At 36.6% G+C, this 72,089-nt stretch overlaps 1 pseudogene; it reads left to right on the plus strand.

Annotated features, from left to right (window-relative positions):
• Positions 1 to 40,096: 40,096 nt before the first annotated feature.
• Positions 40,097 to 40,619, plus strand: LOC123808520 (annotated as a pseudogene).
• Positions 40,620 to 72,089: the final 31,470 nt, after the last annotated feature.

Raw genomic sequence — 72,089 nt, forward strand, 5'->3', positions numbered from 1 at the left:
CAAGTTCTGCATAAGAAGTAACCTGAAAGGACTTAGTTATATCACAAAAGGCACAGGGCTGCTATTTAGTGGAGCTTGTGACTGCATCCACCTCATAGTTCTTGGGAGTAGCCAATGGAGATGCTTATTATATGTTGTGGAAGGTGACATTGCAAATATGATGTTTGCAGGTCAAAGTTTGAAATAGTGTACAAAATAAGCCATCACCCTATAGTGCATAGAAATAGAAGAGCTATGGTAGCAGGAAGGGGAAAAGAAAGTGTGGTCAGATTGAGTATTAAATCAGCTTGACTGGCTTTTATTGGCTTTATAGGAAGACCTAACAAAAATGTGGTAAAGATATGTAAGATATGGCCACAGATCAATTGTTAATCTTCAGGAAAGCAGGGATTAAATTTTAGTTAATTTTGGTTCTGAACTAGCTGGAGTTTGTGCTTTCAATTAATTAATATTTATTTGGTACGGTGCCAGTTAGAATCCATTCTGATTGGTTGGTCAGTGTCTGTTCAATAATGACTGCTAAATATTTTGAATATTATTCCTTGTTGGGATCCAATGCATAAAGATGGCAGACCAGGCAACATACTCCCATTATAATTTTATTTAACAGTATCATATACACATAATTTAACAATCAAAAACATACTATTTCATGAACCAATAATCCTTGATAATTGATCTCCATTGTCCTTTCTAGCTCTGTGTTTCTACAGTGTAATAGGTACTATATTAGGAGCTTTGCTTAAAAGAAAAAAAAAGACAGTTTATGCACTCAAAGAGTTTACTGAGATACATAAAACAATTAGAATGCAGTTAAATGTCAAAGTTGGTAGAAATAATTATAAAAATTATGGCAGTTCAGAGGAATTCATAAGCAATAGTTCATTGTAATGAAGAGGCCAATCACAAACTGGTCTTGAAAGAATGTAAAGATTCGGACAAAGGAAACATGAGGTGAAGGAAATGCTACAGTCCAGGAACTGTGCATGGGGAGTGTGCAGAGCAATGAAGAATGAAAGACTGAGAGCAGCAACAAATAGGGCTGCCAGGATTTTTCCTTCCAGCGAGCCTTGTAAACTGTAGTGAATGGGCAGGGAGGGGCTGCTAATCCAGTTGGGAGAGATGCCTTGACCTGGGCCAGGCAGCTTTTAGTTATGCATGCCAAAAGGTCACTCACAGGGAGAGATGCTCTTTCCTACTCGTCTACCCTGGAAACTAGACCGGTGTAAGATTGAGGTCTTCTTGGGTAAACTGGCTCTCTCTCCTCTGCTGCTTTCTCACCTATCAGACTGAGGGATAAGCCCTTCCAAAAACAGGTACTTATTCTCACCTGTTTACTGCCTGACTTTCTGTCTGTCTGTCTCTATCCATCTTGCTCAATCCAAAGAGCAGTTAGCTTCCCAGGAGTTCTTATTATCTCAGGCTTGGTGATTTGTTTATGGTGATATCTGGCCTTTGCAGGATAGAGAAGCTGAGTTTAGGCCCAAATCTCCAAATGCTCATCAGTTTTCTAGAATAATCTGCAGGTTTCAGACACCTTGCTAATATTACACATAACTCATATTTTCATTTGCCATCGCTCTTTGTGTATATCTATTTCCCTTGAGAACCTCACGTGTAGGGGGTGCATGGCAGGACAGGATATAGGAACTCCTGGGTCTCTTAGCTCAATGTCATAACAGAGTATGAATGCTACCAGTACAGTCTAATGGAAGGCAGACAAAATAATTTGAACTTGATGTAATATATTAAAGGAAACGGAAGGATTTTGAACAGTAGAATAACAATAACAGTGTTGTAGCCATAGTTGCAGGAAGAATTAGGAAGGAGGGAGATGGAAATAAGTAGGCCAGATAGAAGGCAATTGCATTTAGTCTGGATAAAAGGCATTAAAAATGGCAATGGTAGAAAGATAATGAAAGGAAGATCTGAGAGGCTTCTTAAAGAAAAATGGCAGAACTTATTAGCCAATTATTAGTAAGAAAGGAAGCAAAGGGAATTAGACATTGAGATCAACAAACTGGGGAGCATACATCTATTTGCTTAGCCAGGAAGCTACAGCCTCACATACTCCAGGGTAGCACAGCAGTGCCCCACTCAAGAATTACCACTCCTCCCTTCCCCCCTCCAGTATGAAATTGTTGGGAGAAGTAAGCACATGCACAAGAAAAGTCAAAATGGCACAGAGGTGGTTCTTGGCCATTGAGGTCAGGGTGGACCCATGAAAGCTTGGAAAGTTGATTGGTTATTTTGAAAAAGCTCCTGGTCTTTCCCAGGCTCAAGGTAATATAATCCCAGGGAACAAAGAAGAGCTCTCTCTCTCTTTCAATCTCTGACCCACACTCACTCTATGTGCTTGTGCATTCTCTCTCCATAACCCATATGTGGCACCAGCAGCTGCATGGCTGGCTGATAGCTGTGTTGACTGCAAGCTCAGTTTTCAGGTAGGATCCTGGATACAGCATCACAGGAACAGACTGCAGCCCGGAACACAAACTAAACAACCCAGATGGTAAGAAAGGGCTGGACTGAATTAATCTTGAATATGGCATAAAAACTCTAAACTCTGGCTGTTGTCTTAGCCTTTAAAGACATGGTTGGACTTTTTCCATGGCAGGTTGATGGAGATGGGACACAGAGGCAGGCTTCCACCCAGATAAATCTTGCCACACCACAATCTCCTGTGTGTGGATTGGTGAAATGCTTTGCTCTGATCCCATGAAAGATCTCCACTTCTACTGGCAGCAAAGTGATGCTACTGAAAGATGACACGAGAGTTCCTATTTCAGGAGCCTAAAAGATTGCTGATTTTACAGCACTAAGGAATACACTGGGGATGGAGAGTCTTCCTCCCTCCCCAAGAGAGATGATAAAAAATCTTAGTAAAGAATGCCCTGGCTGGTGTGGCTCAGTGGATTGAGTGCTAACCTGCAAACCAAAGGGTCACCAGTTCAATTCCCAGTCAGAACACATGCCTAGGTTGTGGGCCAGGTCCCCAGTGGGGGTTGCACAGGAGGCAACCAAACATTGATATTTCTCTCCCTCTCTTTCTTCTTCCCTTCCCCTGTTTCTAAAAATACATACATACATACATACATACATACATAAAATCTTTAAACAAAGCCTTAGTGAAGGTAAAGCGATTACAGGATATATTCAATTTCATTGTTTTTGAAACATAAGATTAGAAGGGAGGAAGTCATACATGAAGACATGTAATGGAACTGAAAGGACAGAGAGGCTAATTAATAGAAAGTTATAAAAGATAAGTAAAAGTTCTAAATAAGCACAAAGGACCAGCAAAAGAGAGTAACCACAGATGGGATACATGAGGAGAAAAAGATAGGAAAATAGAGGCTGGCCAGTGAGGAGGAGAGCCAGGAAAGGCCATAGGGTGAAGGAAAACAATATAAATTAAATTAAGGAATATTAAATAGGTTATGTGTAAAGCAATGTCAAGATGGATGTTGTCAGCATAAAAACTTTTTGACTATGCAATTCTCTGAGTGTATAATTATATGATGGATCATTTAAGATAACTCCTCAATATCAATCCCCAATTCATCTGCTGCTATTCAGAATCATTCCCTTCATCCATAAAAGGAAGTCACTGAGAATACCACCTAAATAAAATGCTTTCCTATGTTTGAACACTATTAATTGTTCTCAAAGTCATTCTATTAAAGTTAAGTTATTTCAATTCATTAAGACCTATACTCTTTTCTTTTCCTATGAACTCTCCTAAATTTATTATCTCTTGATTGTGCCTAGGGTAAAATGTCTGCTTTAAGGTCTGACTAAATCTATAGGAATAGGGAGAACTCATGCAACCCCTGAAATCTTTGAACACAATGAAACATTTAGATTTATTAGGAGTTTCAGTCAGTAAGAAAAATCTCATTTGAATGAATTCCAGGACTTCATTTTCTGTATTTTTCCCACACTATTAAGGCTGTGTTTTTAAACTCTTAAAAATGATAACTGAAATACAAGATGCAATCCATATACCTGGAACTGCTGTCTGTTAGCAACCAAACAAATGATATTCATTGGCACCAACTAGTAAGATAAGAAATATAAAATAAAAAGAGACAATGGAAATGAGAACACTAGCTATACTCTTCAGTCTGTGCTATGTTGAAGTGAAAAGTTACTTTCAGAGAAACAACACTGACAGGGTGCATCCAGTTCTGCTGACTCACTTGCTATTTTGTTCTTGGAATTGTTAAATTACAGGTGAGGTAATTTCAATGGTGAGCAGAAACATCTGGGCTTTGGTTTCCAAATCTTGCACGGAAGTATCCAAGATTGGTTATTACAACTTTTTTCCAGGCTTAGCAAATTGTACTTGAAGTAGTACTATGCTGATAATATAGTTAGGGCTATTTTGTCAATAGTTATTTCTATACATTTTCTGTACAAGACTTAATGCACTTAGTCCACACTGGTGTAAACTTCGTTTATTTCATTCCTTTAAGGCCATGTAGGGAAAGTCTGGGTTATTTCTCCAATACTCTCTGATATCCTGAGGTCCTAAAGCTCCTTCAAATGCTCTTGTACATGTAGGAAATGGTAACCACCTAGAAGGATCCAGCCCAGCACATATTTTTATTATGGCCATATTTTCTTAATTAAGAAACTGGGATATGAAGTCAATATTTGTTGAGCTTCTAACACAGAAAAAATACTTAGATACATTTTCATTAAATTCTGATAGCAGTTTTATGATATTTACGTTCATTCCCATTTTATAGCTCAGTAAACAGACTCAGATTAGTTCAGTAAGTTGCCAATGGTCACATCACTCACAAAATGGCAGAAGTGGGAGTCTAAGGCAAGACTTGGTTGCTACAAATCCCTTTGTTATTGGTCTAATCAGATAGAAGGAGCTAACGTGAAAGTACGTTATGAACCTGCCTAAGACACCACTGGCAGGCAAACACAAGGCTTTGAAAAGGACCAAAGTTTTGTCTTTGGGGCTATTACTTTTAATCTGGTTATTAAGAGACAAAAGACCCAGAAGGAACCTTTGCCCTTTCCCCTTTTCTGCTGGAGAGATTCAGATGCAAAGGCCTTCTCTAGGAAGGAAATCTTAGGACGCTCACCTTACCCTAGTTTTAATTAAATACGGTAGATAGGAAGGTGCCAAGGAGAAGCCTGGTAGCTAGACCAGCCTCTGTGCCCCAAAGAGGCAGGGATTTACCTGCTGTGGGTATTCCACTTGGTCTCCTCTACCTATAAATTGCCTGCTTCCTTTCAAATCCCATCACTCTCCCTACCATCCTTCTCCCTTGTCCAAAATGACTTAGACACCCAATGTTGCCTCATTGTTTTTGGAATTTTTATGCTTATGTGAATTTCCTGTGCACACACATTGAAATTTGATTTTCTACTGTTAATCTGTCTCTATCAATTTGATTATTAGCCCAGCTAGAAAAAGTTAGAGGTGAGAGGACAAGTGTTATTATTTTTGCCCCCACAGTCTCCACACAAAACAGTTTGTTCAGCCACACCTCCTTCACTGTAAGAAACGAACTCTTATTCCCACAAAGCTACCGTGCTCCCCAAACCACAGACCAATTGCTCCCTTAGGAATAGAGGGATTCAAATAGAGGTCAATTGAATTAAACAATCAAACAAATATGCATTACCCATCCTTTTATGTTCTCCAGTTTAATACCTTAGAAGTCACAATTTGAAGAAAAATAGGAGGAATATGTATCCTTTGCAAATATTTCCTTAGGCCAGGAGATTAAACCCACATATTTAATAAAAAAAAACCTCAGTAATTACGCTTGCTTCAAAGAAAAGCATCTGAACCAAGGTGCCATTTCAGGGCAAAACAACAGTAAAACGAGCTGTGTGAACACAAGGAGAACATGCTTTATCCATTGTGTACATTGGAATAACACAAACATACAGAGTACAAGCAGTTTGAGAAATACACAGTGATGACTTTTGCACTTCTTCAACCAATATTTTTAGGCACTATGCAGGGCAAAAGCTGATTCACACTTGCATTGGAATTCACTTGCTGAGACTTAGGGGGTGGGGACTGCAAGGACTGTAACATGGAAACTCTGGGGCTGCAGCTGGACTCATTCTTCCATGTGAACTGAAGAAGCAGAGGCCACTATGCTGTGCAATAATGCAAACCCTGAAACAGAAGCACAGTGTTCAAGACTGTGGACTCGGTCCACCACCAGACAGCTGTGTTTAAATTTGGTTTCATCATTATAAGCCATGTGACCTTGGGCAAGTTACATAAACTTTTTCTGCTTTCTGTTCCCTATGAAATGGTTGTAAAATAGTGCCTACTTTATAGGATACTTGTGAGCATTAAATGCCTTAATTCATGTAAGGTGCTTAGTGATAATACCTGGTACCTAGGAAGTATGATGCTGTGGACTGACTTGCTGAGGCCTTAACCTCCAATGTGACTATACTTAGAGTTAAGGTATTTAGCAGGTAATTAAAATTCAATGAGGTCATATGGGTGAACTCCTACTCTGAGAGGACTGTTGGCCTTACCTGAAGAGGAAGGTCTCTCTTCATGTACATGCACTGAGGAAAGGCCGTGTGGAGACACAGAGAGAAAGCAGCTGTCTGCAAGCCAGGGAGAGAAACCTCACCAAAAACAGAATTGGCTGACCCCGAAGATCTTGGATCTGCCAGCCTCCAGAACTGTGAGAAATAAATTTCTTCTGTGTAAGCCACCAGTCTGTGGTATTTTGTTATAGCAGCCCGTGCAGACTAATACACGTGATGTAAGTCTTTGCTATCATGGTTATTCTGATTTTATTTCCTGGTTCTAGTTCTACTTGCTAAAAGTTTTCTGAGGGGTAGTCAATTCCCACCTTGAAGTTCTAGGAGATAGTGCAGTAGCACCATCAATTTCCTACTGTTTGCTCAAATGACTAAAGTAGGCTTCTGTAATAGATAACCAGAGAGACTTACCAATGAGTGGTAGGCTGGAGGAGGTTGCAGGCTGGAGTTGTAGCTCATGGCTGGGATGAAACTAGCAATGAAGTGGTGGGATTTAAGCTGGAATTTTAAAGCGGCTAGGCTTTTAAAAGGCAGAGAGAGAAAAAATGCCCTAATCACTGAGACCACAGCATAGAGTTGTGTGTGTTGTATATGTTACAATAGTACACACCAGACTCAATGGCATTAACAAAAATATGAAATTTGGATTATTCTACACTCAGATTCCATAGCTACCGAAAACTATCAACATATCTTAAACACATGAAATAAAGGTACCAAATTCAAATTTAAATGTCTAGATGCTTTAATAAAACCTAAAACATAGTTAAATAGGTAAAGTTACTTTTACCTCTTGTTATGTTCAGTGAGGATGCAAATCCTAATGAATACTTTCAATTTTATTCATAATTATCATAGGAAAGAATCATAAAATTTCAAGTTCTCTCAGATTTTCTAGAAAATTTGTTAGCTTGTTTAGGTCTTTGTTGGACATATAATTCTATGCCTTTTACTGATAAATGCTTTGTCACATGTAATATTGAAATAGACAATTGCCTATCTGTCCCATTATACTACTTCATTTACATTTCTGAGTGAACCATCCTGTAAAAATCAAAAGAGCTTCTAAAGTTTTGTTCCTTTAAGTCAACTCTTATTTAAAGGAGCTCTCAGAGGTGAATTTCATACCTACTTCCTTTTTAAAACTTTAAAGATAACCCATTCTGAAACAAAATTAGAAGGTCTATTCCCTCAAATAGCTTATAAAATTAAGGACTCAGGAAAGACATTGCCTGAAAACTATGATTTAAATATTATCATTTAAGTATGCATTGACATATTCTGACCCCAAATAATTTTTTAAATTCAGAAAACATGTGCTAATAACATTTTTTAGTGTCACTTAAAATGCCTGAGAGGAGACATGGCTTTTGACCTGAACAGGTGGCTGAAAGGCAAGGAAGTCATTTTCTTTTCTATGGCTTTTAAAAAATAATTTATTTTTAGAGAGAGGGGTAGAGAGGGAAAAAGAAAGGGAAACATCAATGTGTGGTTGACTCTCACATGCCTCCTCTTGGGGACATGGCCAACAACCCAGGCATGTGCCCTGACTGGGAATCAAACTGGCGACCCTTTAGTTTGCAGGCCTGTGTTCAATCCACTGAGCCACACCAGCTAGAGCTGTTTTCTTTTCTGTGGATTTTAGCAAAACCATGACCTCTCAATAGTCTCCTTTTTCCAACAAATTGGCCCACTGTTCAGGTGTCACCCATTTTTAGCAAGGCTTATATGAATTTCTAGGCTGGGTGGGAAAAGCATTAATTCATTCTTGTGTTTATTTCTAAAGCATATATTGACTATTTTATATGTATCAGCCAAAGATTCTAAGCAAAGAAACTCATAGAGCCAAGAGAGGAAGAAATGTGCTTTGGAGACATCCTCTATAGCTCTCTTAGGTAGCCCATGCCAGCCATTCAACGCTCATTGGTCCAGATATTCTCACACACAACAAATTGGTTTTTTATTGTTTGTTTGTTTGTTTGTTTTTACTTAAGTTCATTTCCTTGTAAAATGTCTTTAGTTAATAAAACATTGGCATTATTCATATGAAAATACTTTATGATTTAGACAACATAATAATATTCAAGTTCAATAATTTTCAGCTCATATTATTCATCCTTGCTTCTCTACTACAACCCCAAATTCTTCTGTTCCCTCCTCATAAAAAAACTAATATTCCAGATCTTTACTCACTTTTGTCATTACTAATGCAGAATTCAGTTTCTGCACATAGGTATTAAAGGGCTTTACCTTAGTATTTACATTTTTATTAGGTTTCTTCTTTCCCAAACTTGAAAAATAATGTATGATTCGAACCTAGGTTTGAAGTCAGATAGAATTGGGATTCACACCCTTATTCTACGAGTTATTCATTGTGTGCTTCTGGACAAGTTACGCCTCTCTGGAGCTCAGTTTCCATACCTAAAAATGGGGTAATAATATTTATCTAAAAGCAGGGCTGTGCAGATTAAATAATACATTCTTAGCTTAGCATGAGGAATATGCTGTGTCTCTATAACTTTGTCCCTGACCCCCAACCAGTTTCTCTGTTACGTCTGAACTCACTTGCAGTTAAGAACCATTCCCCTATTCAGTAGAGCCAAGCATCTTCACGTGTTGTTCTCACTTGCATTCTGGGTGTTCTATTACAGTAGCCTTGGAGGGGAATGCCGTCTTTTCCTGGCCCTGACACTGGCACATTAGCTCCCTTGCCTGGCCAGAAGCAAGCTTTCTATGTCTTCCTGTTATCATGCTTCTCCACTTCTCTTGGTGCCACTAAATGACTCACTTCTCATAATTCTTTTTTGAAATTTAATCTTTATTGTATTTTTCCATTACCATTTAGTCCCCTATGCCCCCTCCCTTAGCAATCTCCACACTGTTGTCCATATCCATGAGTCCTTTTTTCTCTTTGCTCAATCGCTCCACCCCTTAATCCCCTAATCCCCTCCCCCCACTAGTGGTTATCTGCTCTCCCTCTGAGTCTGTCTCTGTTTTGCTTGTTAGTTCAGTTTGTTCATTACATTTTACATAGGAGTGAAATCACATGGTATATGTCTTTGACTGGCTTATTTTAGGTCCATCCATATTGTTGCAAAGAGTAAAATTTTCTTATTTTTTATGGCTGAGTAGAATTCCATTGTGTAAATGTCCCATAGTTGTTTTAGCCACTTATCTATTGATGGACAGACACTTGGGCTGCTTCCAAATCTTAGTGATTGTAAATAATGCTACAATGAACATAGGGATGCTTATGTTCTTTCAAATTAGTGGTTTGGGTTCCTTTGGATATATTCAGAGAAGTGGGATCTCTGGGTCAAAAGGTAGATAGATTTTTAATTTTTTGAGGTGTCTTCATACTGCTTTTCACAGTGGCTGCACCAGTCTGCATTCCCAACAGTGCAAAAGAGTTCCCCTTTCTCTACATCCTCATCAGCACTTGATATTTGTTGTGTAATTCTTCCATCCCCTCCAATTCCAAGGAAAGATCCTACAAAACACTACTGTCAACACCAAAGCACTTTCAACCTGAAGTAAAAACAATTTCTAGCAAGAACGATGGTTTACCTTTATTCACTGGGCAGACAGTGTGCATACACACAGATGTAGACGGGTTTTGATTGACTTGGAAAGCTAGCTGTAAAAGCCTGTTTCAGATGTGTGCTATGACAATGTGAACTCATGGTGGCAAGAACAGTTTCATTAGTGGTTATTTTACCTTTCTACAGATTCTCCTGGTAATTTCATGTTTTATTCTTCTTAGCCTGAGTTTTAGAACCCATTAGTTTTAATCCAGTTCCAAGTGTGCAACAGGACATAAGAACATCATTTATCTTTTCGACATCATTCTGTTCTGTCAACAGGGAAGTTTTCCGTTTGAAGTGTGATATGACCATCGTCCACAGTCAGACTGGTGACTTTTTTTTTTCTCTTGTCATCTATTCTCACTCATGAAATGCCCTGCACTTTCAGAAACACTTTAGAGCTTGATGGCATCCCACCCTATAATTGTACAGTATAGTCTTACCACATAGTTACAAATAATAGAATTTGCATGTAATATACGCAAGAAGAAATTCTCCATATCATCTATGAGGAATGACATTACCATGTGTGTGAAACAAATGAAGTGAATTTTCCCCTCCTAAGGTAAAATGTACTTGGTTAAATACTTAGGCTGAAATTCTCCAAAGAGCCACGTCTATATCCATGGACTCCCAAACTTCCCTGGGCAATAAAAATGATGAATTAGAAATTAGTGAAGAGAAAAAAGAGGGAGAACTCATTTTATTTATTTATTTTATCACTTTGGAAATATTTTATAATATAAATTATAATTATAACATAAATTATTTGATAAAAATGAATGGACCCCCCACTTTTTCTAAGGGGTAGGATGGTGATTTTGGAAAAGTAAAAATGCACCAGGAAGAAACACTTCCTTTCCCTCATAGTCCTGGTAGAAGAACTTCAGGGCTTGTATGGCAAGTTTGAGCTAGAAACAAGTATTATACATGACTGTTATATTAAAGGAAGCAAAAACTATGAGAGATATAAAAGAATTTTAATGAGTGAACCTCCAAAATTTATGTACATTGAGGTGTATTAGAAACATTTACACTGGTAAGAAAAAAGAAAACTATTTAAAATAGGCATATTCTGTCCCTGGCCTTGATTTCTTTTCAGTTATTTTCCATTACCAAGAACTTTTCAAAGAATTTATAGTAACCAAATATTTTTCTTTAAAATAATAACTTTCAAATGAAAAATGTCAATAAATATTAAGTAATCACTTAATCTACTTTCTTTATATTTTGAAATAAATACTTAGCATTAAAGTCCATGGGAAGTGGTTTAGATAACATTTTCATTTACTCAAGAAAGTCATCCATTTACCCTGAAATTTCTACAATAGATTTATTTTTTCTTTTTATTGAATTCATTGGGGAGGCACTGGTTAACAAAATTATACAGATTTCAGGTGCACAATCCCACAACACATCATCTGTACACTGTATTGTGTTTACTACCCCAAATGAAGTCTTCTATCATCACTATTATTCCCCCTGTATCTTCCTCCACCCCCCGCATACTGTTGTCCTGGTCCATTAGTTTTTTTCTTTTTTTCTCAATACCTCCACTACCTCCACCCAGCCCCCAGCCCCTGAGAGCAGTTAGTCTTTTCTCTGTCTATAGATCTGGCTCTATTTTGCTTGTTAGTGTATTTTTAAAATCACATGACTTTTGTCTTTCTCTGATTTGCTTATTTCACTTAACATAATGCTCTCCCAGGTCCCTCCACACTGTCACAAAGTGTAGGAGCTCCTTCTTTTTTCCCGCCACGTAGTATTCCATTGTGTAAATGTACCACAGCTTTTGTATCCACTCATCCTCTGATGGGCACTTGGGCTGCTTCCAAATCTTGGCTATTGTAAATAACGCTGCAATGAATTGGTGCATATATTCTTTTGATTTCATGTTTTGTTTTTTTTCAGACATATACCCAGAAGTGGAATTGCTAGGTCATAAGGCAGTTCCATTTTTAATTTTGGGGGGTAACTTCATACTGCTTTCCATAGTGGCTGCACCAATCTGCATTCCCACCAACAGTGCACAGAGTTCTCTTTTCTTCTCATCCTCACCGATACTTGTTGCTTGTTGATTTAGTGATGATGGCCATTCTGACAGGTGTGAGGTGATATCTCATTGTGGTTTTAATTTGCATTTCTCTGATGATTAGTGATGTTGAGCACCTTTTCATATGTTTATTGTCCATCTGTATGCCCGCTTTGTAGAAGTGTCTATTCAGGTCCTCTGCCCATTTTTTTAAATTGGATTGTTTGTTTTTTTTTGGTGTTGAGTTTTACAAGGTCTTTGTGAATTTTCCATATTAACCTCTTATCAAATGTGTCATTGGTGAATGTGTTCTCCTATCTGGTGGGTTGTCTTTTCTTTTTTTATACAAATTTTTAAAAAATGTTTATTTTAGAGAGAGAAAAAGAGAGAGATACATTGTTGTGAGAGAGAAACATGGGTCAGCTGCCTCCCATACATGTCCTGACTGGGGGATGGAACCCACAACCCAGGTATGTGCCCTGGCTGGGGATCAAACCTGCAACCTTTTAGTGTACAGGATAATGCTCCAACTAACTGAGCCACACTGGCCAGGGCTCACTGGGTTGTTTTTTCATTTTGTTGATGGTTTCCTTTGCTGAGCAAAACTTTTCAGTATATTGTAGTCTTATTTATTTATGTTTTCTTTTGTTTAGTCCTATTTGTTTATGTTTCCCTGCTGGAGGTGATATATAAAAAAATATTGCTATGAGAAATGCCCAAGATCTTACTGCTTATATTTACTTCTATGATTTTATAGTTTTGAGTCTAACATTTAAGTCTTTAATGCATAACTAAGGGATCTAGTTTCATTTTTTTGCACCTATCTGTCCAATTTCCCCAACACCATTTATTGAATTGAATATTTTTACCTCATTATATGTTTTTACTTCTTTTGTCAAATATTAATTGACTATAAAAGCATGGGTTTATTTTTTGGTTCTCTATTCTGTTCCATTGATAATGTGCCTATTTTTATGCCAGTACCATGATGTTTTGATTATAATGACCTTGTAGTATAATTTGATTAGGTAGTGTGATTCCTTCAACTTTGTTCTTCTTTCTTCAGGTTGCTGTGACTACTCAGGGATCTTTATGGCTCCATATGAACTTTTGGAATATTTGTTTTAGTTCTGTGAAATATGCCATTGGTATCTTGATAGGAATTTTGTTGAATCTATAGATTGCTTTGAGTAGTATGGACATTTTAATGATGTTAATTCTTCCTATCCATGAACACAATCTATGCTTCTAGTTATACAATAGACTTCTTTATGTCACATTCTTGTTTATGCTATATTGGCTCTATGGCATTCTTGGTTGACTCAATCATCATTAAATCTTTGTTTTCTTTCCTGAGACTACCTGCCCACCAGGGAATCTAAATTACAACTGTATAATGATAGAATTAACAGGGGCAGCCACCGAAGCAAGGGCCAAATGGAAAAAGCATCCAAACAGCATTAATAATCCTTGAGACATTAATATGTTAAAGAAGACAGGTTAATAAAAAAGAATGAAAAACAAGTCTAGTTGGCTTTCAAGTCACCTGTACTGAGCAAAGAAAACCATGTTATTGTCAAATAAATTGGTAATTTGGGCTGCATCACAGAGTAGGTAGACAAAGAACCATGAATCAGATAGCATCCTGTTAACACAAAGAGCACCAAGTACTTTGATAAAAGCAATGAATTTCCCAGGCAAGCACCAAGGACTGGATCCAGTCCAGACATGATGATAGCACATTAATAAGCTAATTCCTTTAGTTCCCTCTTCATTTTCTAAGGCTCATTCGCAGAGTGGCAATGCTGTTAACTCTGGATGAGGTGCTTTGCTCAATAAATACTTCTTGATTAAATTTGCTGATTGGGCCTTCTCTGTTCACTTCACTCTCTATCCCTATGGGAAATATGCCCTCTGACAGGAGCCTCCATAGGACACAGAAATGGCACCATAAACGGTAGGAGCATATAATGACTGAATGGACAAATGACTAAACAGTTCATACAACATCAAGAGTTAAACTAGAATTGTTAGGTTAGTGGTGACTAGGTAGGGTAACAAAGTAATAAAGCTTAAAGACACTTCAAAATCTATCTATCTACTACATGATCCTGTTTATTCAATTTAGAAAACTTTGTACAAAGATACAATTTAAACTCTTATTTATTTAAAATTTTAGGAGGTGGGTGGTGAGATGTATATTTATTTGAAAAGTTTTTTATTATTCATCATAATTTTTTTACAAAGAAACCTAGTAAAATTTTTGTTTGTTGGCTGGTTGATTTCTTCCCTGAAGATTATCTAAGAATACTATGACTTTTCCGCTTAGGAGAAAAGGCTAAAAAGTTTTGACCCAGGCAAATCACCTGGCACTGTACATTTCCTATGAGGACAGAAGTGTCACAGAAGCAACAGGTGCTGTTTTACTTTTTTTTTTTTCAGAGTAGTATTCATGAAAAAGAAGACAATGGAAAAATAGTTAAAATGTGGCATAGACAATAGAAAAATGTGGCATAGGCAATCCCAACTCCTAATGTAACAAATACTGTACAAGATATCCACTAAAAGTCACAATGCTGAAATTGGGCTGAAATCTTACAACCCAGCAAGCAGAGTCATTAAAAATAATCCTTTTATTAGTCAAGAGATGATATATTAGGAAAATAATGTTCAGAAAAAACTTAGTTTTTGACAATTGGCACCATAAAGCAGTTATTATCTCTGATTAGTAAAACAGTTTGTTTGAAAGCAATCGGTTTTGAAGAATACAGACAGGAGGGCAAGTTGAAAAAGTACGAGGTTTACATAGAGGGCTATTATTTTACAAACAACAAATGATTTAAAATAGTCTGAACTAACAATTATTTGGAGTTACTTTCATGTTATAGAACTCAATAAATAATACTTAAAGAAAAACTTCACACGGTTTTTCTTGATCTACTTGTAATTGGAGGGCATTATGAGTTGCATGTGGATCGTGTTTCCAGATACTGGGTGTTGAAAGATTTATTCACGTTGAGCTGTGCCCTAAGGTAATTTTAGTTTTTATAAAACCTAATTCCACAATTATAACCATCTGAAAAAATGGGTATTCTTCCTATCTAACACTGGAGGAAGAAGAAACATTTTTAGGGTAAGCTTGATCCTCACAAGTGATTGTTTTTTCATTTTCTTTAAACTACTTACTTAGTTTTTTTTCTTATTAGACCCTCAACACACAAATGTTCAACTGTCATAAAAGATCAGTGTTACTGAACTGCCAGCATTAATCTTTTGTTTGAAATGTATGAAGAAAGACAAATGAAGGAGATATTGCAAAATGTCTTTGTGAAGTAGAAGCAGATATTGAAATGATAAATAGCTTACCCTGCAAACACCAGTTATAATGTTCTTGGGTAAAATAAATTCCTGAATATCAAAGACAGTGGCGTCACTGTCAGGTGCTCCATCAATAAACCAGGGACAATTCCTGACATTGGACTTTTCGTTCTTGCAATGCTGTGCTAAATAAGCATGCTCCCCTTGCCTGCCTGAATTCCACATGCCCATTTCCAGAAATGCTGCTGCAGATAAGTAACACTGTCATGTTCGTTTTGTCAACTACATGCTGATTATCCTTTCCTATCTCCACTTAGGTAACATTATCAAGGTCAGAAGTGATCCCTCATAAAACCTTTTCTAATGTAGCTGTATATGATAATTTCTGTAAGGGGCTCCAATAAGTAAATTTTGCAGAAACACACATGTGTTTTCCAAGATTTGACTCCTCAGTCACAGAAAAAGGAAAGACTTACCAGTAAGGCTTTGGGAATTTAAAAATCAAAAGGAGAATGAAGTCATCCATTCTATGTATTTTCATTTTCTCAAATGTGATACCGAAGGATGGTCTATCTAATTCTTTGAGATGTTTCTGCAATGACCCTACTTTCTATACCTTCCTAACCTACTCCTATTTATTTTATTTTGACAAATTGTTTATGAAGCATCTGCAACTGATGCACATACCACAAAATTATTTCTGCCAGGCTCCCTCTGTGACCTGCCCGTGGGACATGGCATGCTCCAAGATGTGTCGCCCTATCAACCCGCATTTTTCCAGGACAATGCAAATTATGACAAATTCCATCATCCTGCATTATGTACTTCATGCTAATCTCACTAATTCTAAAGAATCAGGAGGGCTCGCTGTTCTGCTGAAGGGCATACTGTCTGATTGAATGACAGAACAGCAACATTTGCCATCCCTTTCTCCCAACCCCAGCTGTGGCCACCACTGCCCCACTTCTGCCAGGCAACTGCTCTGGTCTTGTAACTTCCAGCCCAGAATTATCTTCATGTCAACCGAGCTGTCTGTCAGGAAGCTGCACGTCACCCATCAAGGTAGTTCTCGAGTACAGGAAATAAAAAGGCAGTTTGGTGGTAAAACAAGATAAGGAAATAGTATTTTTACTGACAGTTGGATGTGTATATTCATTTTTAGCTATTGAAAATGAAGAGTTAATAGAAAACTTATCATTTATATGATAAAGCCAGACAGTTTCCGGACCTGAATGCTCTCGATGGGACTGTTTTGCTGCCGGATCACTGCAGATGGACACCTGAGAAGTCTTTTGATGGCCGACCTTGAGGACAATCCCTTTGTGGCTCAGAAGGTGGCAGTATTACTACATGAAAGAAGGCTAAAGTCTACGTGCTATTCCATGGCCACACTCCTGAAATAAACATGTTTAATTCCCAAAGAAACATATATTTTATCCGGTGGCATAATTTACTTATAACATTAAAACTCAAACATGGAGCAATTTGTAGCAATAACCATGATTATGCTGTTAGTGGCCCAAATGTCACTGTCTAGATTAGGCTAAATGATACCTAGCACCAAAGAGCTCCTGTGATTTATTTTTTATGATCACGGGTAGAACTTGCATGTTTAAAAGGCTCACCAGAAAACTGCCTTCAATAAATAAAAAGGATGAAAAGATTGAAAGAATCTCATAATATTGTTCAGAGATGTGATTGTAAAAAATTGTCACTGGAATGAGGCAGATTTTAAATCTCAGAGACACTTCCAAAAAAAAAAAAAGGTAAATATCTTGAGCATTTCTAATGTTATGTTTTAAATTTTAAATATTTTTTCTGTAAGCCAATAACTCACCTTACACTATAGTAAATTAAAATATATCTAAACTCTTTCATCCTGTGTCTTCTAAAATTGTCAGAAATACTTTGAAATACATATAATGCACTAAGATTGACTATTTTAACTAATTCTAGAAAATTTAGTATGTATAAACCTGTTGATATGCATTAGGAGTAAAAAATATTATTCTAACTTCAATAATTTACTTCTGAGGAATCCTGGTGTAATCTATACTTCTACCTGGAAATTATGTAATATTATAGATATTTCTGTTCACTATTGTGCATCAAATTCAAACTGGGATGCATTATCAAGGAAGAAGGAATGTAAACCATACTATCTAAAGCTAAAAAAGGATTTTACAATAAATGCATTTTCCTGGATACTAAAATCAGGGCAAATTTATGTGAGCATTTATGTCACCTGTGCTTTAATGGAATGTTGCATAATTGGTTTAATGTTTTAGTGAGTCCTTATGTAATGAGCTTCATAAGTACACAGCACAAATTGACATTAAAGTATTACCAAGAAGAGACAGGAAGATCTTTGGCTGTCTACTTTACTCCCCTCGAGGCCCAAGCCCCTCTGAGGCATATGCGGTGTGAGCACGGTTTCAGCAAAGGCACTGGGCACACCCCGTGCATGCTGTGGCTTGTTGACATGAACCAGGGCAGGCAGACACCAATAATACATGAAGTGCGGTTCAGAGGCAATTAGGATCAGTTGTCAAGGCCAGGCCATTAATGAAAGAACATGTCAGAGGAGCTGGAGACTTCAATGGTTGAGGGCAAGAAGGCGATTTAGTGTGACAGATCGAGTCCTTCCAATGTCCTCAGTGGTACATGCTAATACCAGCCTTAACAACCTTTTGTGGCAGTGTATAATGCGACTAACATGGACTTTGATTCAGCAAAATGACTGCTGCCACTGTTAGTCTGTCTCATTCGAATAACAGTAAAAGCATTGCTACAAATAATTATCCACTTCCGTCCCTCCCTCCTGCACTTAGTGCATCCGCCCTTTGTGCATGCTGCGGTGTTCATTACTAGAAAGTTAGGGTGTTTTTCACTGTTGTTGTGCTATTTTTTTTGGCAGCACATATCATCCCAACTAATTAATGACAACAAATTTTAGAAGACAAAATAAATAATTAAACTCATCCCATTCTCACACAGTTAATTAACGTGAAAAGTTCCCACCATGAGTCAAATTTCTCTTCAAGAAACAATGTCCACCACACAAGTTACTCAGAGTCAATAAGGGGAGTGGCTTACCCAGGTTCAAAACCATGAGAGGAAAATTAACCTAACTCTCAAAGAAGTAAAAACAGGATGATTATAGAAAATCACCTCATTGCCATTTTTTGTTCTTATCATTTGATACTAATTTAAAATAAAAACTTACATGCTGTAACCTAACAATGGATAATAAGTAGGAAAAATATTTTAAACACTGGTTAGCAATTCAGGTAAACAATAAACAAGGTATTTTAACATATTTCAGCCTACAGATTTTTATGTTACAAAACAATTCCATAGTATCACACTCTTAAATTGTTTTTAATGTATAAACCCTATAATTTGTTAATTTCTGCTTCTTTCAAATTTTTTGCTTTTGGGGTCAAATATTCCTATGAAGGGGAAACTGACTTAGAGAGTAAAAGGTATAAGTTTTCTTATAATCTTTTAATGTTCGCACACTTCCCAATTTTCCGGGATTTACTTCCAGCATCTCAGCTACAAAAGATGATGTTATGATACCTTAGGGTTTAAGGCAGACAGCTCAGCCTTGTCCGCTTCGGAATCACCAGACAGATGTGAAGGAAGGTATCTGGGTACAGATTAACGGGAATCATGCTGTCAGGGTGGTCACTTCTTATGACATAGACACTTTTTTTCTGGGTCTTATTTTTTCTTCTCTTCTGAGATAGTTTTTACTTCTTTATTTCCAATCTCATATACCACTATTTTCTCTTTTAAAAAAATTTTAGACTATTTCCTTTGTTCATTTTTTTTCTGACCTTAGCCATTACCACTCCTTCTGCCTAATACTCGATTCATTACCAGCTTTCTTATTTCTTAATATAAGCATGTTTTTACCTTTCTCAGGAAAGCTTTCAGAACTGAGCCCTCATAGGAATACTAGTATTAAAAGAATCAATACAAACACCTAAATTTTCATGCAACCCAAAAACTCATTTTCATAAAGAATTTTTTGATAAAAAACATATTTAGAAAAAAAAGGTAACCAAGCTAAAAAAGACATATTCTTTATAGTTAAATCCAAAGTAAGCACACTTTTCAAATGCCTGGCAATGTTATTAAGTCATTATTGCATTAAAAATATTCTACAAATGCAAATTATTTACCTGTCCTAAGCAATAGTGAATACATTGCCTTCTAGAAAGAAGTTCAATGGACTAATAATGATCAGCTCTTGGCCAATCTTCAAGATATCTAGTTAAGATCAGCCCTTCAAGTCTGGGTCTCCGTTATGAGACAAGATACTTCTGCATCTTAATATGCGAGGATTTGATGCCTGCTTTTCCCTCTGAACTGTTAGGGTTGATATAACAGTTCACCGGGAACTGGTTCACCTGGTGATGGGACTGGTTTTTATTCATTATTTTTTTTAGTGTTCACGACACAGAGATAGATCTACCAGGCTAAAAGTGAATAACACAAAATTAGTTGATGCTACAATTAGTAGGACTTCAGGGTTTGCTGAAATAAAAGTGATTTTATATTTATTCATTTGAACAACAAAAAATTTAACTCTATCAAAAGGAAATGCTGGCAAACTTCTTTATTTAACAAAAAGCAGTTTTTGAAGTCAGCAACTTTTTTGAGATGGCCTTTGATACTGTGATCAGTCTCTTTTCTTCTTTGTTTGAAAACCTGGCATTTGTCATCTGCAATAATGTGTTTACTTTGAGTATAACATTTTAAAGATATCATTTTGTCTTCTAAAATCTCCTAGAAGGTTTGTTTTCCTTTACAAGCATAATTATATCTGGATTCTTCAATCAATGCCTCATATTTTAATAATATGTTGTCATTTGGGTACAGCTATAACCATAATAATGAACGTGGGGTTCAAAGATCACTAGATATATAGATGGCATGAACCATTAGCAAGAAATATTCTACACCACCAAGATTACACATTAAAAAAACTGAAATTCACTATAGAATTTGTTATTCTGACTAAGGCATCTTTCAATGTAATTAACATAAATCTCTTTGCAAAACATGCTAGTTTTAATAATGAATAGGGACATTTTACAGGAAGAAAAAATAATAAAATACAAATAAAATTATAATATGAATAATTTAGTTATCTCCTCATATCTCATAATGACATTGTGTAGCTATAAGGGACTTAAACTGGAACTATTTTCCTTAAAAAATAGGCTTATCTCCTTTTCCTACATGCTATTGAAATTCATATCATCACTTCCACACAGAAACACATAATTAATCCTAATTGTTTCCAACACTCTGAAGAGGAGAAATGGAATCTGTGTGTGCTCTTTTTTGTGTGTGTTAAGCCTTTCTGGCCACAAGGGCTGCATTTAGTAAATTACCTCCTCCAAAACGCTGGCCAGTGGCCTCTTGGCCTGAAGGAGTTAATGCAGTTGCAGGAGGTGAGTCACTGATTATCCTTGTGCCAGAAAGATGAAACTTGGTGATTGCTCAGAGGTGTCCTACTCTGCCACTGAATGATGACCTAGTAAGGGGGAAAAATCGCTTCTCACAAGCGGGTCTTAACAAGACAAATGAAGAGTATGCACTGTAAATGCAACAGAGAGGGTGGGTGTGGAAGGAATGTAATGGTGTTCCTGACCAGTACAAAATTAAAATGGAAACAGAATGAAATCTCCCCTAGACGTGATTCTTCAACTTTGTGATGACTTTTGTCCAAGATGACCTATTGTAACTACTGTCTTATGATATTTGCCTGGGGGCACTTTGGTAGCATCATGGAAGAGCACGGTTCTCATAAAACCGCTGGCACTCCAACTTCTAGACTCCAGGCCCATATCCTGGCTAGTTAAGTCATGTGCTTCCAATGTACCTAATTCTGTCTTTCCCGTGTAACTGTTTTTGTCATGGCCATGCTCCCCAAAGTGCCCCATTTCCTGAATTTACTTTAAATATGGCCAATTGCTTCCCAGTTTTAAAATTTTGCAATGCTACTTTCTAGCTTCTTCTCCTCTCCTCCTTCCCACCTCACTCCATGGCACCCCAAAAGCATCTCTTCTCTCCTGGACCCACCCTGCTCCCTCAGACAGAACTGTGACAGTTGCTATTTCCTTAGTCAGGACTGGGTTCTTGTAGGAGCTACTCTTGAAGTTGCCTCCAGGTTTCCACTGTCCCTCAAAATTTCAATCTTAAATTTCAATCTCTGGGTATTATTGCAGCACTTAATACAGTCTTTAAGTAGGTCTTTGCTTTGAGATGCTAGGCTCACAGCGTTGCTCTCTCAAGAACAGCTAGGTCATGTCCACAAGGATCAAGCTGTAGATCTTCAAAAGCAGCCTCATAAGATGTTCTCCTTGCAAATTCAACAGCATCTCTCTTGGTTCCCTTTAGCTCCCTTTGCACCACACCACCCTCCCCCTTTTAGGGTATTCATCAGCATCTGCTAGCTCTGATTTCATTAATTCATAAATCATATCATATTATCATATTATTGCTGAGCCCTACACTGTGCTTGATATACAAGAGTGAACAAAAGCAGGTGTAGCCATCCCTTTTGTTTGGAGCTTAGTCTAGTAAAGGAGTCATATATGATAAAAAAAATTCCCTCAGATAGGTGCAAAACCACAGCTGTGATACCTGGATAAATAGATTTAAAGGTGAAGTGTAAGGTGCTGTAAGAGTCAAGGAGGCCACGGAGTCAGGAAAGGTTTTTTGGAGGATGAGAGGCTTGTGTAGAGATCTGAGAGATAATAGAGAATTGGCTAGGCTCCAGGCACAGGGCGAGGTATGTGCAAAGGCCCTGTTGCAGGAAGGAACATGGCCTAGCTTAAAGAGCTGGGTGAACTCCTTAGTCCCCAGCCCCATTTCCGTTGATACATCAGCTACTGCAGGATTGAAGAGAAGCCCCTGGAACGCCCTTGCTCCCAGTAGGTCACTCCTCAGCTGAAGTACCACCATCTGACCTTTGCAAACTGGCTAGGAAACCAAGCCTGTGAAGAAGGCTCATATGGACTGACTGCCTCCCTTTTCCTGAGTTACCATCAGGATTAATCAGATCCATGTTAATCTTAGCCCAAACCTCTCAATTTTACTCCATCTCTCTCCCATCCCTGACCTCCCACTGCCTTTCCCTTTGCCCAGACGTAGAGCAACCCTGGAGCTGCAAAATTCCCCATATCCACAATCCCTTCTTTCAACTTTCTGTTCACTTTTTGCTGACAGGGAAACCTGGCTATATATTCCAAGTCCTCATTTTCCCCTGAGACCTCCAAAGGGAAGCTCTTTTTTCCTTCCCCACCCTACATTCTAGCACCTGGGGCTGGTATGTCCTCTCTAATTCCTTAAAACCAATGGCCTTTTAGAAACACAAATCACCACCAGGATGTTCCAATACTTGCCCTACCTCACATTGTCAAGTACTGGTCACCGTGGCCCTGCACTCACCCTGGACTAAATTAGCATCCATTTCACTGTGTTGCACTGTGCTGTTACTCCTGTCCTCCTTGGTGGCTTCCATGGCAAGATGGACAATCCACCTGACCCTGCAGACTCTCAGGTGTCTGAATTCTAATTTCCAACAACACCCCCATCCTACCTCAATTATTCATTCCTGTAGTCATTAGAGCTGTGTTTTCAAACTAAGTTTTGGTCCTTTAGTAATCATAAAAATCAATGAGTTTTGATTTGATTTAATGAGTTATAACCAGGTATTTTTCTGAACAGATTTTTAAATATCACTTTATTACAGTAAGGTAAATATTATTTCATGAAAAATTCTCTCAGTTCCATATCAGATATGCATGGGCATACTTAGTTGTTTTGAAACTATTATCTACTGTGCAGTCCAAAAAGTGCGAGAAACACATCAACTTTGTCATCATCAATAACCATATTACTCCTAAAATTTGGATTCTAGACATCCCATTTGTTAAATACCACCTTCTAATTTTAGAGTCTACTTGTTCTAGTCTTTCCCCTCTAAAATTTTAAGCCTCATTCAGACTTCAAATCATTAACTCCACCGCTTTCTACTCTCCTCCCACCTGCCCCTGTCCCCACTTGCTATGTGGAGCCTGTGAGTCTCACAGCCCGCCTGACTGGATCACCTCTAGAAGACGTGACAAATCAGCCCCTTTTCTTTATCTTCTTCCACCTTCTCCTACCTCTCCCACCTTACCTCTATTTTCTTTATTGCTATGCTCCTTCCACTGCAGCTCCTCCCTAACTCTTTCCCCAAATTGCTACATAGTTAATCCTTGCTGGAAAGCCTCTCCAATCTAAAAGTTGATATCTCTTCTAATTAGTCTCCATTTATTTGTTTTAATTTATTTTCTCCACAGCACTTAGCAGAATCTTAAATTACTCTATTTGTTTGCTATTTAGTGTCTACTTTTGCACTGAAATATAAGCTCTATGAGGACAGGGCTGTTATATTGAGCTCCTAGGGTGAGGTTAAATGAAGAAATGGGAACAGAAAGTTAGGTCAAAGTATAAACAGTAGTGATGGAGAAGGAATAAAGAAGTCAATATGATCAAATACACACTTTAAGAAAATATCACTCACTGGGGAGCTAGAGTTGATAGCAAGACCAGTGAGGAAGTTTCTAGAACACTTATGGGTGAGTGACAATGGGGGCTTGTACTGCAGGGGCAGAGATGGGGATAAGTGAATGCATTCCAGAGATATTTAGGAAGAATATCACTTGATGTCCTATCACACCTGGATATGAAAATTCTGGTAAAGGAATGGGAAATTTGAAGGATGTCACCAAGGTTTTATGTTCATGTATCACTGACTGAGGGACATTGGAAAGGGCCAAGGTTTAAGGGGCAAATCCTGAATTGTGGTTTGAGCATGCTAAGTTTGCTTTCTCTTGACATATTTGTGAAGAGATGACAAATGGCAGTTAGATATAAAAGTCTGGAGCTCTGAGGAATGATTTAGACTGAGGATAAAAATTTGTGAGTCATTGGTATATACCAAGGTGGTGATTGAGGTCGTATGTATGGATGAGGTTACCTAGGAAGGAGGTACAGCATGAAGAGGAGGAGGAAAGAGAAAAAGTGGGGAGAGAGATTACATGGCTGCTGTAAAACCCTGGAGAAGGAGGAAGGTAGCTTGGGCATGGATTGCAAGGGTTGGGATGAAAAATAGCAGGTAGATTCTGACTGGGTTCTAGGAGTAGGTGTGGCAGAATTTGTTGATGAATATGGTGGATGAAAGAAGAAACATGGAAAATCCATAGGTTTTTGGGTTGAGTGACTGGGTGAATATTTATGAGTTTTCCTGTGATGTGGAAGATCGAAAGAGAAATGAATTTGGAGATGGTTAGAAATTAGGTCAAGTTAATAGAGTTGCTTATTGTCTTTCACCCCACATGATAAGTCGGAATATTGTTGATGTAATTCTGGTGCCTGTTTTGTTGGGTTAGTAATGACAGCTGGGGCTCTCAAATATTCTTATGAACATTTAAGGACTAAAAAATATCCTTGATCATGATTTCCTCTGTCCCTGTAAGGTCAATGATCAAAGTCCCTGTAAGGTCCCAGGTCCCATACTGTACTCAATGACATTACCTGTGTCCTAGAGTACTACTAGTATAATTCCACAACATATTCTACCACCATCCATCAGGGTATGAGAAAAATCATCCACATTTCAAGTGTGAAAATTAAATAATCACAATGGAGTCATCCAAGAAAATTTCTTGACCCGAGTAACAACATAATAGTCTTGTTTCCAAGTTTTTAAAAAAGAAGAATATAAGTCAGTAACTAAGAACTTTTCTGAATTTAAAACTAAATCACACTAATTCTTTCAGATGTATTACGAGGGTTTAAAAAATTGAAAATTATATAAAGAACTCACATGACTCCACTCCAGGAAGACAAACAATCCAATTAAAAAATGGGCAAAGGACCTGAACAGACATTTCTCAGAAGAGGACATACAGAGGGCCCAGAGACATATGAAAGGATGCTCAGCATCACTAGCTATCAGAGAGATGTGAATTAAAACCACAATGAGATACCACTTCACACCAGTCAGAATGGCCATCATAAACAAAGCAACAAACAATAAATGCTGGCAGGGTTGTGGAGAAAAGGGAACCCTAGTACACTGTTGGCAGGAATGCAGACTGGTGCAGCCACTGTGGAAAACTGTGGAATTTCCTCAAGAAAATAAAAATGGAACTGCCTTTTGACCTGGCAGTTCCACTGCTGGGTTTATACCCTAAGAATCTTGAAACACTAATTCAAAAGAACCTGTGCACCCCAATGTTCATAGCAGTATAAGTTACAATAGCCAAGTGCTGGAAGCTACCTAAGTGCCCATCAGTAAATGAGTGGATCAATAAACTATGGTACATTTACACAATGGGATTCTATACAGCAGAAAGAAAGAAGGAGCTCCTATCCTTCATGACAGCATGGATGGAACTGGAAAGCTTATGCTAAGTGAAGTAAGCCAGGCTATGAAAGACAAATACCATGCGATCTCACCTATAAGTGGAACTTAACTAACAAAACAAACTGGCAAGCAAAATATAGCTGGAAACATTGAAATTGACAACAAACTGACAGTAACCAGAGGGAAGAAGAAAGGAAAATAACGTGGGAAAGGGACATAAAGGAACATGTATGTGGGATCCATAGATGGAGCCAAGTGGGGGTGGGATTGAGGGTGGGAGGTGGGCAGGGGAAAGTGGTGGTGTGAAAATGGAGACAAATGTATTCAAACATCAATACAAAAAGTAAAACAAATTGAAAATTAAGTATATCATTAAAACAACCTTCCAATACTCATTGGACCACAGTTTAATTGGTGATATTATACTTTGCTGTACATTTTTAAAAAGATTTTATTTATTTATTTTTAGAGAGGGCAAGGGATGGAGAAAGAGAGGGAGAGAAACATCAATGTATAGTTGCCTCTCGAGCGCCTGCCAGCGGAGACCTAGCCAGCAACCCAGGCATGTGACCTGACTGGGAACTGAACTGGTGATCCTTTGGGTCAATCTACTGAATCCACTGAGCTACACCAGCCAGGGCCTTTGTTGTGCATTTTTTAGGGTGAGAGGAGTTATTGATAATTACAAGCAAACACTGGGACTGTCCAAGAATTTGGGAACCTCAGGGTATCTTGAGAATGAAAGTTCAGGACAGTATCTGGTTTCATTTGGCTAAATCAGGTGGTAAAAAAATGAAGAGTAAAGTCAAAAGAAAAGCAAGACTTCTGCATTTACTTAATATTTTTTCTCTTGTTTTTAATTTGTTTGATCTAAATACATGGTAACTAAGTTTTTAAAGTCAGTTTGTTTACATGTTTGTAAATTAAATTTGTGGTACAAATCCAGATAAGATTCCTATTCATTATATCAACCTAGGTCATATATCAGTGCTTTAAAAGCATAAAAAGGATTCTACAGACTTACATTATCTATGTGTTAAAAGAAAAATTAAACTATTTTTAAAAAAAATTATAGAGATTAAAAGTAAATTCCAACATCTTTTGCAGTGAATACACAGAATACATACATTAGGTTTGTTAAATAAATGTATACAAAGGAAATATGTTTGCATATAGAAGAATAAGACTATCGTGTGTGAGTTAAACCAAGCTCAATATCAAATCTGTAGTAACCAAAGGTTCCCCATGATGTAAATATATACTTGGGGATGTTTATTTTCTCATTTCAGTTTCGTTTTCAAAATATGCTGTATTTTCTGTGCAACCCATTTTTCATCTGCCCAATTACTAGCAATCTTTTTTCTACTATCAAAAATGATCATTTGTTTCTTTATTGTAGTAGATAAAACATCCTTTCATTGTTTGAGCTCACAAGCTGTGCAGATCCGACCCACTGTTCTTGCCTCCAGCACTTCACATTATTGGTGTATTATTTCATGCATGCCTTACTCTTTTATCAATTGCTTTTGAAGTAATGTTAATAGACTAGAAAATTGAGACATTTATGAAGTATAGGCAGTGTTTATGAAAAAATCCATAAAATATGACACAGGCAAGACAAGATAAAAGCAGCATTTTAATAGATTATGGCAAAGAGATCCTGTCAGATTTGACAACTGACTCCTTCGAGATCACTAATTTTTATGGGATTAATTCTGTGGTATAAAAAATGAAGTTAAATGTCCTAATTAATCTGAAAATAGCACACCCACAATTAAACTTTGTGGCCCTTTCTTGGATTGGGGCTGCAATGATTTTTGAAAAGTAATTATCTCATATTCTTAATGAAGAAGGTTTTTCTTTTCTCATTTTCTTTCTGTCATGGCATTTCAGCTAAAACTCTACCTGGAATCAAACCTGAATAGCAGTCCTCTGATGCACAAGTCAGTTCACAGCTTGGTGTGGAGCCACCTCCATCAGACTTGTGAGCTATATACTTTTGATTGGTTTATATATTAAGAAAATAAAATTTAGAGAACTGGTACAGGAGTGAGGTCACAGATGAAAACTGAGAATTTCTCTGCATTTGAGCAACTATTCTTTGTTCCATAGTTTACAGCACCTAGACAGATACCAAATTCTTTTTTCATACAGAGGTGATAATATGGCAAGACCCTGTCTTTGATATAGGAGTTAGAGAGCATGCTATGTAGGAATTAGAAAATAAGCCATAGTCTGCCTTTGCCTGATGCCATGGCAGGTTGTGCAAGAAATGTCGGTTCCATTCCCCTTTCCTCATTCCACCCTTGGTATTTGAGTTTAAATGCTTCATGTAAGTGTGTAGCATGTTATTTGTATGTAATGAGGTAGAAATAATGTAATTTATTAAATATAAAATATTTTTAATAGTCAATGTTAATAATGATGAATACCAGCCTTTTCAATTCGCATTCATTACTTCATTTCTTCCAGGCTGCAGCTCCGAAGACCGGCACTATTGTTACCACGGTGTTAACAAACAAGGAAACTGAGGCTCAGAGAGGCTGAAGAAATGACCTGAATCATAGCTATATAATGGGCTATGGAACAGATTTTTGAAGCTAGATCTCCTGACTTGAAATCCTATACTTTTTACTTTTTTAATTTTATCTTTTCAATCATAAATAACCCATTGATATAATGAAGTATTCTATCAGTTTTTGTGAAAAGATAATTATTCAAATCACCGAGTTTTCAAGTTTTAAAAAAAGAGGTTAGTGACTACCCTCTTTTCATTTGGATATTCTCCCTTTGAAGGAACAAAAATACAGTTGTGTTTTTTTTTAAGTAGCTCCACGAGAAAGTATCATTTTCTTCCTTGAATCCCATGAGATAGTAGGACTGTGAAAGTTAATTAAAAAAAATTCATTTATAGCCTATTGCCCTGGCAATAGATAAGCTGTAATTTTATTCTAGAAAATAATACTAGAGTAAAATGGTAAAGTAATACCATGTTTGAAAGATCTTTTAAATTGTCGTTACTTGGCAAAGTAGTGTCAATTAAGAAAGGAGATATTGACATTCTTAAGCTATAACAATGATGTTTTCTGATTGTTCAAAGTCTTATTATAAATGGTTTAAATATTTTGGCAGAACTGATCTTGTTTGTTGATGTGGTTAACATGCTTAAATGACTTATTTGGTCCCTAACTGATGGAACGCATCTCACACTGTAAGGATCTTAACAGGCTAACCCAAACCTCTAACATTTCAAAGGAGGAAATAGGGAATTGGGAGACACTAATCAATCTGTTCAAGGTCACATGCAAATTATGTTGCAGATTCCTGACCATAACTCATCACTTCTGATTCCGAGTTCAAGATCCTCTTCTAATAGATTACTTCATCTGATTTTTATCAGACTATTTATTATTCAGTCAAAATCTTGGGTCCACACAGTTTAAGATTTTAGCACATCTTCTGACAGAACATTCTTCAACAGGTAAAACATTTAAGATCAGAAAGGCCTAGTTTTATAAACATGATTGCAAAGAGAAGTCCTAAGCTGACAGAAAGAGAAAATAATAAATGGCACCTGTTTCAACTCTAAACTCTCTAATACCAAGAAAACACTGTAAAGCTCTTGCCTTGGGTAAAAAATATTTGAAATGCCAAATCTGGTTATCAATTCATCTCTATGTGTGTCAGGAAGGATTACTACAGTTAAGTATATTCTAAGCCTGTTTATACCCAGCATTACTCCTAAAGTTCCAATAAGAGCGTCTATTTTTATTTTTATTTTTGAAGTGATACTAACCCGAGAAGAAAGAAAAAAATGTATGTTAAAGCCATTCTTCAAGGCTCATCTCCATGAAGCTATTCTGATGTTTTTTTTTAAAGGAAGCAAGCTGCAGCTAAATTAGATAGTCTCACTCTCACATTCTCTGAATACAAATAACAAATGAACGTGATGTACTTACAGAGTGTGAGAATCAAATGTGAAATTCTGCTTACTTATACAGTTATTATGTCCTAGAATTGAAAATAGAGGCTACTAGTCACAGAAGAGCACTTTTAATGTTGTTTTCACATCTTCATAAAAGAACAAATGGGGAAGTTCCTTGTGTGCATGGTGCGTGCAATAAGGAATTCTCACATGGCCAGATCATATACCACAGGCTGCAGAGATACATAAAAAGTTTTTATTAAAATACTTAATAATACTTGTTGAATAAATAAACTTGGGTACCTCTGAGTCAGATACTCTGCATTTGATTCTAATATACATCGTGGGTACTTCATTTTAAATATCTTTAAAATGGCTCTTTCTAGGGTATGTAATATCTCCAAATAATTATCAGCAACATTCCTTAAACTCACAAAGTATTCAGTATCATTGAATAGGAAACCGTGATCTTAAAGAACGTAGAAATATTTTTCATGACTCTATAATTGCACTGTACTCTGCAACAATGACACTTTCCCAGACCCCTTTCATTTTCAGTTCCTGATTACTCCCATGATTCAAGCCATCTTAGCTTGTAAATTTTAGATTACTTCTCTTTACATTTACTTTTCACACCAGACGTTTCATAACTGACTTGAGATCTACCATCTTTCCACTTGCCACAAAACCACCTGTGTTACAGTTTGAGGAATTTTGATGCAGGTACAGGGGGAATTATAGGTTCTTGTGCTTAGATCATTTTTTAAAAATCTACTAAAGATTACACATCAACAGAATTCTATATGTATTTCTAAGAAAGTTCAGTTACACTTTATTTTTCAACTTTTATTAAAAAATTCTATTCTTTCTCACAGCCATTGATCAAAAGACACAAAATAACATTAAAATAGATATAGAAAATTAGCATGGTGGAAAAGAAACACACATAGAGTCTGACCTCAAGGGTCAATGTGATAAATGAAGCTTTGTAATTTTTTAAAAATGGTTATTTTGCTATTCGTGTGTTAGGTAATGGCGTTGTTGGAATGGTAAGCTGTTAACATCTGCGCACTTTGGATCACCTTAAGCCAGCTGGTTCCTCTCAAGACTGCTCATCTTTTGTTCTTACTCTTGTCTGACCTGGGCTTCTAGCCTTAAGACAGCTATGTGCTTTCTGCAGCCAGGATATCCTCCTCAAGACTGTCAGACAATTTCAAATGATTGATGTGCTAGTCTGGTGCTCTGGTATTTTTTCCGTTACTAAGTCTCCAGTAAATTTACAGCTCATTCTATAAGAATGCTAATTTGATCTACTCTTACTTAACTTCATGCACATTTTTCTTGTTTTCCTGTCTTTTTGGAGGTGAGCTTGAACTTTATAACACAGCATGTTTCTACAATAATTTTTTTTACAATATCACATATAAATAAAACACATTTCCCACCAAGGGAAACAATTCAAGCAGTGGACTCAGCTGACTCTCTTCCCTCCAGAACTGCGCTGTGTATCTAGTCTGCGAACCTGAAGCATGATTCCTAGGCCCACTGAAAAACAGACATCATTTAGCTATTTGACCTTTACTCCTTTTTCCTACTATTCCTTACTATGCTTACTCTTGTTTGGGTGCTGCTGTAGCCCTTCCCTCAAGGTCACAGGCAAGCAGTCTTAGACACTGCTACACCTGAAGGTCATTTCAGGTTCTGCTCCAGAGGATCACTGATGGGAAGTCTCATCTCACAGAAGCCGTGCCCTAGGTCACAGTCTGCTATCAGTCCAAGCCCAAGCAAGGCAGAGTTGGCTCTCTCAGGCTGTCAACCTCTTTCCTTGCTATAGAGATGTTTTTATATAAAGAGAGACCTCCATCAACCTTACGCCAACAATCCTCAACCTCTTGCATTGATACATCTTATACCATGTTTCCCAACCATCTCACGATGGATTGCCCTTTTTGGGCTTTACATGACCTCTTATGACAAGGCTTAGTATTGAGCTTCTGGCTTCAACCCTTTGCTTGCATTCTTGACCATATATGGGCTTTTCTTCATTACCTCCCTCTAAACTTCCAGGCTAGGACAGTTTCGAGATCCATAACTACCGCCACACAGCCCCCTGCCAGGAGCGCATCCAACATGTCCGACCTGCCTCCAAAAGTCACACCCCACTCCAAGAGAGAAGACTTGAGTGTCCTATAAATGATCTCATTGGGTCAACAAAAAGCTGGAGCACAGAAAAAAGATTAGAACTACGTACACACCATTTTCACATGTTTTATAAATCTATACACATGTACACATATTCAAAGAGAGAGCAAGGAAGCTATCACTCACATCTGATAAAACAAATGGGCAAGACATCAACACCAGGTGAGAAGATATATGAGAGTTCTATGTACTATTCTTATTGTTGCAATTTTTCTGCCAGGGAAATAACTGTAAAATAAAACCATAAAGAAACAAAAATTGTGCATTAGAATGCCAATAGCTTCTACCATCTTGGGATGCCACTGGCTATAAAACAGAGTTGTGGGGTGGGGGTGGGGAAGACCTGAGGCAGGCAGGAGAATCTGTGTGGGAGACAGAAGTCTCTTAATGTAAGTGCCTGGTGGTCCGAAAGAGAAAGAATATGTTTGAATAATCCATAATTAGAAAGGCAATTCCTCTAGTGAGGAGAACACAGACATACGTCCAGAGAAGATAATAAACATTTAGGAGTTGAAGTATTTGCATTTTATGAAGATGTGTAAAAATTGACTTTATGTATCAATGTCTATGTTATTTGTATTTCTGTTCACTAAATGTAATAAATGTGACTTGCATGTGACAACAAGAGGATCAACACTATGGATAGAGTTAATATGTGCTTATCTGAAACTTAGCAGATAAAGAGATACTGCCAAGATAAACAAGCTGAAAGTGAGAATGGACATTCAAAGTACGTTATTGTGTTACTGGAACATCTGGTACTAATGCTGTCAAGTTTACATATGTTCTCAAATACTTATTTATGTAACAATCAAATGCTAAGCATTCCAGCTGCACTTGTAAACTTTTTATGAACTGAAGTCATATGCACAAGCTCAACTAAATATACTTGACAGAGGGAGGAGCGTGAGGAAACTATTAACTCTCCGAGCTGAAGTTTGATTGCAGTCAGCCTTCTGGCGGTGTAACGAGCCAGTGTTTGGTACGAGAGCTAAGCTACTGGCTCACGTGAGACTCATTTCACCCAAGAAGGGAGAGTCAGAATATCTATCAATGGGTCAAATTCATGACTTGGTGGCTACCTTTTTTGGACATAATGCTCAGGAAATAAAATCATATATAATAAAAAATAGAGCAAAGAACAGGATGATGTAAAGTCATTAAGAAAAAAATGTTTGATACTAAAGTGAAAATGTGTTTTGCTCAGTACGTCCTTGAGCTAGGACATGTAGTCTGATTGTGGCCATGCACAAATTAGAAAAGAGAGCATAAAAAGAGGAGGTGCTTTGGTATGAGTATTATCTAACATTACTGCTAATGAAAACTAGTTGTGTGAAAGAAGCCTCCTTGGAGGTTTTCTCTACATTCCCACAATTGGTTATGTAGTGTCACCTTTAAAAATAGATAGCAGATTTTTACTCCTTTTTAAATACAAAAATGTAATTCAAGATAATTATGAAAGAATTTTGTCTTCAAAATATCAGAGGAATTTGTATAATGTAAAGATAATTTTTTAAAATCTTTAACAAATAGATGGCCTTCTTCATGATTATTATTCAAGTTTAGTAATTTATGTTCAATGCTTTGGGACAAGAAAGCAAAAAAAAATTAAAATTAAAATTAAAAAGACAGGAATAGCATTTAGATCTGCTTTGAGTACAGCTATCTAAAATGTTCTCTTGTTTTGACTTATTCCAGAAGGAAAACTTAAAACAATGAGTAAATGAGTATAAGTTACAAAGAGGCATATTTTAGCTCAACATAAGGATTTTTAAAATAGAGTTGTCCAACAGAATGGATTGTTTTAGGAAATGATGAGCTCCTTTGCTAAAGATATCCAAATTGAGACCGGATGAGCATATGCCAAGGATGCTGCAGGAAGCATTTCTGCACTGTGTGGGAGGTTAGCCAACAGAAGATGATGTCTTAGGTTCCTTCCAGGGCTACATTTTACAATCTTAGGACTATTCCAAACATGAATAACTACTTTAATGATACAAACTCCAAGGCCTTGTTAAAATAAAAAAGGAAAAAAAACCAACAAAGTAACTTTACTTGGTTTCTAGAGAAGGCAGACTATATACAGACATTTTTTTCTCTTTTAATGCTGAGATAAGGAAAATTACAACATTCTAGAAGTATATGCTTTAGGATGCATGCAATTATATTATAAAATTTGGAACAGACAATAAAGCATGCATTTCTAAAAGGTGAATGAACTAATGAAAAAGAAGTCATTTGCTGAATTACTGAATTACACCAAACAGGAGGGTAAGAAGCTAAGCAGAAAGCTAAGAAAGCACTGAGCAAGTTTCCCATCAGTCTCACAGACCTGTAGAAACAAAAACTAGAGTTCAGAAACTGCAAACTTCAAAGAGAGAGAGAAAAAGGAAGAAAAGTGGGGGGAGAGGGAGAGAGAGAGAGAGAGAGAGAGAGAGAGAGAGAGAGAGAGAGAGAGAAGGCCCCAGGATCTTAATTGGGAATCCAGGTTTCCACATACTTGAAAAGAGGTAGATTGAGCATTATCAAATATGCAAGTGAGTCCCAAAAGTGGAATAAAGTCATCTGTCAACACTCTGTTGGTCAAAAAGATCCATAAAGAAAGATAACATTATCCAGAGTCACCACAGTTTAGCAAACATAATACTTGCCATTAGTAACAAAATATGCAGACATAACACAAAATGGGACAAGAATCAAAACCATTAATATATACCCCATTTACTGGAATTGTCAGGTTAGATAAAAAGAGCTCTTTAATTAACACATTAAAAATAAATGACATGACAAACTTACAGGTTCAACATAGCTAGAATATATTTTAAAAGAATCAAATAGAAATATTTGGATGAAAAAATAATAACTGAAATTAAGAACAGAGTAGATTGGTTAAATAGAATATTGGAAGCTGTAGAGAGGATAAGTAATCTGGAAGAAATACCAGAAAGTATTTGGGTTGAGATTTGAGAAATAAAAAGAATGAAAATGCTAAAAAGTTTGTAGCTGTATATGAGACTGATAAAAAAAAGCATACTTATTTAATGTTTCAGAAGATGGAGAAGAAAAGAAAAAATAGGACAGGAAGCAACTGAAAAAATAATGGTAGCCCTGGCTGGTGTGGCTCAGTGGATTGAGTACCAGCCTGTAAATCAAAGGGTCACTGGTTCAATTCCCAGTCAAGGCACATGCCTGGGTTGCAGGCCGGGTCCCCTATGGGGGGCATGTAAGAGGTAACCACACATCGTTGTTTCTCTCCCTTTCTTTCTCCCTCCCTTCTCCTCTCTAAAAATAAATAAATAAATAGTTTAAAAAAATAAAGGCAAAGAATTTGTAAAGTGAAAGACATTGAGCCAAAAAACCTCTCCAGGTCACATCACAGTAAAACTGCTGAAAACTAAAGATAAAGGGAAAAAAACCTTGAAAATAGCCAAAGAGAAAAAAAGTACACCTTACCTTCCCAGGTACAGTAATAAGAATGGTATCTGACTTCTCACTGGAAATAATGAAGGATAGGTAGTGCAGTGATTTTCGACATTTCTCATCTCATGGCACGCACATTACTAAAGTGATCACTAAAGTTCTGCAGCACACCAAAAAATATATTTTTTGCCAATCTGACAAAAAAGTAGGTATAATTTTTACTCATTCACACTGGATGGCTGTTGTTGTGTTGGCTGTTGTCATTTATTTATTTATTTATTTAACAATCTAAGGGAAAAGAAGTCAGTATCCCTGACTAAACAGTCAGGTGTTGCATGGCTTAAAAATTCCTGCAGTAAGACTTCTGGTCAAGACACTGTCATAGGCAGACACAACTTGCTTCTTTGCACACCCACATCAAAATTGCAACTAAAATATAGAACCACCATCACTCAGAGCCATTAGAAATCAAGTTGAATGGGAGTCTGACAGCTATGGAATTAAAGAAAAAATATCCATGGAGACTGGTAGGAGGTGTGGAGATGTGGAAAGATCTGGTCTCACATCTATGTGTGACAGATAAAAATTTGGGAGGGATATCTCAGGACCAAGGAGTCCCAGCCCCACAACAGGCACCCCAGCCCAAGGTTCCAGTGCCAGGAAGATAAGTCCCCACAACTTCTGGTTGTTAAAATCAGCAGGGATTAAGTGGATGGAAGAAACTTCTGGAACTCCTACCAGTCCCTCTTAAAGAAACTACATATTGACTCACCTACCCAGACTCACTCCTTCTGAGCTCCCGCACTGGGGTAGCAGTTTGAAAGGCACCAGTGGCACAAAGGGAGAAACTGAAGTGTCTGGCATCAAGGTGAGCAGAGGGCATTGTCCCTTTTCTAAACCCTCCTCCCACAGAGCTGGCAAGCTGGTGCTGAATCTGAGACTCCTTCAAACTGGCTAACACTGTTTGACCTGCCTTGGAGATCCCCAGAAGCTCAGCCCCACCCAACTCACAGGCCAACCCAAGGGGCTTTTCTGTATCAATGGCTGGCCTTGGCTCAAGCTTCACAACATCCTAAATCCTATCAAACAAGCAACAGCTGTCCTCAGTGAGCCTCAGGCTGGCACTAGAGGCTGCCAGTCTAGATTGACAGCTTGGCTTTGCCTGGGAATCTCAAAGTCCAGTATAAGTAGCAGCCATCTCAGATTGCTTTATAGCTCAGGCAGGGTGGCTCCAGGCAAAACACTGATGGGTGATGATCACCTTGGCCTGCACCACCTGGGAAACCCCAGGGCTAGTGCACCCAGTGGATAGCTACAGACCAAGTTGGAGCACTGCCACCCTGCCCCTGCACAGCTGATCCTCCATGGAGGGTAGTGGTTGGTGGTCAGTTGTCACAGCTAATCCTCGCAGCTGACTGGCTTGGGTAAATCCCTCCCATTGACCTGCCAAAAGCAACAAAGGCTCAACTACAAGAGGAGGGTGTACTCAGCACACATGAAGGGTGCACCTGAAGTACCCAGCTTGGGTGATAGGGGAGGCTGCGCCACTGGATCCCACAGGACACCTACTACATTAGGTCACACAATCAATACATGGAGTCAAAGCAGCTCTACCTGATACATACAGGAGACAAAGCAAGGCTACCAAAACAAGGAGACAAAGAACATGGCCCAAATGATAGAACAGATGAAAACTCCAAAAAAAGATCCAGTGGACCTGCTATGGTGCACTGGTTAAAAAGCACTGAGATAATGAAATGATATTTTCATGCTGCTCAAACAAAGTTGTCGTCTTAGGATCTTACACCCACCCAAATTATCCTCCAAAAGTGGAGGTGAAATAAACATAGAAGTGGATAAAAAGCAAGTGAAATTTTTGTTAGCATATCCTCAATAAAGTAAATGAGTTCTGTGGGCAATAGGAAAACACAAATTCAACAGAAAGAGTAAAAATATAGAGAAAGATAAATACTGACTACACAAAACAGTAATTATAATGTCTTTTTTGGGGAAAACCATTTGTAGGACTTAAATGAAGACAGAGGATGATGATATACGGACTTAAAATATTCTAAGGTACTAGCATCAATTGTCCAAAAAGTTTTAAATGTATGAAATTATATTAGGTTATAACCAATCCAGGCTATTTGGCATTAATAAGACAAAACAGGAAATAATGGAAGTAATGAAAGACAGGTAATATATATTCTTTAGGATATGTACTAAAACGTAGTAAAGAATGTACAACAAGCAAAGTGATAAAGGAAGGACTAGATTAATGAAGGAAGTCTAATTAAACTTAAATAACAGAAAGAAGGAAAAAAGGAACATGAAACATTTGAGATAAGCAGAAAATAGATGACAAGTAGACTCACAAGTAGACTCACAATTAGTTAACATTAAAAGTAATTGCTCCAATTAAAAAGCAGTATTTTCAAACTGGATTAGAAATACAACTAAATGCCACTTATGATTGATATTCTTTAAATGTAACGATAGAGAAAAGTTGTAAGTAAAAGGATGGAAAGATACATGCCATGGAAAAACAAATAGAAAAAGCTGGGGCAGTTATTTTTTTAAAGTGGTTGTATGATAAAAGAAAATCTATCAGAAAAATAAAACAATTCTAATTTTGCTTTCACACACCTTCAAAAATCTAGAATAAAATTTGAAAACACATAAAGGATAAATCCATACAATTACCTCCCTGAATTACTGGTAAAGAAAGAAAAAAAATTCAGTAAAGACACAGAAGAGCTAAAGAACACTTTTAATAAACCTTCTTTAACTGTATATATATACAACAATGCATGCACCAATGACAGGATACATATTCTTTTTTTTTAAGTATAATTTATTGATTATGCTATTACAGAGTTCTCATTTTATTCTCCTTGATCCCCTCTACCCAGTAACCCTATTCCCTCTAGCATGCCCCACCCTTAGTTCACGTCCATGGGTCATACATATAAGTTCTTTGGTGTCTCCATTTCCTATACTATTCATAACCTACCCCTGTCTATTTTGTACCTACCAATTATGCTTCTTGTTCCCTGTACCTTTTCTCCCATTCTCCCTTTGCCCCCTCCCTGCTGATAACCCTCCATGTGATGTCCATTTCTCTGGTTCTATTCCTGGTCTAGTTGTTAGCTTACTTTGTTTTTTTTATTTTTGTTTTTAGGTTCAGTTACTGATAATCATGAGTTTATTGTCATTTTATTCTTCATATTTTTGGTCATCTTCTTTTTCTTAGATAAGTCCCTTTAACATTTCATATAATAAAGGCTTGGTGATGATGAACTCCTTTAACCTGACCTTATCTAGAAAGCACTTTATCTGCCCTTCTCTTCTAAATGATAGCTTTGCTTGATAGACTAATCTTGGGTGAAGGTGCTTACTTTTCTTGACTGGGAATACTTTTTTCTAGCCCCTTCTTGCCTGCAAGGTTTCTTTTGAGGAATCAGCTGATAGTCTTATGGGGACTCCTTATAAGTAACTGTCTCTTTTCTTCTTGCTGCTCTTAAGATTCTCTCCTTATCTTTAATCTCGGGTAATGTAAAAATGATATGCCTTGGTGCATTCCTCCTGAGGTCTAACTTCTTCGGGACTCTCTGAGCTTCCTGGACTGGCATGCCTATTTCCTTCATCAGATTGGGGAAGTTTTCCTTCATTACTTTTTTAATAAATTTTCAATTTCTTGTTATTCCTCTTTCCCTTCTGGCACCCCTATGATTTGGATGTTGGAATGTTTAAAATTGTCCCAGAGGTTCCTAAGCTTCTCCTCATTTTTTTGAATTGTTGTTTCTTCATTCAAGATACACATTCCTTATAGTGCTGGTGGATCATCTACCCAAGCTCATATTGTGCTGTGCTGTAAGCAAGCCTCAACAAATTGCAAGAGGTTAAAATCATCTAGAGTGCATTCTTTAATCACCATTTAATTAACCTAGGAACTAATAACCATTATTTCATTTCCTAAACTAAGACTACAACAAATAAGAGCTACCTGGAGTTTTCACTGCAGAAACTGATCCAGAACTCATTTTTAACACTTAATGATGTACTATAAGATAAATTTATATTTATTTTTAGTTCATTACTTACATAACATGTTTTGATTACGTTTTTACATGTGAAATGATATAAAGAAGTGCTTTTCTTGTTTTTGCCTATAAATCAAGTTCTTCATTTAAAGATGTCACTATATATCCCTGGAATCACTAATACAATAAAGATTATAGGTGAACTGAAAACTTTGTTATTAAGAAAGAGCCAGTGTATTTACTAATCTTGATAGTCTGACTCTAAAGTCTAATGCTGGCAGGTGCCCAATGAGAAATACTCTGAACATGCAAAATCTCTTTGGGATGAGAGAGACCATCACTAACTTTTGTCATTCTGGTGGACAGGCAATTTATTGAGAAAAGCATTTTTCCTGTCAACACAGTTCTTACTCATACCCTGAAAAATAAACCAAATTTAAAGGAGCAAGGTAAAACAAGAAACCAAAACAAAGAACCAAGGTAATCAATGTGGATAAGGGTCCTTGTTCTCTGTCTTTCCCCATTGCCCGCTGATACTGCCCGGCTCTCGTCAGCCTCTCACTTGCTCAATCTTTGAGACTGAGTACCATGCCTTCAGTTAAGTTGCAGAATCCTGATGGAGAGACATCTGAAGTTGATGGTGAATTGCCAAACAATATGTGACTATCAAAACCATGTTAGAAGACTTGGGAATGGAAGATGAGGTGATGATGAACCAGTTCCTCTACCCAATGTTAGTGCAGCTATATTAAAAAAGGTCATTCAGTGGTGCCCCCACAGCAAGGATGACCCTCCTCCTTCTGAGGATGATGAGAACAAGGAAAAATGAGCAGATGATATCTGTGTATGGGACCAAGAATTCCTGAATGCTGGTTGACCAAGGAATGCATTTTGAACTTATTCTGGTTGCAAAGTGTTTAGATATCAAAGGATTGCCTGATGTTACATGCAAGACTGGTGCCAATGTGCTCAAGGGAAAACTCCTGAAGAGATTCACAAGACCTTCAAAATAAAAAATGACTTTATCCAAGAAGAGGAAGCCCAGGTACACAAAGAGAACCAGTGGTATGAAGAGAAGTGCAATGCTGTGCCTGACACCATAACACCATAAGATTGTTTCAAATAGTATTGTAATGCTCTGATCATAACTGTTAATGTTAGACAAACAATAGACAAATGCAGCAGCAAATCAATTTGTACTGCAGAATATTGTCCTCATTGCAGATGTCATCTGAATACAGACTCCAAACTTATGGCTGAGTTTCTTTCCAGGATGAACAAAAAGTGTCTTTTCTCTTTGCTCCAAGTAAAACTGAATTGTGGGCTCTCTATAGAAAGTGGGATTTTGGGCTTTCCCTGTTTTTGTAAAGTGATTTCTGCCTAATTTATTGTCTAGTTAACTTTAGTTTAGCAACCTTTTAAAAGTTGACATTGTAAATAAAACAATTTTCAAAAGTTTTGTGAAATAGAAAAAAACCATAATCAATATTGAAAAGATCCTCTCATTGCTGTGGTTCAAGGTAACTGAGGGGCCATTAACCATTATTTCTCATCCTTCTCCAAATCCTACTGAAGTGACAGTAGAAACAGAGATCTAAAGCTGTACCTGCAGTCATGCTGCAAAGTTAGAGCGGTGCTACCAGCATACAAGAACAAGAAGAAAAGTTCTGAAAGATATAAAGCAAGATTGAGCAAGAAAATGAGAAAGGATTGCAACAAAGATGGAAATTTTCAAGCTAAAAAAAAGAGAGGATATTACATGCAACCAATTCTTATACTTTTCACCTCTTTGCCATTTTTACATGGTGTTATGTGAAAATTAGTCTATTCAATGTTCCAGTTCTTAAACAGATTTTGGCTTATTCTTTCCATGATTCAGCCTGAATAATGAAAAAAAATCACTAATCACTCATTTTCACAGCACCTTAAAAATAAGCTATGATTCTCCTGAATGTCACTAAAGATATTGACTAAAATAATTTTTAAGATTTTTATTTCCCAAATTAACTTTGTTTCCACAAGGGTGACATGGTTTTATTTGTTGAATTTGAACTTTTGTTGGTTATTGATTGTTTGGTCCTTGGTCACCAGTTTACATTTGTAAGCAAGGGTCTTGATTACTGAGTGCAGTTACCTGAAGTGTATTTCCAATGACAGCATTCACCGGGCTCTGTGGGCAAAGATGATTGTAGGGTGCTAGCCACAAGGTCACTCTGGCTTGTGCACACAGCTTGTCTTTTGGGTGGGGGCACGTTCTTGTCTTCTGGTGTTTTTTAATCAGAGAAACCCCATCACATCAAAATCTCCTGGATTCTTCCACATTGTATTTGGATTTCCAAAGTCCACTACTTCGAGAGCAGGGCACTGGTGCTGTTGCTCCACCACCTGTCACTAACTGGCCAACCAGACACATGTGGCCTGCTCCTCTCAATTCCCTGCGGCCTTTAATCCTAGGCTTATTTCCAGGTTCCTTTTGTGTTGGAGGATCATTTCCATCTTTACGGAGCTACGGGTTTATTTGGGATATGCCATCAATCTTACCCTATTTGCTCTGGATCTTCCAAAAATTTGCACGTTTGATGGCAGCTTTCCCTGCTTTCTAAAGTTGTTATGGATTTATTATGGTTTTATAACTCTTTTGTCACTTCAATGGAATTTTGGTAGGAAGGAAAGATAAAAGCTGTCAAAATGTTTAATCAGCTCTCTTGAGCCAGTATATACATTGCTATGGCAATTTACTTGAATTATTTGAGCAACTAAACAAATGTAATCTGATAGCATTTCCTAGTTTACTGAAATGGGAGCCATCCCTCTTAATTCCAACACTCCAGTAATATTTTAGTGAATGCTTTCAGATTCTGCTTTTCCAACCTTGCTTCAGCATAAGAGGTTCCCCTCCCCCAATCCTATCCTCTTTTGCATCTCCAGTATTTCTCCTGTGGGCTCTTTTATTCTCCAACAAATCGTTAAGTTGTTCCCATCTCCAAAATAGCTCTTCCGTTTCATCTCCCTCCTACCCTTCACAGCCCTCTCATTGAATGCCATGTCCAGAGAGCAGTAAGTGTGCTAAACACTCTGTTAAGGAAGACTTCCTTAGAGTTCCATGATCCCCCTGGACTGTGGTCCTCGTCCTACCTCTTACACAGCTCTTCAGTCTTGGGGTGGCGAGATGGTGTGGATTATCTCAATGTGGAGTGAGAAGTACTAGTGCCAATGACAGAGACAAGTCATGGAAATTCATCAGAAATGGGAAGAAAAAGAATGGAAAACAGTGCTGAGGCCTTCTTAAGTCAAAGCCTACGTTCTTAGTCTTCATCTGCTTCAGGAGCACTGCTGAACCTTGACTCACTCTCTCTAAAGGCACCTTCCTTGGAATTCCATGGTCCTACTTGAACTCGATCCTCTTCACATCTTGGCTGATTCCTTCCTAGTCTAAAGAGAGTCATACAGTGGGGGAGGTTTCTAAAACTAGAAGTATCAAGGACTCTAAAATAAATTTTTTTTTTGAAATTCACTAGAACTTGGAATAAAAGATGGAAAACAGGAGAAAGTCTCAGAAAACAGGCTCGAAGCAATATGAAGTGAAAGGTGGAGTTAGCCATTGGGGAAGAAGGCAGAAACAGCTCTGGATTTGAGAGGCACTGAGGTCTGTGTGGGAAGTTATAAATCTTATACTTCTTAGCATATTATACTTCTTATAAATCTTAGCATTGCCTACACAGTGGAATGGCTGGCAGATGACAGGTCCCTCGAGCCCTTAAGTGTAAGGCTTCAGATGAGCATTTCTGATCTCATCTGCCTAATGGGAGAAGAGCTTCTCATATCCTGGGTCACTGTCCTTTGCTAGTTCTGGAGGCAGATGGGGTAGCCAGCTTATCCCTGGATCCTGCTCACTGTGGCCACCTGGAATGGGCCTTGGGCAAGGCAGAGATCCTGGAGAAAGTACCAGTTTCCCTGGTGAATGCCACAGTACTCTGGCCATTCCTTTATCTCATGCCTATTAAGTATCAAAGCATGCTCATTTTAGTAAATCATTTTATGCTATTTACTTGTGATGAGTCCTGAGTTGTTTTATGGAAAAATTATTTTTATCTCTAAGCTAGTCAAGAAAAATGTCTTTGTGCTTTATTTCTTTTTAAAGTTATTGCCTCCCTAGTATAGTGCCCTGCATAAAAATTAAATGAACATCTATTCCTAGAAAAGTCCCTATAAAAATTTTCTGTTCAACTACTGGAATGTTCTTTAAGCAAATAAAACCATTTTTCTTCTTTCACTTTTTAATTTGAAGGTAATATATTTCAAAATAATTAGAAAAGATAATTAAATACTGGTAAGTTTTCTTGGTTAGTATGGTGTGGATAAAACAACAAAACTTCTGGTGTTTGGTTATTTAAGATTATGTATGAAACTATTATTTTAAGGATAAGGAAAACAAGGCCAAATTAGACCACCTGAAAGTGAGCACAGATGAGGCATAGAGGTGAGTTAAAGGAGTAAGAGGAAGGAAACTCTTATCCCTGAAGATTCCTTCTTCACCTCACCACCAGTGCCTCTCTCCAATATTAATTTTCTCCTTCTTATATTCCAGAATCCCTTTACTTCTCAAGCCCTACCATGAACATGGTTTATTTAAAGATTAGTGACAATTGTTAAGAAATAGTAAGAATGCGTACATAAGGGAGGCAAATAGAAGAAACATGTAATAATAATATGTCACAGGGAACTTGCAAACCACATGATTGGAAAAACCATATGATCACTAAACCAATGGGGGAGAGCTTGAGAGGGAGCAGGTTTCAGAACCAGAGATATCAGAGCCTGAACTTTAAGTGAGAATCATAGGTGATAACCAGAAGAGTGCCCACTATCAGACATTCAGGCAATTTTCCCTTCACCTGACAGTAATAGTTACATACCTTGTAGGCAGGTAGAGCTTGAACATGGTTACATATGTTGAGTTCATAAGTGAGAAATCTTTCATGTTTTTTAGATAGTGATGGATCAAAATAATCTTTTAATTTTAATATCTTAGATTTAATAGTAGTTGCAGAAGAAAAGATGTATTTTTTAGGTTAGGAAAATTATTAGCAATATCTTGAGTAGACTTTCCACAAAACATGGGATATTCCATTTATGTTGTTTATATTCTTGATAATGTATTAGTATGATTATAGCATTTGGTGATGGAATAATGCTATGACTGGCAAACTTTTTCTATAAAGAACCAGATAGCAAATATTTTAGGCTTTGCAGGCCAAGTGGCAAAAGGATTGAGGATTTTATGACTGAGGATTTTATATAGAGCATAACTAACAATATGTAGAGAATAAATTGCTTTATTAACAAAATTCAGAACTTTTAGCCAAGATGGAGGTGTAGGTAGATATGCTTTGCTGCCTCACACAACCCAAAGAAGGACAACAACCAATTTAAAAATAACAAACAACCAGAACTGCCAGGAAATCGAAATGTACGGAAGTTGGACAACCATAAAGGAGTTAAAGAAGAAAGATTCATCCAGACTACACCACAACACAGCAAAGTGGGTTGCCCCACCATGACGAATACCTAGGGCTCTGTCCTTTACTACATAACAGGTGAGCCCAAACAAATAAATATGGCCCAAATGAAGGAACAGATCAAAACTCCAGAAGAAGAGCTAAGTGATAAAGAGGTAACCCACCTATCTGATGCAGAGTTCAAAACACTTCTTTCTTTCTTTTTTTAAAGATTTTATTTATTTTAGACAGAGAGGAAGGGAGGGAGAAAGAGAGGAAGAGAAATCTCAATGTGTGATTGCCTCTAGTACGTCCCCTACTAGGGACCTGGCCTGGCCTTCAACTGAGGCATGTGCCCTGACTGGGTATCAAACCAGCGACCCTTTGGTTTGCAGGCCAGCACCTCAACCACTGAGCCACACCAACCAGGGCTCAAAACACTTCTAATCAGGATGCTCACAGAAATGATTGAGTACAAAAACAAAATAGAGGAAGAAATGAGAGCTATGAAAAGTGAAAACAGAGAAAAATATACAGGGAACTGAAAGTGAAGGGAAAGAAACCAGGACTCAAATCAATCATTTGGAGCAGAAGGAAGAAAAAACAGTCAACTAGAACAGAATGAAGAAACAAGAATTCAAAAAATTGAGGTGAGGCTTAGGAACCTATGGGACAACTTTAAGCACTCCAACATCCAAATCATAGGGGTGTCAGAAGGAGAAGAGGAAGAGCAAGAAATTGAAAACTTATTTGAGCAAATAATGAAGGAGAACTTCCCCAATCTGGCAAAGAAAATAGACTTCCAGGAAGTCCAGGAAGCTCAGAGAGTGCCAAAGAAGTTGGACCCAGGAAAGCACACACCAAGGCACATCATAATTACATTACCCAAGATTAAAGATAAAGAGGGAATCTTAAAAGCAGCAAGAGGGAAGGAGACAGTTATCTACAAAGGAGTGCCCATAAGGCTATCAGCTGATTTCTCAAAAGAAGCCTTACAGGCAAGAAGGAGATGGAAAGCAGTATTCAAAGCCCTGAAAGGGAAGGACCTCCATCCAAGATTAGTCTATCCAGCAAAGCTGTCATTTGGAATGGAAGGGCAGAGTAAGTGTTTCCCAGATAAGGTCAAGTTAAAGGAGTTCATCATCACCAAGCCCTTATTACATGAAATGTTAAAGGGACTTATCTAAGAAATAGAAGATCGAAAACTATGAACAGTGAAATAACAACAAACTCATAACTATCAACAACTGAACCTAAAAACAAAACAAATACTAAGCAAACAACTAGAACAGGAACAGAACCAGAGAAATGGACATCACATGGAGGTTTGTCAGCAGGGAAGGGGATGGGGGAGAATAGGGGAAAAGGTACAGGGAACATACAAGAAGCATAATTGGTAGGTACAAAATAGACAGGGGTAGGTTAAGAATAGTATATAAAACGGAGAAGCCAAAGACCTTTTATGTATGCCCCATGGATATAAACTAAGTTGGGGGTAATGCTGGTGGGAGGGGTATAAGGGTGGAGGGGATAAAAGGGAGAAAATAATAGGATAACTGTAATAGCATAATGAATAAAATATACTTAAAAATTCAAAATATAAAAATTAACAACATTTAAGAAAATACATGCCTAATGAGAAGAAAGTTCTGGTTTTTTTAGGGATAACTTTTCACTTATTAAGGGTTCAAATTTAGTATTCCCTGGCATCAAAATGATTGCAAGTGTTCCTTTTGAAAAATTCTTCTTTGTCTATGGGTGGTAACCAAAATGGCAGTAAGTTGGTTTTGATCTGTGGGCCTTAGTTTATTGAGTTTTACAGTAATGAGCCTTAAAGCTATCATGATTTGCCTTTTTTTTAAAAAAAATTGAAGTGTGACTTTCAGTTTTAGGTTTTATGAAATAAAGCAATTGCAACTCATCAAGAGTTTTTTTTCTCTATAAACTTCGTGCTAATAAGATTAAATCAACCTGTACACTTCCAAATGTCACCTTATGGAAGAAAGAATGCATTGGTTTTATTTTAGAACTAATTAATGCTTCTTGAGTCATCATGAGGACTATTATACCTTACCCCTTGGAAAATAATAGCCAGAGTAGAGAAAGAGCCTGTACTCTAATGTCAGTTAAAATCAATTGATGTAATTTTTGTCCTCTGATATTGCTTATAATGTTTTCTACACTAGAGCTTAGATTTGGACACTTCCAGTTAGATCCACTGTAGATGATAAATTGTGAATACTAAAAAAGATAAATACTACTTTCTCAAAGATTGCTGATTGTTTTTATATATTGTTACAGCTTACTTTCTCTAAAGCTCTAGAAAATAATGAGATACATCTTCATGGAACCAAAAAATCAAGAGGATTTAACATTACAAAAAATGTAAAAGCCAGAGCCACATTTGAGACTAAACATTATTAATAACGGTTTTTAAAAAGGGCAGTAAAATTCTTGAAATAAACTTAATCCTGGGATGATCATTGACTTCATAAGACTCAATTGTTAAGGAACTTGAGAGAAAGGACCTCTCTTTAAGGGTGTTCAGTTTAGAACGGATAAATCCAGGCAAAGATGCTTAGAAGATAACTGAGCAGCTAATCATCAATAAAGCGGATGAAAGAAATAACATTTAATATGCATATTATATATTCTGAATGAAGAAAAGACCTAGAAAACAAAATAACTTATAAAGCAGATCTATTTAAGGACCCTAAGTTGCTTCTAAAATTAGTATTATTTTACTCTTACATACTGAAAAATTAAGTCAAATATGGTAATAACCAATTTGCCTGCTGCCAGCAACAGCCATTCTGGGATGCCAGATCCATTTCTTTTTGGGGCCACAGAATTCATTTATTTAACATTCTTAAGGTAATACAAAAATGAATTAAAATCATTCTGAAATGACATAGCTTGATATGCCAGTTAATACTTAAAAGATAAAGATAACCAAAGAGAAAAGGTTAAGGTGAAATCCCTAAGCAAATATTAAAGATTTAGTCTTAAAACCTGAAAAAAAAATCCATTAATAAAGAACTTGCTTCAAGAATTGTGAAACTTTTGATTAGTGGAGAACTTTTGTTTCATTCTTTATATATTTCAAAGAAAAATAGACTGCTATTTTTCTGAATTCAAGTAAAATTCTGCTGAATAATAGAGAGTTGCCCCCAGGAGCTCTCACCATTCCTTTCTGTTTGGTGATCCAGTAGCACGTACACCTGGGAGACAGAGGATACCATTAAGAGACAAGATGTTTAAAGCTCCCATGTCAAAATCCTTCTAACAACTCCTCTCAGTCTAAAAGTAACAAAGAGAATTAGAAACTTTTCTCACATCTGGAGTTTAAATCGCGGGTGATAGTTGAAGAGAGATACGGAATTGGAATTCACATGTTACACAAAATGTATCTATTTTGGGGACTTGGGGTTCTCAACTCAAAGCTACCTATTCCCTATGGTGAATGTGCACGTTAAAAGGGTTTCCTGTTGCATCTGCAGGCAATGCCTAGCTGGCTTGCTTGTCTACCAGCAAAAACTTCGATGGAGCTGCTTCCACTCCCGATGTTCTGGGGACACTAAAGTCTTTGCACTGCCTTGCTGGGAATACTAGATGTCTTGCTTACTTGCAGCTACCCCCTAACAATAGTAGATAAGACATGGGCTGAAAGGTCCACTATTATCCAGTTTCCCAGAAGTTAAAGGCCATTTAACAATGAATGCTGAAAGAGTAAATTCAGTGGCTCACAAAAGAAATAGATCTGTGGCCAATCTTTTTTTTTCTGAGCAGGTCTATACTGGGTAAGTGTGCCAAGGAGTGTTACTTGGGGGACATTAGGACACAATCTATTGCTTTTTAATTCTTTGGAGATTATCCTTTCCATTATTTCATTGGGCTGTGTAGGTTCATGACCCTTTAATAACAAAAGTTTTAAACTGAGGGATTTCCACCTAGAAATAAAATTTTCATCCTAGAAATTAATTCATAAGAGAAATTTTACTTAGTCACATACACGTAAACCTCTCATCCCCAAAATGATTTGAGACAGCCACTTGTGAACATTTACCTTGCCAGTAATTTTATTAGAATCTGTTATCACACTAACTTTACAAACAGGAGATAATTAATTGACCTTGACTCGTTCAAAAGACTCTATTTCAACTAGCCTATACTTACAAAGAAAACTGGCTTATGGATATATGGGTGTGTTTTTTAATATATATTATTTTTAAAAATTTTAGGTATATTTTATTCATTATACTATTACAGCTGTCCCAATTTTTTCTCCTCTTTATCCTCACTCCATCCTGAACACCCCCATCTTCCAACATTCCCCCTCACCCACTTAGTTCATGTCTATGGGTTGTACATATAAATTCTTTTGCTTCTCTGCTTCCTATACCACTCTTAACCTCTCCCTGTCTATTTTATGCCTACCAACTATGCTTCTTATTTCCTGTACCTTTCCCTCCTCTGATTCTTCCCCTTCACCTATCCACTGATAACCCTCCATGTGATGCCCATTTCTCTGATTCTGTTCCTGTTCTAGTTGTTTGCTTAGTATTTGTTTTGTTTTTAGGTTCAGTTGTTGATAGTTATGAGTTTGTTGTTATTTCACTGTTCATAGTTTTCGATCTTCTATTTCTTAGATAAGTCCCTTTAACATTTCATGTAATAAGGGCTTGGTGATGATGAACTCCTTTAACTTGACCTTATCTGGGAAACACTTACTCTGCCCTTCCATTCCAAATGACAGCTTTGCTGGATAGACTAATCTTGGATGGAGGTCCTTCCCTTTCAGGGCTTTGAATACTGCTTTCCATCTCCTTCTTGCCTGTAAGGCTTCTTTTGAGAAATCAGCTGATAGCCTTATGGGCACTCCTTTGTAGATAACTGTCTCCTTCCCTCTTGCTGCTTTTAAGATTCCCTCTTTATCTTTAATCTTGGGTAATGTAATTATGATGTGCCTTGGTGTGTGCTTTCCTGGGTCCAACTTCTTTGGCACTCTCTGAGCTTCCTGGACTTCCTGGAAGTCTATTTCCTTTTCCAGATTGGGGAAGTTCTCCTTCATTATTTGCTCAAATAAGTTTTCAATTTCTTGCTCTTCCTCTTCTCCTTCTGACACCCCTATGATTTGGATGTTGGAGTGCTTAAAGTTGTCCCATAGGTTCCTAAGCCTCACCTCATTTTTTTGAATTCTTGTTTCTTCATTCTGTTCCAGATGGATATTTACTTCTTCCTTCTGCTCCAAATGATTGATTTGAGTCCTGGTTTCTTTCTCTACACTGTTGGTTTCCTGTATATTTTGCTTTATTTCAATTTGGGTAGCCTTTCTTTTTTCCTTCATTTTGCAACTGAGCTCAATCAGTTCTTTGAGCATCCTGATTACCAGTGTTTTGAACTCTGCATCAGATAGGTTGTCTATCCCCTCATCACTTAGCTCTTTTTCTGGATTTTTGATCTGTTCTTCATTTCGGTCATATTTCTTTGTCTCAGTGCATCTATTATGTTGTAAGGGGATGAAGCCTTAGGGATTTGCCAGAGCGGGGCAACCCTCTATGCTGCATTGTGACACTGTCTGTGGGGCAGGGGTCTGAGAGGGAACAAAGCCACTTGCTTGCTCTGCTCTAGCCCCACTTTACAACAGACTCTCCTTGAGACTGGGAGTTTATCTTGCCATGGAAACTCCTGCTGTATTTTACAGCTAGCTTTAAGTCTTTAGTTTCCTGTTCAGCCAGCCCCACCTTGCCCACATGGTCTGTTGCCTTGCCATGGGTCCTCTCCGTCCTGCTGCCCATCTCCACCTCTCCTACCAGTTTGGATGAATGTTTCTTTAACTCCTTGGTTGTTGGAGTTCCATGCAGTTTGATTTTCTGGCACTTCTGATTGTTTATTGTTTTTAAATTGGTTGTTATCTTTCTTTTGGTTGTGTGAGGGGGCAAAGTGTTTCTACCTACACCTCCATCTTGACCAGAACTCTAATGTATATTACTTTTGATCATTTTTGTATGTCTTGAATATCTCATAAATTTCAATAACAAGAAAAAGCTATAGCTCACCATGTTAGTAAAAATAAAAGACATTAATAATATCCAGTTTGAGCAGGCTTTGGCAAATGTGTGAGGGAGCTGGGATGCTCATGCACATTTTAGGAGAGATAGAAATTGGTTCAAACTTTTAAAATCCTATTTTTAACAAAATGTTCATGGTCTATATTTGAAATGTGAAAGAAAAAACCATACAGCTTTTGGATGATAACATGGTCTTCATGAACTTGAAATACAGGAAGATTTTTCTTAAATGAGACACAGAAAAGGAACAAATTGTTCATCAAAACACACCATTAAAAGAGTGCAAAGAGAAGCCATGGCACAGAATATCATATTGCAACACACATATCTGATAAAGTGCTCACATCTAGAATAGTAAAAGAATACTTACCAATTCATTAAAAACTTGGACAGAGCCTCTATAGGAGAATGTTCAGGAGACCAACAGGCACTTTACAAGAGATGGTGTTCAATGGCCAGAAAACATGATCTGAGAGCTACAAACCGCACATACAGAGATACCACTGTATACTCACCAGAATGACAAATACTAAAAAGACTGATGATACAAAGTGTTAGTGAGGCTATGGAGCAGATGGAACTCTAGTTCACTGCTGGTGAGAGTGCAAACTGTTTTAATTGCTTAAAAAACAACAACAACTCACAATTCCACTCAATAGAAAGCATATGTATATGAACCAAAGATCCTTATTGTTGAGTGAAATAAGGCAAAAGAAACCAACCTAAAGAGAATACATAAGAATAAATAACAAATACTTTCATACAGAGAGAGCTAATTGGGAGAAGGGCGGCTGCCTTCAGGAAAGTGGGAAGGACTAGTGACTGGGAAGGGCACAAAGTGGAGGGAGGACTTCCGCATCCTTCATAAGGTTTTCTGCCTTGACCTGGATAGTAGTTACAGGTACGATCACTTTGTAAAATTTCTTTTACCTGTATAGTCTATTTGTGCTTTTTTTCTGTGTTAATTTTTCAACATGAAGGTAATAAAAAAGAAGGTATCCATGCCAGTTGCATGAGTTTCCGAAAAAAGATCCTATCAAAAATCACTGTATTCATCCAGATAGAAGATAACTCTGATTGCATCAAAAAATCATTCTGCATGGGAGTTTTAATATGCATAATTTATCTTCTTAAACTAAGAATGATTTTCTTCTATTTTAAAAAATTATCTCTCTTCCATCACCTGTTTCTGTTCTGTTTATTTAAAAGAGGGACCTCCAGAATTTTCTTCCATATCTCTAAACTTTTTCTCCCATATTTTCCAAACTGTTATAATTTTTGGACATACTCTTGACTGGTAGGAAATGATCAGATTATTAACCTATTTCTTTGTTTTGATATATTATTTGCCTCTGAACATCATGTTAACCTCAGATTATATATACGTAATTGAAGAAACCCATATACTCTTCTAAATGAATTCATTAATATCTTAAGAAATATCTAGATTTTCACTGAATTTTAAAAATTTCTACTCAAATATTTTGTTAGTTAAACACAGTGAAAGAGTAAAGGAAAAATAATGAAGACAATGCTCCTAAATGAGTTTGAGAACTTTAAACTCTCTTTCTTCAAATCTTACATGGTACAGACATAAAGTAATGAAATCAGATTTTTAAAAAGTTAATTTACACGATGGAATACTACACAGCAGAGAGAAAGAAGGAGCTCCTACCCTTTACGACAGCATGGATGGAACTGGAGAGCATTATGCTAAGTGAAATAAGCCAGGTGGTGAGGGACAAATACCATATGATCTCACCTTTAACTGGAACATAATCAATAAAAGAAAAAAGCAAATAAAATATAACCAGAGACATTAAAATTAAGAACAATCTGACAGTAACCAGAGGGGAGCGGGGAGGGGATAACAGAGGGAAGGGTTTCCAGGAACAACTATAAAGGACACATGGACAAAACCAAGGGGGAGGGTGGAAGCAAGAAAGGGAGGTAGGTTTTGCTGGGGTGGGGAGAAAATGCAGATAACTGTAATTGAGCAACAATAAAATAATTTAAAAAAAGTTAAAGTCAAGTTCGGACTATGGCATTTAACAAACATTTTATTTAAGGATGATATTTTAAGGTATAACATGCTTTAGACATGCACTTTCTTACAAATGCCTTTAAATAAGCTTCCTTACAGAGAATTTTAGTTCTATGTCTGGCTTTAAACAGTTTTTGTTTGTAGGTTTTGGGTTTCATTTCAATGAACATATTTGTGGGACAAGAGCCAAGAAAATGTGCCATTTGGGGAAGGAGGGAAAAACATTTTGTTTCCTTTTTTCTTGAGATATTTCTGTTTACAGAGTGAATATAGGTTGCCATCAAACTTCCACATCTGAACAGTAAAGGTGACTTTGTCAGCATTACCTTGTCCCTGAAGTCAGTAGCTTTCCAAAACAGTGCAGTTGCCGGCTGACCTCTTTAGTTACTGCTACGTTTAGACACTTTAACAAAAGCCTATTGTTCATCTTAAGCGGTATCATTTCATTCTAATGTATTGTTTGCCCAAGGTGAATTTATTTTTAAGTAAGGATTAATGGTGTAAAGTTATTCCACCACCAAGCTGCTTTAACAACACTGAGAAATTATTTTCACAGTCACTAATTAAAAACTAAAAGCAGAACCAGAATCTATCCAGTGTTTGCTTTGCTTTAGCACTTTGGAACCATTGCTATTAGCATTTCATTGGAAATAATTTATTTTATAACATGACACATTTTTACACTTAAATTTCTCACTTAAAATTTTAGAGCAAAGTAGTTTGAGAAAAGTACCTTTGTTCTATATAATCCTTCAATAGCAGACGTAATATAGGTGTATCATTGACCTGTGGAGAGACCATTTAGCATAGAGGTTAAAACCAGATACTTAAGGCCCAGTGTGTTTAGGTGCATCCCACCACTGCCTATTTATGTAAACTTGGCCTAGTTAATTTCTAGGCACCTTCGTTCCATCATCTGCGAAATGAGGAAGACAACAGTGCCTAACTCATAGGGATGTTGTTAAGATAAATGAGTTAATACAGAGTCTGCCATATCGTAAATATTTAATAGAATATAGTTAATTCCTTACTCTTAATGCTGAGGCTGTAATAATGTTTGAAGATACTAAATTAGTAGGGATATAGGTATATCATATAAAGTTATAAGTCATCTTCCAAAAGACCTATAAATAAAAATCACTAATTGTAGGAACAAGAAGAATGGCAGGGAAAATAGATCCCCATTTTTCCTTAAACCCAATAAAAGTAGGATGAAGAATATAATAAAGATAAGTGCATAAATCAGTTAAATGCTGTATGCCTTCTTTGCTATTTCTGTTATCCTTAATGCTTTTTAGCAGTTTCCTTTATGACCCTAAACATTCCCTATGTCCTATCTCCCAGAAACTTAACACACATGCACAATCACATGAAGCCGAGGGATATACAAACCCCACAAAGAAAAATAAAGGGCACCAAATATAATAAACTCCTATACTTTTTCATGTCTTTGTAATTTTGCACTGGGTTATGTAAAAATTTGTGGCTTAACCTTCTAGTTCACTAAGCTGGTGTTCAGACCTTTTCTTTCAATTATTTATCCCAATACTAAGATTTTGTTTTACATAACCTGATAATTGATTCAATTTTACAGTATCCCTTTAGCTCCATCTTCCATAATTTATCAAACACCAATTACAGTGATTAGCATTCTTTTGCTTGTCATATGAACTCATATTCACAGAAGGTTAAATTATTTTTGTGTTGAATGTGACACCTGTTTTCCTGAGCCTGTGTCGGTTTTCTGAAACTTCTTGGAGTTTTTTTTTTTTTTGGTTAACGGTTTATGTTTATGGATAAGTATCTACGTTCCTAATTATTGCTAGTTGGAATATGTGTCCTCAGTCCAAGTGGCAATCTTTTCTTTCTTGGGCTTGAGAAGAGGATCTGATTGTATGAGCTCTCGCCACATCCCCACCACGTCCCCAGACCAATCATGCAGGTCATGTATCTCTTGGATGCAACCAGTCCTCCTTATTGTGAGGCCACTGCAGCCCGCTTCTCTGGTACCAAATCCATCTCTAAGAATCCTTCCATCAGTTAGGTTCATATGCCTGTGGCTTCAGCCTGGTTTTAGATGGCAGATTAGGCTGCTTTGAGGGAGCAAGGCACTAATGAAATTTTTCTACCACCTGGAATTAAATAACTGCTCAGTCAGCCAGATTCCATCCTTCCCAGTTTACTATAGCCTCCAGTCTTCAGTCCACAGATGTCATGCTAAGTGCTTGGTGTACTGCTGAAATTCCCAGAGAAATTAAATAAGCAATTAAAAAACCTTAATATGAGGTATACACACATTCACAAATTAGAAGTGTTAGTATTGTAGAAATCTCAATTCTGCCCTAATTAGTTAATATACTTAATGTTTTCCTAAATTCCAGTATCATTTTTGGTTGAAATTGACACACTGATTCTAAAATGTTCATGGAAATGCAAAGGGCTAAAAAGACCTGAGATGATATGAAGGAACAAAGCTGAAGGATTTATTCTATTGGATATCAAGACATACTTAGAACTATAATTCAGATAGTATGGTACTAGAACAAAGATAGACGAATAAAACAACAGAAAAGAAAAGGGAATTTGGAAACAAGGACACAATTATACAAACTCTTAATTTTCACTGCAGAGCACTGAAAAAAAAACTGTCATTTCAATCAATGGTGATGGTTCAATTCTATATCCTTATGAAAAACATAAAATATGAAATTTACCTTGCTCCATACACAAAAATCAATTTTGATGAGACCGTAGATCTAAATGTGAAAGATAAACAATAAAGCTTTTAGAAGATAACATAACATTTCTTCATGGCCTCAGGCTTGAAAATGTTCTCTTAAATAGGACATTGAAGGTATTAATGATAAACAAAAAAGTGGTAAGTTGTACTATACAAAATTAGTAAAATCTGTTCAAGAAAGATACCATTAAAACAGTAAAAAGGCAAGGTACAGAATGGGAAAAATATTTGCAGCGGACATATTTGACAAAGGCCTCATATCTAAAATATATAAAGAACTTATAAATCAATAAAAAGAACAGATAGTTCAATACAAAACTAGATGAGACACTTAAACAGCCATTTTATAAAAGAGATGATCAAAATGGCCAATAAAAACATAAAATTATTCAATTTCATTAGCAGTTAGAGACATGCAAATTAAACCCACAATAGATATCATAACATACCCACTAGAACTGACAAAATTGAAAGACAAACCACACCAAGTGCTGGCAAGGATGTAGAGCAAAAACAATACGCAGCCAGTGGAAGTCCAAACCGACACTACTACTTTAGACAACTATACGTATCTTCCAAGTTTAAACATGTATAAACTTACACTACCTCTCATCTTAATTTTTTATGTGTACCCTCTGTAACACTGAATTTTTCATATCTATGCATAAAATGTGGCAAAAAACATTATGTTTTAGGTATTGAATCCGTATATTTAATGGTTTAAACATTTTATCCTTATTCTTGAAAGGAGGCAAAAACAGACTTCTATTTGTCAAGTGCAAAATATAACCATATGTTAAAGCTAACAATAAAGCTTCTAAAAATTATGTGTATGGGAATACTAAACTTCATACATAATTTCTAAATCATGTTTTACTTTTAATTGCTCTTAAATGAGCAAAGTGACCTTGTAAGTGAAGTAGATATGTACTAAGTGTATATATATATATATATATAAAATATTAAATGTATATATAATATTAAATGTGTGTATAGATGTATATATTTATACATACATTTAGTATTCAATAAATATTTGTTAAGTACCTTCAGAGTGTCAGAAGCTGTACCATTCCCTCCCTAACTGACCAAGGGCCTACATTCTAGCCAAAGAACATAGAGAGTAAGCAAAGCAAAAACAATAAAATATACCCCATGTGAGACAAGGATGAGTGTCAAGGACACATTTAAGACAAGGAAGCAGTAGATGAAGTATTAGAGTGGTTGTGTGGCATTTATAAATGAATGGCAAGGAAGGCCTCCCTGAGAAAGTGACGTGCCCCCTCCCCCACCCCCGTGAACCATGCCAGTATCTGGGAGAAGAATGTTCTAGGTACGCTAAATTCCAAGTGCAAAGACCCCATAAAATGTCCCTCATTTCCATATAAGGAAGCTGCTGTAATCATTCAAATCTTGTCTTCTGGTTACATATATATATTTCTTTTTGTACACAATTCCACATGTTGCAAGTTTTTGAATCACTATACATTTTAGTTCTTGCTTAGGAGTTATGATCTAGTTACTTTGTAAAAGCTTTCTTATATTGATTTTCTGAAAGCAAATATAATCTCACTACCCCAAAAGTCCTGACTAAAATCTCTAGAGGTTTCTGTAAACAATGCTGCGAGCCACTGAACCAAAAGTCAGGAGACCTGGGCTCCAGTCCCATCTCTGTTGCTAACTTGCTGTGAGACTTTGGTCTCTATATTTTTCAGACCTTAGTTTCCTCATCTATGAAATGAGACAGGTGAGCTAATTTACAGGTGTTAAATCCATGTTTTGTTAGATTAAGATGGTATTTTAAATAACTTCAGATTAAGGTAGATACATTCTCTAGTTTAACCCTCTATTTTACCACAGTAAATATTAAAATTGACTACCTTATACCTGGACTACTTCACTCCTTAGTCATCTGCATGACCTCTGACCAAACGACTTTTATGGACCCCCCAGCAATAAGGGTGTGATGCTGACATTCTGCCTTATTTATTTAAACTCTCTTACAACTTAGGAGACTGCTCTCATTCATTCATCTTCACTGTAACATGAACTATCAAAACTTCCACCCCCTGAGATGAAAATAGGGAAACATATATGTGAAAAAATGATAATGAACTCCTTATTTCCTCACTGAACAAAGGCAGAGACTGTCACATTTGGACAGAAACATACCCAGGATGGTTTGCAAGTGGTTACCTTTTATGTAACTAAGGCAGGTAAGTGTCTGAAAGAGTATTCATGGCATAAAAGTACCATTACTTGTACAGTCTACAGAACTTCTCTCTCCTTTAAAAAAACACTCTATCTTAATTCTTTAATACAAATCAAATACACAGTTGCCAGTAGATTATACATAAGCTCTTAGAGGGTAGGACCTATTCCTTACGTGTCTTTGTACCGCAATGACATAACGTAACAACCACACATAATACACACTCAATACATGCTTGTAGGGTGACTTAATGCTAATAATTTTTCTGCCACTATTTTCAAGTCCTCTGTGGCATCATACTCTCTTTTGCTTTTAGGCCTCAAAATGCTATTTATTGCCTCTGACCATTGGCAATTTTCTCCTTCTTTCTCCTATCTTTACCTGGTAACTCCCTAGACACCTGGAATCGCCCCCAAAATAAAACCTAAGTTAGGTGCATTCCTCTCTCTCTTGAATCTCTTTTGCATAAATATGGGCATCATTTTCACTAGATTATGGATCTTGTGAGTGCAGAAAATGAGTCTATTTCATTCCTTATAGTAAACCCAGCATTTAGAAGAGTTCTTGGTACAGAAAAGGTACTAGAAAGAAGAAATCCTAGGATACAGCTGGCCAAAAGGAGAAAAAGGTGATTAAAAAAGAGGTGATTAGAAGAAACAAAGACTTAGAATTATTTCTCAGGAAATATAAATCAAAGTTAAGTCTTAAAAATCATTTAAAATAGCTACAAAATGATTGTTAAAATATTAAACTGAAGAATCCACATAGATCATAATCCTCAGTACTGGCTTTTTTTCTATGAATTGTTCCAAATTGGTAGGAACAAAATGCCATTACTTTAAGCAAGGATACTTCCTTTGGGGTCAGTAAAAGATATTAGAAAATATAAATTAATGGTTATTGAGGAGCGCTTAAGCATGGCAAATACAGTATCAGATGATTACAATGTATAATAGCTATGTTCACATTCAGAATGTGTTGATTTCAACTATTATAATGCACAAATGCTACCTGGCAATATTTGTTATTCTATAAAATATAAAGATATAGAATTGTGAAGGATGTGAGGAGTGTCAAGTTTCAAAAAATTGATACAAGGCACATGCAGTCTCCCTAAACTGCTTACATGGAGAAGTGACTCTGTCTTTATTTTAATATTACTTAAGCTCAGTTGTAAAATCCCTAAATTTAGATTTCTAAATTCCTCTGTCAAAATTTATCTTCTTGGAGGATTATTAAATCAATTAACCTTGCAAAGGGAAGGTTAAAAGGACTTCTGTAGGCTCCATTCTCACAGCATGAGAGAGAACAGGCAGAAGCCGGAGCGAACTGCTGGGAGGCTTCAAGGAAAAGCTTACACCAGCAGATGATCAGCTCTGTTCTTGCTAAAATTTGGCAAAGAAATACACTGTGGTTTCTTCAGATGACAGCATCATAATTCATTTAGCTCTCCCCTACCTTTTCACAAAAAGGCCAAAACCCCACAGGAAATGTGAGCACTGACATTTTCTACCCAGGATCAAAAACTGACTATTTTGCCAGAAATTGAAAACAATATAGCTGAAACAGTAAATACACTGTGATGTGTTGAAAGAAATAGGCTGCTGGACTGGCCAGTGACACAATCCATCATTTCTATGTTAACTTCTAATGGATAGAAAGGTAAAAAAAAAAAAAGGAAAACATATATATTTGGATTGGCAGACTTTCATGCAAATATAAAGAAAACCAAATAATATTATAGAATCCCTTTGCATTTATTTACAGATTATGCCTCCAAGATTTACACTAAATAACATGCCTTTAATGACAAGTTTGATTGTACATTTCTAGCTGATTTCCAGGCAGTTAAAAGCTAGCTTAAGGGCCATCTCGAAGGCATGATTTCTTTTCTTTCCACAAAATGCTAAAGCTTCTTTATCATTCCGTATTCAGTCATGAACTCAGCTGCACAAGCCAAACGTAAAGATTTTATGGGGCAATCTATCACTCGAATTCGTGAACAAGAATACAAGTCTACTCATGCAGACACAAAGGGAGATTTCCATTTTTATGAATGAAAAAGAACCTTGCATAAACATTCTTTATTTAAAGTTTTAAATGAAGAAAGATGCAAAACAAAATGGGAGCATTTTGTTTTATATGTCAATATCTTGTAAGAGGGGCAGAGTGAGGAATCCAGCTCACATGATTCCCCAGGCAGCAGTATCTCCTTTGCATTAAGTACATAAATGAGATTTATGGCCACTGACCTAATCTTGGATGCCAAAATGTACAGCAGGAACAGCTTTCTGAAAAACTTAATTTAAAATTATGGTGTTAACAAAAGCACTTTAGGAAGCAGATAACACACCCGGCGCACATACACACAGGCATCTGAGCGACATGGCTATAGAGAGGAGCCCTGGTTATTTGCATAAAGCTTAGAATACATTTCGGTGATAATTCAAATCTACAGGTTTTACTTTTTCTCCTACAACTTTGATATTTATGAATTTCTAAATAAATACCTATCACCAGACAGTTGATTTTCATCACTAATGGTCATTTGATCCCAGATATTCAGAGATTCAGGTTTTGGGGAGGCTTAGAATAAAGAAAAATAAATAAACATGGTAATTTGTTTTGTGAATTTTAAAGCTGTTTTCTCACTGAGTGCTAACTAAATTAGCATCTTGGAGAGAAAAAAGGTGTGATTTGAGCAGCTGCATCCAGCACACTTTCCTCTTTGAAGGAAAGAAAAAGGCCTGGATGCACTGACCCACTGGTAGCCACTGGGTGAGTTTCCTGAGCACACTGAGTTTTGACCTTAAAAAGAAAGACAAAAAAAGCAAAAGAAGAAGAAAAAAAAAAGCAAAGAAGAAGAAGAAAGAAAACAGTAAATGAAACCTATAATGACAGATGCCAAATTAATACTTTCCTTACATCGTCCCACAGAACAGAATTCCTGGAAAAAAAAAACAACATCCTGCAGAATAAAATGTCAAGTTAAAGAAACACATTATTTCCTTTCTCATTGAGTTCTAATAAGTGTATCATGCATAGTTAGAGTTGGTCAACTTAAAGTAACAAGTGTTTTTCAAAGGATTTATAAAGTTTTTGCTCTTAAATACAGATTTGAAGCACTAAAATGTACATTACAGGTATTAATAAATATAGCATCCCTGAAACTGATGAATCGTGCAAGTATGGGCAAGTACATAGGCCTAAAAAGATTTTCTTAAGATCCATTAAAAATCTGAAAACAAAAGGCAGGGTTAAAAAGAATACTAAATTCTCTATGATATCTGAACATTCAGTTCAAATTACTCTCTTAGTTTGGGGTGTCCCACAACAAGCACTAGAATAAGAACTTGGGTGCTGGTCATTTATTTGGGAGAAGAATCCATGGAAGCAGAGTGAGGTGACATGGGAGTGAGACAGGGAAGCAAACCAGTTCACGCTATCAAGTGTGTTCATGACCTGGGTAACCAAGGAGCAGTTCTACTGGGGATTCTCTGAGGAATTCTGTGGAATGTGTCTCAGAATCACTCATCTGAAGGATGTCAGGCTGGTGCATATACTCATGCTTTCCTGTCTCCCACTGGTTGAGGTTTGCTGCAGGTTGCAGTAACTCCCTCACCCTCGCAGGCTTCCCTGGCACAAGGGCTGAGTTAAGCACCCTTGGCTTCATTGAAAGCCCTGAGGCACAGGAATGGAGAAATGCACAGTCTGAGTTTACGGCAGAACCTTGTCAGTGTGCCCATAATGGATCGCCAAAGTTGTAGCTGGGATCAAAGGTGACACAACAGTGTGTGATGAGGCACCCACACCCTGTGCATCAGAATCAGGCCACCTACAAATATTGTCACTACATCACTTTGAACCACTTCACATGATGGAAATTAATAAGATTCTTTGTAAATTGAAAGTTTTTGCATTTTAAAATACACTATTATTCCTAAATTAAAAATATTCTGAAAACAATCCAATTAAAATTAAAATTAATGTGTTTGCATAACTAATCCAATTTGCCTTCCATGAACATTTTTTTGGTATGTATGTATATATGTATGTATATACTTTCAGAAGAAATTAATCTTTACATTAGGAAAACAGTTAAATTTAAAGTTTGAAGGGAACAGGAAGGAGCCGAAGAAAAGAGAGAGAAAAAAAAACATAGGTATTTATGATGACTAATTCTCATATTATGTCTGCACTACAAAGTTATTTAAATGGAAAATAACATCATTTTATTGGTTTTATTTTTTTTATTTCAATGAAGAACAATCTGGTTTGGATTCAGTTCACATTTTTCAACTGCTTATTTTGTCATCATGAGCAAACACATTGCCCTAATTGTATTTTTTCAGAGGCCATATATCATCATGGTTAAAATTGCTCAGGCCTTGGGGTCAGTGGCCTGTTTGAATTCCCACTCTACAACTTACCAGAAGTGCAAAAGAGTGAAAATGACAGTACTTAGTAATATATTCAGTAATTGATACTTTAGGATTAAATTACATAATATGAGGGGGGACCTAAACATAGAATTTACTTATAAAAAATTGTGTACTTATTCTTACATGTTTAAACTTTGGTCATCTTCAAAGCACTCTTTATTTGATGCAATACACCTATCTCAATGTTTTTCCACTGCACAAAACAGATTTTGGACTCTTTGATTTTGATGCCTTTTAGTGCTTCTGCTGTTTTTTGTTTCACCCCTTTCACACTGGCAAAATGTTTCCCTCTGAGGACTTTTTTCATCTGTGGAAACAAACAAATAAACAAACAAATAAACAAACAAACAAGGTCTCTAGGGGTGACATCAGGGAGGGTGGGGTATGGAGGTCATGCTGGTTTGGGTCAAAAACTCCTAACCACTCAGCGCATTGTGGGCAGGTGCTCTGGTAAATCACTCATCACAAAATGGGCAAATGCATTGAGACTTCAAAAAAAAATTCACTGAAGCCAAATGCAGCATCTCACAGCAGCACCAACTGGTGCATTGCTGCAGATGGGTTCCTAGAACACTCACCTAGCAGGGGAAGCCTGCACTACAAGGCGCCTGCCCTCCAGAAGATGATTCTGGTTTTTTAGGGTCCCCTCTGGTACATATGAAACCCTCAGAAAGTATCTACCTTATTAACATTAGAGATTATTATTAATATTGTTAATATTCTGCAAAAATTAGGAGGTAAAAGTCATAATAGCAAGTTTGTAATTATGTGTGTATTCATATACAATTATACTACAAAGCAATAAAGAAGAACGAGAATATATAACTGAATAAAATGTAAACTCAGTTTTGTAGAAGGGGAATCAATGATTTCCAGCTGGGAGGCAAGGTTTCATTTTGGTCTTCTTCCTCTGTTACAGCAAGGATGTAGTCCTCATTACAGTTCACCTCACATGAGCAGTTGCCCATAAACAGCTTGTCTGAGGATGCCAAATGCTAAGCAAAAAGATTAGTGAGCAGAATAAGAAATGATGATTCAGGAAGCTAAAAAAAAGAAAGAAAGGAAAACCCAGCTGAAATTGGATAATAAGGGCAATTCACATTTGTTTGAGATAAAACTAAAAGGAAATGCAAGAAGTTGATCCATTAATAGGAAAACTTGGTATCTGAGAATGGCAACCAAGTTGATATTGATGACACCACGTGGTCGGTGACCAAAAGTGCTGCACCTTACTAGCATGGAGTTAGGCTGGGAATTGTTCTAAGAAAAGGGAAAAATATCATATAGCTATTAAAGGCAAAAGAAACAAACTAAAAAAGCATAAATTAAAAATTATTAAAAATGAAAACATTCCAAAAGGAAAATATGTCAGCCACGTATTAGCAGACCAGCATAGAGTTGGTATGTTAGCACCATTAAAAAATAAATTTAAAAAATCATAAACTAATAAAATTGTCTAAAGTAGGACAAAGTAATAAATGAATAAACTTATGGCACTGGGCATACTTATAAGAAATCAAGTTTATGTTCAATTAGGGTTTTATTTGTTATTGCCTAGTGGTACAATGGATCCAAACTACTATAGGCAATCAAATGGGCACCAAATAGGCCACAGAGCCCCATTTTAATTCTTCATAGTTCTCTAATTTTGCATTTAAAAGTGGAATAGAGAACGATACTTATTTGAGATTCTATCATTTCATCTCTAAAAATAGATATTTTTAAAGATTAAAACTGTCTATGATTACCTTAAAGAACAACTTTCATCCATTAAGCCCAATGGACAATTGAATTTCTAATAGGCTTTGATTAAAAATAAGTAGACAAACAAAAATATATCTTGGAGGTAAATTTGTACATCACAATAAAAAATAAAGTACATTTCCCTTCAGTTTTTCAAAGTGGTTTACAAGTGGTTTTTAAAACTGTTTCACATCAAAACAGTGTTTTTATTATATGGTTTTTCACAATATAAACCTGAGAAAAAAGACATTTCTGTAAAATTAATTGATACATTTTAGAAAAGTCAAAGATGATTAATTTCTGCTCCTGAGGTCTGTTTTTCTCAATAACTTTAAAAAGAGGGCAAATAATTCATGGATTATATGATTTCCTTCCTTTGGGTAGAGTCAAACGAGAACACACTCAGTCTAGCGTTAGTGCGGCCCAGCGTGGACCATCGTCAGCACCAGGCGAACCCTGTCTGTCTGTACTTCCACCCTTTTCTCTTTATCCGCACCATGACCATGATATCACAGGATTTCATGTGGACATTTCTCAGTAAGTGAAGGAGGAGAACTCTTTTCTTTGTAAATATATCCACAATACAATGATATGACTAAAAAATTCTTTTATACACTTAACTATTGTGTCAATGTTAATATTAAAATTTGGTGAAATACAATAAAATATATCTTACCAAATATAAATGGCCCAAACAAAATCCACACCGAATCTGTACATGTGCCTTAATTTTTAAAACACACATGGTAATCCATTCAATGTATTTTTTATATGAATTATTGTTGGATAAACTTCTTAAGTATCCAAAACTACTTCACTTAAAATATCTATTAAGTAATACAGAAGGTTTTAGACTTTAAGATCCAGTACTCACCTATGAGTTATCTTCAATGTATGCACTTTTTCCTATGAACAATCACCTTATCTTATGTTCACACATGGACACAAACTAAAGATGGATCATGCTACTTCTATGCCTACCACACAAAAGTCTAGGATGTCTTTCAGGTTGCACTCTTGCCCCATTCTCTGTTATAAACAGCCTGGTGCTCCAATAACTATTTTGTGTGTGGTAGCAATTAATAGGTGGGGCCCTAGACTGCTTTAAAGGATGACTTTTAAATCAATCATTCACCCTTTAACAAATTTAAAGAGTTAGCTAATTCACTTCAGCTGAATTGAACAAATATTTAATGAGTACCTACTAAATGCCAGGCACCGTGATATTATAGGTACTATGATGTTATCAGTCAATAAGAGAAAAATGACCTCCCTGTCATCAAGCTTATAACCTAGTCTAGTAGAAAAAGTATAAAAATACACCAAAGCAATTCCCATGTAATGTTTCTAAAATTAGGAAATGTGATATTTAAAACAATCTCTAACAACATTTGTTTCACATGTTGAAATATGATTTTACTAGGAAAAAATGAGGAGGCAGAAAGCCTTAAATATAAAAGATCACTCATTTAACATTAATGGGACAAAATGGATTAAACTTGGGTTTTTTCTTGATAACATATTCATTATGTTTCATGTTTAGTAACAGTTAGCTATGCTTAAGGCAAGCTAAAGAACTATAATTACACCTGAAGTAATTAAGATAAGTTTGAAAGATCAAGTCTACATTTTATTATAAGCTAGCCTTCTTTTTTAGAAGTTTATGATTACCACTGACAATATAGAGAAAGCAGACTGGAAAGAACAAAGATTGGAAAGGACATATGCTAAGTTCAAAGAGGGAATGTAAATTGCCAATCCTAAATCCATTCTGAAATGTTCTCTATGTTTTAGTAAAGTACTTGTTCCAAGCTAAAAGCCCCATTATATATACAATGGAAATGAACCTTAGCATATAATTAGGGTTGGGTCAAAAATCTAAACCAGAAATTCAAAATATACATAAATACTTGCTTGACTTGAATAAGGAAACAAAGTCTCCAGTTAAGTCAAAACTGTGCGTTTGGAAGTTCTCAGGAGACTCCATTACTATCCCCTATTCTTCTAGGAAAAAATTCAGTAGAGGCTTTAAAGGAAGCTAAAAAATGCTAGATTCCCAAAGGATATTATATTCTCTGATTAGATATTCACTTATTTAAGCAAATAAATGATAGCTATGAAATTGAATCAACTAAAGAAGCAATGAAATAGTATGTGATATAATACATTGCATAATATTTTCCTATATGTGGACCATGGTCCAAATTATAAACAAAGTAAAAAGTAGCCTGTTGGAGTCCACAATTTTGTTCTGAACTTTATTCAGTTACAGAGAAGATGGAGGAATATTTATTTATGTATTATGTCACAGTTAAAGAATGTACAAAAATATAAGCAGACACCAATTCCTATCTTATTTCAAATTGAATTTGAACTGCTTTAGGACCTAAACAGGGGAATTAATTTTAAAACAGCGAAGAATATTATTTTTAAAGTGACTTTAATTCTTTGCCATTAGTAAATTATTAGGAAAAAAAGAGTCATTTTGAGGAAAAAATGTTTTTTCACATGTTTGAATTGGATCAGCAATCCACAAACACACACACAGGCACAGAAAAGAACTGAAGGAGACTGCCTAGTACATAGCTGCGAAGCTGCACAGTATCATACTAGATGGTGTATGAGCAATAAGGATGAATTTTTTAACAGTTGAGGTTGTTTATTACACGGGGTTATTACAACAATATATAATTCCTTTTTGTAGATTTAATGCTTGTTACAACAATGCATAGCATGCTTATTTTAGAGATAAGAAACAGGTTATTATAAGTTTTATAGCTTAAATGAAGGTACGGAGCTACAGTTTAGAAAAATCACAAATACCTCAATATCTGTTGGACTCTAAAACTCATGTCTTTGAAAATGTTTTTTCTTTAAAATAATTTTTTAAATTATAGTTTAGATTTCAGCATTATTTTGTATTAGTTTCAGGTGTACAGTGGTTACAATCATATACTTTACAAGGTGTTTGTTCCCCTTGATATTTTCAGTAGCCAACTGACATCATATACAGGTATTATAGATCATGCATACCATATATACGAGGTGTATCATATTTCACTATTATGGAATATATTAAGAATAGAATTCTTGATGTAATGTGGCACCAAACACACTGTTAACAATCATTCTGAAAATAGTACCATTGGAATAATGTCAAAATTTAACCATTTTCTATTATTATAGGAGCCATTTTACAATTAATAGGTATTATTAAATATTCATATTTCAATTTAATAGTATTTAATAATATTACTGTTAAATAATAGCTAATTTCTAATATTTGAGACTGACTTACTTTTGGGGGAATTTGTATTAATCATTAATGCTCCCTGAGACACTTTTATTTTCTATTCTTCCACAGCTACTTCCAAGGACTTCAATTCCTCATCCCATTTTCAATATATTGACAAGGTCAACTATAGCGATGAAAGCATTATACTAAAAAAATTCTTCTGTTTTTTACAAAAGTTCTCTACTTACAACTGGAAAATTTCCCCCACTTTTAACATGGAAGTATAGATTGTGTTCTTAGATTACAAAGCATTAACATATTTTAAAAGATCATTATCAAATTTTAGCACAAATAAGAGAAATTTAAAAGCAAAAATCTAGAATTCCTTCCTAGCAAATCATTTTCCATATTTCTTCTTGTCTTTTTCTCAGATGCATAAATATTATAGGCATGATTGTATGTAATTGATAATATGCAATTATCAATTTTTATACCCTTTATGATGAGTATTTTCCTTTTTAAGATTTTTGTTTTATTTTATTTTTTAATATATATTATTAATTATGTTATTACAGTTGTTCCATTTCCCCCCTTCACTCTCCTCCACCTTGTACACCCTCTCCCACCCACTTCCCCTGCTTTAGTTCATGTCCATGTGTCATACTTTTTAGTTCTTTAGCTTCTACATTTCTCATATTATTCTTACCCTCCCCCTGTCTATTTTCTACCTACAATCTATGCTACTTATTCTCCATACCTTTTCCCCCTCTCTCCTCCTCCCACTCCCCTGTTGCTAACCCTCCATGTGATCTCCATTTCTGTGGTTCTGTTCCTGTTCTAGTTGTTTGCTTAGTTTCCTTTGGTTTTGCTTTAAGTGTGGTTGTTAATAATTGTGAGTTTGCTGTCCTTTTACTATACGTGTTTTTTTTAATCTTCTTTTCTTAGATAAGTTCCTTTAACATTTCACAAACTAAGGGCTTGGTGATGATGAATTCCTCATCTGACCTTATCTGAGAAGCACTTTATCTGCCCTTCCATTCTAAATGAAAGCTTTGCTGGATAGAGCAATCTGGGATGTAGGTCCTTGTCTTTCATGACTTGGAATACTTCTTTCCAGCCCCTTCTTGCCTATAAGGTTTCTTTTGAGAAATCAGCTGACAGTCTGATGGGAACTCCTTTGTAGGTTACTGTCCCCTCATCTCTTGCTGCTTCTAGGATTCTCTCCTTCATTTTTACCTTGGCTAATGTAATTATGATGTGCCTTGGTGTGTTTCTTCTTGGGTCCAACTTCTTTGGGACTCTTTGAGCTTCCTGGATTTCCTGGAAGTCTATTTCCTTTGCCAGAATGGGGAAGTTTTCCTTTATTATTTGTTCAAATACGTTTTCAATCTGTTGCTCTACCTCTTCCCCTTCTGGTATCCCTATAATTCAGATGTTGGATCGTTTAAAGATGTCCTGGAGGTTCCTAAGCTTCTCCTCATTTTTTGGAATTCTTATTTCTCCATTCTTTTCTGTTTGGTTGTTTCTTTCTTCCTTCTGGTCCATTCTATTGTTTTGAGTCCCAGTTTCCTTCACATCACTATTGGTTCTCTATGCATTTTCCTTCATTTCTTTTATGGTAACCTGCATTTGTTCATCTAATTTGCGACCAAAATCAACCAATTCTGTGAGCTTCCTGATCACCAGTGTTTTGAACTTTGCATCTGATAGGTTAGCTATCTCTTGGTGCCTCAAAAGGATGAGTTCTGGGGCACTGATTTGTTCTGTTTGAGCCATCTCTCTCTCTCTCTCTCTCTCTTTTTTTTTTTTTTTGGTCTGGTCGCTCCTATTACGGTGAGGGGTGGAACCTTACGTGTTCACCAGGGCTGGGCACCCCAGTCGCTAGATTGTGACATTGTATGTGAGGGCGGGGTCAAGAGGGAGCAATGGCGTCAGCTCCACTCTCCGTGGGACCCCAGTTCCTTCCCTGGGGTCCTTGGCTATGCACTCTGCCCTGGTCCACAATCGCCACCTCACTGGGTCCGCCAGCTGCCACTTGCTCACTCAGGGTCCACCCGCTGCAATCTTGCACACCCCAGATGCCTCACGTGCTCCCAGTTGCCTTTTGTGCCCAATTCTCCCTGTTCTCCATGTCCGGCTGCTCATCTCTGCCCCTCCTACCGGTCTGGATGAACGGGTCTATTTCAACTTCTTGGCTGTCTGACTTCCATTCAGATAAATTTTCTGTCAGTTCTGGGTGTTATTCCGCCTCTAAATTGTTGTTGTTCCAATCTTGGTTGTGCGTGGAGGTATGGTGCGTCCACCTATGCCTCCATCTTGGCTGGAAGTTCCCTATAATGAGTATTTTCAATGGATGTATACTATTCTATTGAGTTGATGTGCTATAATTTAACTATTGTATTAGAAATTAAAGGGCAAAGGTGTTCATATTTAAAATGCTTAGAAGAGTACCTGTTACACGCCATTTTACATTGGTGTTGGTTTTCATTACTTTCATTATTATTATTGTTATCATTGCTATTTTTATTATAAACTGTTTTTAAAGGACTGAAAAAATGAAACTCAAAAAGAATAAAATGAGAGAATTGATATGTATATATTCTTTAAAATTTTTTTATCCTCACCTGAGGACATTTTTTCATTGTTTTTAGAGAGAGAAGAAGGGTGAGAGAGAATGAAACACTGATATATGAGAGAAACATCAATTAGCTGACTTCTTATATGCACTCTGACCAAAAATGAAACCTGCAACCTAGGTATGTGCCCTGACTGGGAATCAGACTTGCAACCTTTTGTTCTACGGGAGGATGCTCTAATCAACTGAGCCATACCGGCCAGGGTAATATATGTACAGTATATATTTTGGAGAAACCCAAGAGAATCAACTAAGAAATACTATAAATAATAAAACTTTTGTAAGCTAGTTGTATAAAATAAATTTATAAATAATCAGTAGCTTTCTTTATGCAAACAGTAACTTGTTATAAAACATAATGGAAGAAAATCATAATTAGAGCTAACATTGCTTGAACATATGTATATATTTGCAAATGGCACTGTTGTAAGAACTTTAAATTTATTATATTCACTCATTTAATTTTCACAACTATCTTACAAGGTCCTAGCATATTCATCAAATCTAAGTCAACATCTATGGTAAGATACATAATTTCAAAGATGTTAAGATATGGAGAAATTGTGTGTTTTAGAATCAGAAAATTCACTCATCATCACTCAACCTGAAAGTGGAAGGCAGCCTGATTCATTTCTATTTCTTGCTATACATAAATAAAACTTTGTCTAAATTAACCTTGTACCCAGAAAGCTTGCAGAACTCAGTATTAATTCTAAGAATGTATTTGTAAATTTGTTTTACATGTTCTATTTATATAGTTATAATCTGCAAATAATATATAGTTTTATTTCTTCCTTTTCTGAATTCATACATTTATTTATTTTTCTTGCCTTCCCCAGTGGTTGAACTGAAGCAGTAATTTCAGGGACCCTTATTTTGTCCTTAAACTCAAATGAAAAGATTTCATCATTGTGCCCTGGCTGGTGTAGCTCAGTGGACTGAGCACTGGCTGTGAACCAAACGGTCACTGGTTGACTCTCAGTTGGGGAAAAGGCCTGGGTTGCGGGACACGTCCCCAGTAGGGGGCACCCAAGAGACAATCAAACATTGATGTTTCTCTCCCTTTCTCCCTTTCCTTCTCTCTAAAAATAAATTTTAAAAATCTTTTAAAAAATAAAGATTTCATCATTGTGCCCTGGCTGGCATAGCTCAGTGGATTGAGCGCGGGATGCAAACCAAAGTGTCGCAGGTTCGATTCCCAGTCAGGGTACATGCCTGGGTTGCAGGCCATGACCCCCAGCAACCGCACATTGATGTTTCTCTTTCTCTCTCTATCTCCTTCCCTTCCCTCTCTAAAAATAAATACATAAATAAAATATTTTAAAAATTTTCATCATTGCCATATTAAGTATTATGTTTGCTGCATTTATTGCAGGTGATCATATGTTGTTGCCTTTTTTATTCTGTTAATATGGTGAATCCAGTGACTGATTTCAGATGTCAGATCAGCTTTGCATCCATGGAATAATCCAACATGGTCATGATGTAGTAGTATTCATTTCATATATCCTGGGTTTAATTTGATAATATTTTGTGGAGGATTTTTAAAGGTATAGTTATGCATGAGATTGATTTACAATTTTCCTATCTTAATGCCATTATCAGATTTTATTATTTCTGAGTATATATATTTTTTATTGTTGACACTACTACAGATGTCCCCCATTTTGCCCCTTTTTGCCCCCTTCCACTGAGTCCCCACCTCTGCCACCCCAGCCTTCCCCACATTGTTGTCTGTATCTCTGGACTATGCATACATGCATATATGTTCTTTGGCTAATCTTTTCCAGTCCCTCCCCCCCTTCCCAATATATTTTTAATAAATTAGAGTTATAAGTCTAATGAAACTATAGGGTGAACATGTCTCAAATATCAGTACATATTGATTTATCCACTGAGTAAATCTGGTCCAAAAGAATCTGAGAGAAGACACACCTGTAATGAAAGAACTCTGGAGTAGA

The sequence above is a fragment of the Phyllostomus hastatus genome, unplaced genomic scaffold (genome assembly GCF_019186645.2).
Source record: "Phyllostomus hastatus isolate PE091 unplaced genomic scaffold, TTU_PhHast_1.1 phas_scaffold_501, whole genome shotgun sequence".
NCBI lineage: Eukaryota > Metazoa > Chordata > Mammalia > Chiroptera > Phyllostomidae > Phyllostomus > Phyllostomus hastatus.